Source organism: Polypterus senegalus, chromosome 2 (genome assembly GCF_016835505.1).
Source record: "Polypterus senegalus isolate Bchr_013 chromosome 2, ASM1683550v1, whole genome shotgun sequence".
NCBI lineage: Eukaryota > Metazoa > Chordata > Cladistia > Polypteriformes > Polypteridae > Polypterus > Polypterus senegalus.
Window position 1 is genome coordinate 31,392,735 of NC_053155.1, and position 72,089 is coordinate 31,464,823.

A 72,089-nucleotide genomic window follows, 5' to 3' on the forward strand; every position below is an offset into this window, starting at 1 on the left:
TTATTGCTACAATAGCAGCCTTCATTCTTTTGGGTTTAGTATGCTCAGGAGCAGATCCTCGAGGTTGGTGGGATGGCACCTCTGGACAGCAGTTTTTAAATAGCGCCACAGATTCTCAATGGGACATTCAAACTCGTCTTTTTCTCTGTCTTAGGCTCCATCGATCCTATTTTTGGTGGTTAGTCGGCTGACTGGGCTCCTTCTTGAAGTTGAGGTGGAGGTTGTTGCTTTTCCTCAGTTATGGTGACTGGACCCCTCCTTAAATGGACACCTGTATCACTCTGACTTTGTCCTTCATTGCCACGTGCTTTGTGTCGCCTCCATTTTACCCAATTTTGTTTGTGGCCTAGTAGTGCAAAGAAAATGAGCTTGGCCTACTGGTATCCAGAATGGCTCCCAGCAAATAGAAAATGAGAAAGTAACCAACTTGCATTGTATTTGTTTTTAATCCTGTATTTTTTATTATTTGGTGATAAATAAATGAAAGGTTCATAACTGCGTTTTCATGATTGACAGGATCAAAATTATAACGTGGAACGTTGGATCTACGGCCCCCACTCGAGATTTCATCTCCTGGCTGGCCTGCAGTGTTCAGGAAGGAAACATCGACATGTATGTGATTGGGTAAGAACCGCACGGCCTACAGCTCCCATACGGCTGCTTATGTCAAACACCCTGGGGGGATTCTTGCACCTCCTGCACTGCCATCAAGCCTGGTGGTATGGGGTGGGCTGAAGGAAACAATACAATACATTACAGTTTATTTTATGCACTGAGTGCTGTGAACGATTTCTCAGGTAAAGACTTTACAAATTATGAAATATAGAACTAGTACATATAAAGCCGCAGATGTGTTAAAACACAAAGTCAAAACTCATTAGCGTAAATGGATCTCTCCATGATTTGGCCAGTTGACAATGCAGGAGATAAAAATCGAAAAAGATAAAGACAAAGACGTTACTCCTTAACACGTCGAGTGCTCAATTTGAGTTAACTTGAAGCAGGCGATCTACAGATGGACGCCACTTTTAGGTTATCTCGTGGAACGTAACGCCCTGCGGCTTATAGCATCAAATAGGAGGACATTTGTGTGAACAGAGGATAGTGGGCATCTGAAAATGAGAACAATGAAATCAGAACACAAAAATAAATGAAACATGCAGAGCCACAACCATCTGTGTATCTCTCAACGCTTTGCGACTCACGCTACGAAATTCAAACCGAAACTGAGACATTTGAGTGTAATATCTAACGTGTTAGACCCACACGAGTTCTCTCTCTTGGAGTAATGCGCAGGGAATTTTCTGTTTCATATGCCTACTATAAATGAACTCAAATTAGATTTTTTGCTCAATAATAAAATGGGTTTAATTAGTCATTTAGAATAACATTCTGATTTTACACTGCTGTTTGGAACAAATTTTAAGTATTGTCGCGCTTGGCAGTCAACGTGTTAAGCAGTTTGGACAAAAAGATTTTTGAACACATCTGCTTACTTAACCCGAGCCCTAAAAAATATTTGTACTTTGTCGGTGGCCAAGTATTGTAAATTAGGGTTGACCACTTTGTTTTATTTGGTAAACACCACGTGTGGGAAGAAAAGCAAGATTTGTGCTAACGCCTTAATACAGGAACTGCAAAAATCGACCTTAACAAAGGCTTCTTTGGATCTTCATAACACTTACAACACATCAGTTGGTCAGTGTGGAGTATTGACATGACGGTAAAATGACTTGTTAATATGAAAGATTCCCAGACTAAATATGCAATATCAAGAGAAATCTGTATCAGTTAAGACCCCACAGACCACTCCAAAGTGACGTTTTGTTAGTTGGTCACTGATGGTCCGTAAGTGTTATAAAGACCCACGGAAGTGTTTGTTAAGGTCTTGTTACATAACAGTCAATGATTAATAGATTAATTTTTACTTTACCTAAACTAAAGTGCTATGCCTTTGTAGTTTTCTAACAATGTTTTGTTTCAACATTTCTGTATCAGTGTGTACTCGTAAATTTATTTTCATTTTTTAGTCCCATTAGTTAGTTTAGTAAGTGAATTGACCTTCTTAATTACACTAGTTGCAGTATATAGTGGAACTGACAAATTAGCAAAAACCCTAAAATTTAAAGCGGTACAACAACAAAAGCAATTTATTTCCTGTATAGCCCAAAATCACACAAGGAAGGCCTCAATGGCCTTTAACAGACCCTCTTTTTTGACAGACCCTCAGCCTTGACTCTCTTTAGGAAATAGAAAAACTGTGAAATAAATCTTGAAAAAGGCAATTCAGAGAGAGACCCCCATTGGGGTAGGTTGGATGTGCAATGGGTGTCAAAAATGGGGTAAATACAAGACACAAGACACAGGGCACAGGTAATCCTCTTCTTCACAGAGCTAGATGGCCAATCTGTCATGGTCTCCTCAGGAATACAACACGACAGTACACACTACTGTGTTCTTGTCAAGTACTCCTCACCAAGCGCAGGCGCAGAGCATTGTGACAACTCTCAAGTCAAAATGCCAGAATAGATACCAGTCACTATTTACAGAGCTATCGCATATCAAAAACAACGTAGAAACTAATTAACATAAATGAAAAACAACATCCTCTGTCCTTCAGTTAATTGTAGAAAAGCAGTCGGTGACAAGCCGGACACAGTCAGAGTCCTGGAGACCTCAGCCAGCAAGTCTTGGTAATGTACCACCATTTCAGGATTTTCGGTACCAGAAGTAAACATCAGCTTTGACGCAACTGAGACTTCATTGGGGACAAGGGACAACCCCCTGCCATTGCTTCAACACAATTGAGACTACATGGTAGATCCCCTACCCACCCCTTCTTATTGTTTTGGCACAATCAAGACTTTATGGGTCCCCCCCTTGCTTCAACACAATGGAGACTTCATAGAGACCCGCTACCCCCTCTTCTAATTACTTTAATGCTATCAAGACTTCACAGACCCCACCAAATTGCTTTAACACAATCAAGACCTCCTGGTGAAATTGCTTCTACACATTTGAGGCTTCACGAGGATCCCAAACTTCCCTTTCTTATTGCTTTGACATGATCGTGACTTCGGGGGATTTGCTTCAATGTACACTTTATGCTGTCAAAAGGGAAGTGGTGTGTAATGCAGTGTAGTGGCGTGATGCACAAGGGAGGCGCACAATTGTGTGGCTTAACTTGGGTGTTTGGAGTTTTCTGTTATTTACTTTGGTACTGTCTTGGTACTGAGGTCCAAAAGCTGGTATCGATGCCAAAGTCAAAATTTTGTATCGACTCAATGCTACTGTAACCACGTTATTGGCAAATTCACACTAAAAGTTTGACCACTTTGTTTTGTTTAGTAACCCCACATGTGGGAAGAAAAGCATAATTTATGGTAACGCTTTAGTTTAAAACTGCAAAAATCCACCTTAACAAGACCTTAACAAAGGCTTCTTTGGATCTTCATAACACTTACAACACATCAGTGGGTCCGTGTGGAGTATTGACATGACGGTAAAATGACTTGTTAATATGAAGGATTCGCAGATCTTTTACTAAATCTATACTAATAAAAGGCAAAGCCCTCACTCACTCACTGACTCACTGTCTCACTCACTCACTCACTCATCACTAATTCTCCAACTTCCCATGTAGGTAGAAGGCTCAAATTTGGCAGGCTCATTCATTACAGCTTACTTACAAAAGTTAGGCAGGTTTCATTTCGAAATTCTACACGTAACGGTCATAACTGGAACCTACTTTCGTCTATATACTGTAATAGCCTGCAGCTCGGTCGCCGTGTGAGGCGGAGTTGCGTCCCGCATCATCACGCCTCCCACGTAATTGAGTGCCTGCCCATATAAGGTAAATATTCGCGTTTAAAGGACTGTGCTTAGCATATTTATAAGTGCAGCTACTGCTGAAACCCTCCCTCAGTGAAAGTGCGAGAGAAACTTTTAAGTGCCGGGTCTGAGCTAAAATTAAATGAAGCCGTTGACATCGCAAGATCGCACGAGATATTCGTGAGATACAAGTTTAATGAGAAGATGCAGGGTATAAAGCCTCGATGCTAAAGACCTGGCGAAGTCATGCCTTCTCTGCTGGCCTAAAAAAATATCTGAATCACAAACTGATGTTAATTATATTTTGTCCATGAATACTTATAAAATAATTCCAAATATTCTGTCCGCTTCCTTTCATAGCTTTTTCGATGGTTGTGCTGCTTCCAGACATGTATTTTTGTATTAAAGCATTTAACCAATCACATTTCAGCCATCATTTGTTGCCAGGCAGAGAGGCCTTCACAATCCATTGTGCAGGCACTCTAACACAGAATAAATGTCAATTAACCTGTTGCTTCAACCAATCAGATTTTGAGTTGGTGTCAGTAGGGCCCTCTAGCAGGCGTACGGCAACGTCACCGTATTCAGACTCATTGATTGGATAGAAGTCGATATGAGGAACTCTACGAGGCCACTGAATGCACCGCAGGCGCTCCGAGCGCAAGATCCTCGCGCACACTACGGCCAACTCCATGGCAGGATTCTGGACAATATTATTTCCCAGACACAGACCAGATTTCAAGACCATGAAAACTTGATGTTTGTCATGCTCATCGACCCCCAGAAGTTTCGGGAATACAAGAAAAATTTCCCGCATGCAGCCTTCTCCAGTTTAACATAAGAGCCACGGAGCGGTTTTTGATCTGTCTTGGCTAAAAACAGAACTGACTGTAATGTATGCCATGGATGATTTTGCAGGAAAATCTCCCACTGATCTCCATGACTTTCTTCATCAGAAAAATCTGAATGAGAGCATGGGGCAGCTGTTCACATTGGTATATTTGGCGGTGAGCATTCCCATGTACACTGCTTCTGTCGAGCGGACATTTTCAGCCCTAAAGTGAATTCAAACAGCATTAGCTTCGATGGCGATAGAAAGGGACTTTTTGATGGAACTGAAGCGCACGGATAATCCGTACAACAGAGTAATTGAACTCTTTTTGAGGAAAGAGAGGAGGATGGATTTGGTTTACAAATAATCTGGATTTTTGGTGAGTAAAATGTTGCGATTTTCCTAACTATTGCAAGTTTATGAGTTGTTATTGATGCTTTTTATGTGTATCGCGGCTGTAGCTGCAGTAGAAAGGAACTTGTTCACCCCTGGTTTGTCTATTCAATAAAGGCATTTATTGTGGCTACAGGAGTTATCTATCTGCGATGCAGTGGCTCTTTATACTGTATTTCTGCATATTAAGATGGTTTTTATAACCATAAATTAGTTTTTGAGGGGCGGGTTGATTCAGACGGAGCACCACTGAAGGCCTAGGTGTGAGATGCATGGTCCGCCAATGGACCAGATGATACGTAAATTTGATGAACATTACAATCCGAAAATAAACAAAACTGTAGAGAGGTTCAGATTATACTTCTCCCAGTGCGTCTCTCTAAATCCTCCATGCGAGAACATTATCATAAGGCTTAACAATCTTATCGTTACACCTTCTACGTGCACTGAACCGTCCTTATTACGAAGTCTTCCTTGCTTTACCGCTGGCTGCTCCTTTCCATTCACCTTCCTAGCTCTTTATTTAAACAATTTTCCTTCTCACTTTTCCACTCCTTCCCTGTCTTCTCCCTTTTCGTTCAAAATACGAGCCTCCTTGCCTTTTTACAGTCAGCTCTCCTTACGTCACAACATGGTATGTTTAGCACAAGTTAATACCGGGAATGCCTGTTGAACATCTTACATTCACGAGTAGCGATTTGCGTAGTGAACACTTCGATGAATGAAACCTGTTATCTTTACAACGGTTGACAAACACGGGATGTAACTTCATAACAACACGTCCACCAAATACGACCCTGATTGAAAGAAATAACGAGAATCAAATCCTTGATGACAGCAACATTCATAACAGTCACAAAACAATCACACTGACAATCAGGTTACGTTATTTTTAAAATGTTTCCTTTTCTTTTTCATAACTTCTTTAACACATTACTTCTCCGCTGCGAAGCGCGGGTATTTTGCTAGTATGCAGTATCAAGAGAAATCTGTATCAGTTAAGCCCCCGCAGATCACTCCAAAGTGACGTTTTGTTAGTTGGTCACTGATGGTCTGTAAGTGTTATAAAGACCCACGGAAGTGTTTAAGGTCTTGTTACATAACAGTCAATGATTAATAGATGAATTTTTACTTTACCTAAACTAAAGTGCTATGCTTTTGTAGTTTTCTAACAATGTTTTGTTTCAACATTTCTGTATCAGTGTCTTCTCGTGAATTTATTTTCATTTTTTAGTCCATTTAGTTTGTTTAGTAAGTGAATTGACCTTCTTAATTACACTAGTTGCAGTATTTCCAATGTGAAGAACAAAATGCGGAGAGAAACAAATTAAGGGTTGGGGAACTGTAACCCGTATACTGTAAGCAACTCAGACAGTGAAGACAACTCTGAGCCACTGGTTGTTGGCATACAAACTGCACAAAAGACGATGAATAGTTGACAGAGGGAGGTTTTATAGTGTCGGAACGGGAAGGATTACAGATGCAGAGAAAATGAGGGTGACGTAAACGGAGTGGGATGGAGGAGACGTCATCACGGGAGCCAGAAGTGGGGACATCAGTAAGGGACCGGAGATGACGTCATTATGGGAGAACTGTAAGTGATGCGGATGTGCGTTGGTTTTTGTTGTCAGGAGGTCGTCTTCAGAACGTCTTTTTATGTATTTGCGGAACTCTGATCTTCTGGTAAGGAAGAGAGAAAGGCATTGATACGTTGTCCGGTACCCCAATCCCGCATCTTTTCGTGCTCTGTCGGGCCTGTTGGCTGCCCCCTAATCCCCTGTGTGTGACACCAGGTACAGCACATTTATCTTGCATGAATATTTATAAATCTGAGGAAAGAGCCCTCAAAAATGCATCAGTACTACAGGTACAGAAGAGATTTGTCTAAATTTGAAACGGAACATTTCTAAGTAAAACCCTTTAATAATTAAATTTCTTGCAGTTTCAAGTTGGACGGTGAATGTTAGGGGTCATAAGTGGGGCATTAAACTGGCATCCTTCTGCTTTCAGGGTCCAGATATTTGGCTGCCCGGCCAATCTGCCCGCAATAGTAATTTGAGACTTCAGCTTCTTTTGCTGCATGCCTTTAAACATGTCTCCCTCCATTTCTTAGGCTACAGGAGGTGTGCATATTGCCAAAAATAAGGCTGAAGGAAAGCACCTTCTCACATCAGTGGAAGAAGCAGCTGTCCCATGCACTGGCTCCCTTCGGATACAGTTTGGTGAGTGGAATGGCAGCTGACGTCTCAAGCAGTGTGTTTAGCCATGAGGAAGGCAAATTGAATTTGCAGTTTATCTCAGTGTTTTGCTCCACAAAAGAATTTGCAAAACGTGGTGTTTCACTTGCAGCAGAATGTGTGTGAATTACTGTGGTGCCCGGGATGCTTGCAGCCCTGCTCTCTTCATCGATAGTCCTGACTAGTGCAATGAGGACTCACAAACAGCAGGAGATGGTGCAATTTCCCCTTGGGATTAATAAAGTATCTACAGTATTTATCTATTTATCTATCTAGGATTGTGAAGTTTTATTCAATCAATGGGGACTGTCCAAATACATAAAGTGCAGTGCTGTCTTCTTCCATAAATCAAAATCTAGTGTTCTTCAAGGGACTAAAATCAGTGAATAAAAAGATTCAAAAAACAGGAATAAAATCGGATTGCTCTTCTTTGTTTCCTGAGCCTAAGTGCCTCTCCTTTTCTTCTCCAACCCCACTCGCCCATCAGGTCCAGTCAGTGGGAGCCGAGGCACTGGCCATCGTGGTCTGTCATTGTAAAGGCCTACCTCCCAGCCACCTTAGCCAGTCACCACAGGCACACCCAAGCCCAGGTCCACCATCTCCACACCATCTTGATCTCTTGAAGCTCTTTGGTTACTGAACAGGAGTGATCCTGTCCCTAGAGCGCCATTCCTCTTTCTCACCGCCATGGCCAACTCTATACCTCCAAGCACCCGTTTGCTCTCCAGACTTCAGTGTTACTCTTGCCTGCCAACTCTTGTCCTTGATATTTGTCCCTCTCTTTCTGTCTCCCCGCTCTCTTTTTCTTTTTCTTTTCCTTTTCTATTTCCTCTCTATCCCCAGAGAGAGGCGCTCAGACTCCTTTTATCTTCAGTGAGTGTAGTTGTGCTGAACGACCTGGGGAGTTCCGATGATTTCATATATTTCTTTATACTTAACTATGATTCCATCTCTAAGGCAATGTTTCCATTATCCCGGGTTCATAGTACTAAATTCTTGTTTTCAGAATCACTGACAACAGAAACATTAGATAACAGCACCACATACTTTTGAATAATTTAGAAACACCTCAGGAAACCATTATGGCATGTTACGGTAGCAGATCTGCATTGCGGCCCCATCATATTGAGCGATTTGCATTTACAGCCTTCGTTGACATCATCTTAGTCACTTGAAGGCAATCAGTGGTGCGCTTCTGTGAAGGCCTGTTGTGACACCTTGACCCTTCTGCGACTGGCCACAAAATAGTCAAACAAATTTAATGTTTGTGGTGGGCCAGCCGGGACGCCTAGAAGGATTGGGAGAGGAACTACGCCTCCCCCGGACCAGGGGAGGGCAGCTGCCCTGGTTTGTATGGGGGCCACGGGAACTGAGCATAGAAGCTCAACTCTACAGGGTGGTCCAGATCCAATTATGAAAAGGCGAACACATCGCACCCGCTGTTCGACTGACAACCGTCTCCCCGCCATTTCAGAATGCAGGGCAGGTGTTGTCATCTATCGGCAACAAAAATAATTTTTTGTGAATTCTGTATGTAATAAACGTAATCAGTTATAGCATAATAAAAATTGCATAATTAGATCTGGACCACCCTATATAGGGGCCCGTGGTCACCGCCAGCGGGTGCCCGGACGACTGTGAAGCCCTGGACGTCAGCACTTCCGCCACACCCAGAGGCGCTGGCGGAAGGACTACCAGGGACACCCGGGGTGCTTCCGGGTGCTCATGCGGCACTTCTGCCACATCAGGAAGCTCATCGGAGGGCACCTGGAGCACGTCCGGGTGGACATAAAAGAGGCCGTCTCCCTCCAGTCATGAGCCGGAGTTGGGCGGAAGTGGATGAAGCTCAGAGGAGAGGAGTGGAGGCGGTGAAGGAAGGATGGACTAGTGGAAGGCCCGGACTTGGGGGTGTATAGTGAAAGGACACTGGGTTGTGTGTGGAACTGGAAACTTGTATACAGTGGAACCTCGGGTCACAAACGTCTCTGAACACGTACAAATCGGGTTATGACCAAAACGTTTGCCAAACTTTTGCATCTGTTCACGACGACACACTCGGGTGAAGAACAAGCCAGTTTCTCTTCCAGTTCATACTTGCCGATGATTTCCGCACGTATTCAGTCTCTTCCTGTGCAGAGAGAGAGAGAGCGGGCAGTAAGGCCAAGAAGGCAGTTAAAGAATGCACCGGGCTTGTTTTTAAAGAGACTGCAAGGTTAGCTTTCTCTGCTCAAGGTTTTCTCAGTGTTATTCAATGTTTTTACATTTAGTTCTCGGTCAGACGTGCATCACGCAGAGGGACTTTACCTCAAAACTGTAATCTCTTCTCCACCCAGTTCCTCCTTACTTCCATCGTGACAGAGCTCGACTCATGCAAGGTTAGTTTTCTTGGTTGTTTATGGTTAGTTTTTGTTTAAATTAAGGATTTTACAAATGTTCATTTTTTTCCCCTGTGCTTAAAACTCATTAAAAAAAGTGTTTACAGTGAGCGGTTCGTAAGGCTGTGGCGTGAATTCTTGCAATGTTAGTATTCTCTGTTGTTGAAGGTTTTCTCAGTGTTATTCAATGTTTTTTACATTTAGTTTACTATTACGCTGTGCATTCTATGGTATAATTAACTATTTTTGTGCTTAAAAATCTTGAAAAAAATATATATTTTTACATAGTCCGGAACGAATTAATTGTATTTACATACAATCCTATGGGGGAAATTTGGGTTGCGACCAGAGTTTTGGAACGAATTACGGTCATGACCCGAGGTTCCACTGTATATTGTAAATAAACGTGTGTGTTGTGTTGCGTTTGGAACATTGGTGTCTGCCTGTTTGCGCCAGGGCTAGTCTTCCACAGTTGCTGTCAATCGTAGAAGTAGATTCTGTGTGCATGAGACCTGACGTCCAAGGCATAATGCAGATAAACTCAGCGATGAAGAACAACGAAGGTAGGTGTTCCAGGCCACACAAACTAAAGAGAAGCTCGGCTGTCTGATCTCTGATGTGTTTTCCATACCATGGCAATATGGAAAAAAGAAAAAAGGGCTGAAATTGCAGCTTTTATGCAGCGGTGGTTTCCATCGGACAGCATATCAGAAGAAGGGCCGAGCACGACTGTGCTGGAAAATCTGCACGTGGTCAGAAAATATGGCATCGTCCGTAGTTTTCACTCGTTTAAATTGAAGTGGGCTGGCAAATTTTGAGATATTCTGTCGCTAGATGTTGCACAGTTTGGCATCGGCATCACATAATGTGGCACCGAACCAATAAGAGACAAGGTACATTGTTGCAGAAGCGCAGATAATGAGCTGTTTTTTTTTTTTTTAACATAGCAGACTGTCTTGGCATGTGAACGGAATAAAGTTTCTTTGTGAAAGTGGGCTTTTTAAACACGACTTTCTGAATGTTGGGACATTGTGTGCAGATTGTAACTAGCGAAAGAGGCGAGGTGAACATGTCAGATTTTAAAAATGCATTTTCTCTTCCATCCAGGTTAAATCTCATTGTTTATTGGGCATTGTGCTGATGTTGTTTCCCAGATGCCATCACATGCCACACATCCGCGGTATCAAGTCGGGCTCGACGGCCACTGGCAAGTGGGGATTCTGTGTAAGTAAGTCTACTTAGTCACCTTCTTCTCCCCTGTCCTACTGCTCCCGCTGCTCTGTCTCTTCAGTCCTGGGTTGTTTTACGTACATGAAAAAGGAGTGTTAGGGCTTGGGGTTCATTACGTTTCATTTTCTTCTTTGTATTCCTTTATTAGATTGGTTTGTAACAATTTATAACACATTTCCCATCATTCAAAGTACAACATAAAACTGCAAGGTAACAGAATGTGTAAATCAACACATAATAATTGAATATATCATAAACCAAACTGAGAACTGTTAGTACATCACAGGAGATTTGGAGTCCGAGATGGTCACAGGCACAATGGAGCTGAGATGCATATGAGGCGAACAGACATCATTTTCAGATTAAAAGAAACGGCCCTAATTGATCTAAAGTCCAAGATGTTACGATCAGCAGTTTTTATGAATTTATTGTAGGTTTCCCTAGTAAAATATTCCATAATTCTGTGTACATTTAAGTGTTTTATGTCTGGGTGTCCTAAAGTATGTAAGCCTTAAAAGTAAATGCCCAATAGTGGGGGAAATCCTGTCAATAGCCCTGGCTGGGCACAAAAACGGCCTGAAGGAATCTTTATAAAGATAAAAAGGTTTATTTCCACAAACTGCCTGAGGCACACAATAATGCTCTGTGGTATGCAAGAGGCAGAAGGACTTGTCTGTAACACAAAGGAAATCCAAAGCAAACAAGTCTTAATACAGATATTTAGAAATGAGTTCAAACAAACAGAGCAAAATGGTCAAAATCCAGAATATTCCGAAAAAAAGCACAGCAAAAGGGCACAAGAACTCACCAACTCCAGAGCGAATTCACAATGAACCATAGGAGACACGGGTGTATTTATTTTTAAAAATAATTTTATTGTAATCATTCCATACAAATCGATCAATTTTTACAAAAAATAGGATTGAGATTGAAAAACAAGTCGACCCCCACCCCTCAGAGCGATAGCATGGCCAACGGGGTAAAACTTAAGGCTTGTAAACATACCTAAAGTGATGAGTTTGATAAGCCAATAGAGAGGAATGGAGAGAATTGCTTCCTCTGCGCTTTAAGAGCTTATTCTAAAATATTACTGATTAGATCCTGCCAGGTTTTGAAAAAATTCTGTACACATCCTCTAGCTGAGTATTTCATTTTTTCCAATTTCAAATAGTATAAAACATCGGTTTCCCACTGACTTAAAAGAAGAGAGTTGGGATTCTTCCAGTTTAGTAAAATAAGCCTGTGTGCCAAAAGTGTAGTGAATGCAATCACAGTTTGTTTGTGACACGGGTTTATAGGGAGGTGGGCAGTTCCTGGCAGTGATTGACAGGTGGCCCCGCCTCTTAGGGGAAATACACACATGTATGCCTTGGTATGTTATGCTGCTAAATCACTTCTTGCAGGCGTAATGTAAAACAATTTTAAAAGATAAAAGCAAACATTTTTTTTCGGGAGGAATATAAAATGAATACTGCCAGGAATAAGGAAGACTAAAAATTCTCAGAAAAGCATACAATACAATTTATGTTTATATAGCCCAAAATCACACAAAGAGTGCCGCAATGGGCTTTAACGGGCCCTGCCTTTTGACAGCCCCCCCAACCAAGAAAATACTACCAGAAAATACCCTAGTAGGGAAAAAATGGAAGAAACCTAGAGAAAGGCAGTGCAAAGAGAGACCCCTTTCCAGGTAGGTTGGGCATGTAGTGGGGGTCAATGCAATACAATACACAGAACAGAACACAAATCATCCTCAATACAATATAATAGTGCAATAGAAATATTACAGGCACAGAGCAGAATTCAACAGGAGATGATATCACATAATATGATTCTGTCACTCAGTCAGTCATTCTCCAACCCGCTATATCCTAACTACAGGGTCACAGGGGTCTGCTGGTGGACTCTGGAGCAAACTACCACGTCATGGAGTTGAAGCAGAAACCTTAACAACCTTTAAGAAGAATTCATCCATCCATCCATCCATTCTCCAACCCGATATATCCTAACTACAGGGTCATGGGGGTCTGCTGGAGCCAATCCCAGCCAACACAGGGCGCCAGGCAGGAAACAAACTCCAGGCAGGGCGCCAGCCCAACGCAGATAATATGATTTGGATGTTGGAAAAGCATTTAAACATTGCAGAAATGGGGATATGTTAGAATTTATTCCTATCTACTGTATACATAAAGCGATCGCCATCCCAGCTTGCTTTACGATCTTCTGTATGTAGATGGATTTACGTTTTCATTTTTTTCACTTAGCAGACACTTTAATTTAAAGCGACATACAATACGGGGTCCAAAATAATCAGCCCAGGGATTGTTTTGAAACGAGTGTTGCAGAACCAGGATACAAAATTGACCACTGCAAGTGAAGCACTCCAAAAGCAAACAGAACAACACCATTCTGATTTGTGTTCATTTGGGATTAGTTACTCATCTAGTGGGGGGCTGTTTATGACATTTTATATATTGAAATGTACAGGGTCCTCCATAATGTTTGGGACAAAAACACATTTCGTTGACTTACTCCTCTGCTCCACAGTTACACTTAAGTACACATTGCAGACTTACATTTCAGTCACACAGTGTAGAAATAACAAAAAACTTTTTCTACACTGTCCCCCCATTTCAGATCACCATAATGTTTTGGGGGTGGCACGGTGGCGCAGTGGGTAGCACTGCTGCCTTGCAGTTAGGAGACCCAGGTTCACTTCCCGGGTCCTCCCTGCGTGGGTTTCCTCCTGGTACTCCGGTTTCCTCCCACAGTCCAAAGACATGCTGGTTAAGTGCATTGGCGATTCTAAATTGTCCCTAGTGTGAGCTGTGTGTGTGTATGTGTGTGTGTGCTCTGCGGTGGGCTGGCACCCTGCCCGGGGTTTGTTTCCTGCCTGGCGGCCCTGTGTTGCCTGGGATTGGCTCCAGCAGACCCCTGTGACCCTGTAGTTTGGATATAGCGGGATGGATGGATAATGTTTTGGACACAGGAATGGCGGGTCTATTAAATCAGTCACTTTTAGGACTTTGTTGCATATTCCTTTGCATGCAATGACTGCTTGAAGTCTGCGTTTCATAGACATCAGCAGGTGCTGAGCATCTTCTCTAGTGAAACTTTGCCAACCGTCTAATGCTGCCATCTTCAACTCCTGCTTGTTTCACGGGGCTTGTCCCCTTAGGTTTTCTCTTCAGCATATGGAAGGTCTGCTCAACTGGATTTAAATCGGGTGACTAACTTGGACTTCAAGAATTTTCAATTTTTTTAGCTTGATGAGTTTGAAGGCTGGTGGCTGGACTTTCCCTTAGAGAGAGGGTGAGGAGTTCACTTATCCGGAAGAAACTTGGAGTAGAGTCGCTGCTCCTCACACATTAAGAGGAGTCAGTTATAGTTTGGGCATCTGGTAAGGATGCCTCCCTCGTGTTATTGTTCCGGGCATTTCCCACTGGGAGAAGGTGTGACGATGTGGGTTCTGGCTCCACACTCCCATGTGATTTTGGGAACCCTTGAACCCAACACCGTCGATAATGAAACCGAGTGAGCTAGTCAGTGAAGGCAATAATTGAGCATCTGAGCAAGGGGATGGTTAAAAGTGAAACAGTGTTTTTATTAAAAACAGTCCATCAAAACAGTGTTCAAATAAATAGTGCAGTACTTTAAAGTTCTTCATTAAATAAATAAATAATCCTTGAAATGAAAACGTGGAGGTTAAAACACTAGAAAGAAACCCACAATCCTTAAAAACCAAACTTCTTTAGGAAGCAGCCTTTAAAAAACCAACAAATCCGGTGCTCTTCTATGTTAGCGTCTCACCTGCTTCTCCCAATTGGGCTTTGCAGCAGGCGAGACGCTCTCTGCAGCTGCCCTCTTCTCTCACACACACGAGACTGGAGACCTCCCGATCCCTGGCTCCGGTCTGGCACTCATCCCAGTCCCCGAGACTTGATGTCCACCAACTGCCAGGTCGCCCACGTTGGGGACTCCACCACCAAGCCTCCCAACTACCGCTGCCTTTCCATGGCCTCTCATTTGGCCAGTCGCCTTCCCATGGCCTCTCTGCGGCCAGTCGCCTTCCCTTGGTCACTCCCGCTACCTGATCGCTCAGCGGGAGCGACATCCAACTCAACCGCCTGGGTGCAGGCCCAACACCCCAGGCCCTCGCAGCTGCCCGTGACCGCTAGTTCGCTCGCCCGCCCTTTGCGGCTCTCTCTCTCACCGACCTACATTCCTCGCTCCCTGTAACCTCCGTCCTGTCTTTTCCTTTCGTTCTTTTCTTTCGATCCCGTTTTTTTTTTTCATCCTTCACAACCGACTCGCGCTTCTTTTAAAATGACGAGGGCCACAGCAACTGCAGCATTAGCCACGGGACAATCACGAATGTGGGCAGTTCCTCACCTGTGCACTAGGTGAGAAACACCCACCCTACGGATATCCCCGCGGTCCACTATGGCCCAACGTCCCCTCGCTAAGCCACGAGCACGGCGATCATTTATTTAAAACGAATGGCTTTTGCTCAACGAGCTGTGGACCCATAACACCACAGAAGGCCACGGGGCAGACCCAGGACACGTCTGGCCTGGGAACGCCTCGGGGTCCTCCTGGAGGAGGTGGCTGGGGAGAGGGAGGTCTGGGCTTTCCTGCTTAGGCTGCTGCCCCCGGATAAGTGGTGGATAATGGATGGATGGATGGAGTTTGGAGGCATTTACTGGAACATGATCAGATAAGATATTATTGTACACCTCAGAATCCATTGTGTGACTGCTGTTGACAGTTCCACCATCAAGAGAAGTGTGGCAGTCAGAACACCCCACCGTCATGTTTAACAGATCTTGGGCAGTACCTTCTCATCTCTACACTTTGCTCTCGCCATCAGTCTGATGCAGGGTCATTTTTGTCTCACCTGTCCACAAAACATTTTCCCAGAATTCTGCAGGCTCTTTTAAGTCCTGTTTCACAAACTGTAATCTGGCCATCCTGTTTTTGTGGCTACCACTGCAATGTCGTCACCTCAGTATTTCTGTTCGTGAAGCCTTCTGCTGATAGTCGCCTCTGACACATCCACATTGACCTCTTGAAGACTGTTTCTGGTCTGTCAGACAGGTGTTTGGGGCTTTTTCTTTACCACATTGATGGTTCTTCTGTCATCAACAATGGAGGTCTTCCTTGGCCTACCAGTCCCTTGGTGATTACTGAGCTACCATTGTGTTCTTTCCTCTTATTGATATTCCAGGCAGTTGATTTAGGAAATCCTAAGGATGTGTTGATGTCTCTAGTGGTTTGATTCTTGTTTTTCAGTCTCATAATGACTTCTTTGACTTTTATTAGCCCAGATCTTGTACTCATGTTGACCAATGGCAACTACAGACTTGAAAAGGTAGAAGCAAACTGAGGTGTCTTAAGAAGCCATGAAACACACCTGAGGAAGCACAAACACCTGTGACACCCCAACATTATGGTGCCCTGAAATGTGTTGTCATCTCTACGTGGTGTGACTAAAATGTATGCAAATCCCCTTAAATGAAAGTCTACAATGTACACTTTAATCACCAATGAATTGTTTGAGTTATAATTTTAAACTGTGAGGTAAATCAAGGAAAAATGTGTCTTTGTCCTAAATATTTATGGAGTGCACTGTAAGTTGGTGATGTCACAGAAACCAATTTTGGCATCTGTTATTTGATTAGAGATCATTTTTCACTAGTTATGTATTTTCATGTCATTTTCTGATGCCATCTTAATTCTTCTGGTTGTCAAACTTGTTATGCATTTCCTAAGCAACACATTTTAGGGCGGCACAGAGCTGATATTTTGCTACAGTAGAATAAAAGGTGGTCTTCATGTACTTCCTGGTGATCCATGTTTGCAGATAATTCTGTAGAAATTTCTTCAACAACAACAACAACATTTATTTATATGGGACATTTTCATACAAATGATGTAGCTCAAAGTGCTTTACATGATGAGGAAAAGAGAAATAAAAAGACAAAATAAATAAGAATTAAAATAAGAGAACACTAATTAACATAGAGTTAGAGTAAGATCCGATGGCCAGGGAGGACAGAAAAAACAAAAAAAAAAACTCCAGACGGCTGGAGAGAAAAAATAAAATCTGCAGGGGTTCTGAGGCCACGAGACCACCCAGTCCCCTCTGGGCATTCAACCTAACATAAATGAAACAGTCCTCTTTGGATTTAGGATTGTCATGGAAGAACTTGATGATGATGATGATGATGGTCATGTGGACTTCAGCTCTTTAATCCATCAGTGTAGGGACATCACGGTGCTTTGATCAGGTGGTGGTGGCGCAGAAAACTAGAAAAAAAAAACAGAAGAGAAAGTAGGGGTTAGTATGAATTGTAGAGCCACCATGAATAGTAATGATAATTAATTGAATATACAGAGTGTCAGGATTAAATTAAAGTGAAGTTATGAGAAGGCCATGTTAAAGTAATGTGTTTTCAGCAGTGTTTTAAAGTGCTCTACTGTATCAGCCTGGTGAATTCCTATTGGCAGGCTATTCCAGATTTTAGGTGCATAGCAGCAGAAGGCCGCCTCACCACTTCTTTTAAGTTTTGTTCTTGGAATTCTAAGGAGACACTCATTTGAGGATCTGAGGTTACGATTTGGAATATAAGGTGTCAGACATTCCGATATATAAGATGGAGCGAGATTATTTAAGGCTTTATAAACCATAGGCAGTATTTTAAAGTCAATCCTGAATGACACAGGTAACCAGTGTAGTGACATTAAAACTGGAGAGATGTGTTCGGATTTTCTTTTCCTAGTTAGGATTCTAGCAGCTGCATTCTGCACTCGTTGCAAACGATTTATATCTTTTTTGGGTAGTCCTGAGAGGAGTGCATTACAGTAATCTAGTCGACTGAAAACAAACGCGTGAACTAATTTCTCAGCATCTTTCAGTGATATAAGAGGTCTAACTTTACTTATGTTTCTTAAGTGAAAAAATGCTGTCCTAATGATCTGATTAATATGCGATTTCAGGTTACAGTCAACAATCACCCCTAAGTTCTTTACATCCGTCTTGACTTTTAATCCTAATGTATCCAGTTTATTTCTAATAACCTCATTATATCCATTTTTGCCAATCACTAAAATTTCAGTTTTCTCTTTATTTAGTTTGAGTAAATTACTATTCATCCACTCAGAAACACAAGAAAGACATTGTGTCAGTGAATCAATTCATGTTGCATTTTGTGTTCTTGTTTTGCATTTCAAAGCTTATGCAGTCCACGATTTCGTGTTTTATATTTGTAATTAAGCTGGAGCCCTTTGCAGAGATCTGCTTTTGCTTTGACATTAAGGAATTGTTTTCTGTTGTCAAAAAAGCCAAAAAGTATTCACTGTGATTCATAGTTATATAACAAGAAAAGGTGGGAACTCCCAAGGAGGTGAATACTTTTTTATAGGCACCGATTATCAGCCTCTTTAAGACTATTAGGGCTCCATTTTGAAATACGTGGTGGTGTAAAGTGCTATTAAAATGCGTACGGCACATTATGTACTCCACTGATGCATGTAATTACATTCTATTATCACTGTTATTTTTGGGTGTGACTCACTGTTTCAAAAATTAATGTTCTATCTACCTCTGTGATGAAGTAAATGGAATAAAATTTGCAACACTCCCAGCTTCCAAAACCGTCAACTCAATTCCTGAACATGTGTGCGCATTTTATTTTTATTTGTAGAAACTCCGGCAAGTCGACCTGAATAAAGTCGCACGATAAGTGGTGAGGACTGGACCTTTGACTTGGTACTTTTAGGCCTCACCACTTCATAAAAAACATGACCTTTCAAATCATTTTGCTGTTTAACAATAAGGATTTCCAGGTGACCACATTCTCGTGGAAACTGGTTGTCTTGCAGTTCCAAATCCTTGTTACGTTCCTCATTCACGTTCACCTCGTCTTGTGTTTTGATTCTCTTTGTGTCTCTATTTTTACATTCGAGTTGGTGGCGTGCAGCCGCTAGAAGATACCTGGGGCAAACTCCTTGATTGTATGCCCCCTAAGTTGAGGTGCTGTCAAAGTGAATGGTAAAGAAGGCAGATGAATATGATACAGAAAGGCATATTTAAACACTTTATTCAAATTAAATATTCATTTAAGATTGTTTCCCTAAATTAGATCTCCTTTCCAAAAACAATTGTACTATTTTATTTTTTACCTCATCTTTGAGGAATTCTTTTTCAGTGCTGATTAAAGCCAGGCTGGTCAGACGCTCTCGTTACATGGAAGATCTGAAAGGCCCAGAACCCCGACTGAACTCCTCTACATATAAGAATTTTGCAAGACTACATATTTCTCTGACTTACCTTACTGGACTAGCTAGGAAAAGAACACGAGAGATGAAATAAGTGAGGTAAACTCACTCTCAGAAAAACACTTCACTGCACCAAGGTTGGACAAATGACCCTTAACACGTTCACGGTGCATACGGGACTGAGGGAGCCGAGCATCTCTCTCGTGCTGAAGCCCTTTTCAAGGTTGTTTGACTCGTGGGTTTCCTGTCCCATGTGAGATAAACATAGTTTTCATAATGTTTTCAAGGGAGGGCCTCTTTTCTCTGCTTGGGTCCCAGTCAGGCCTGGTGCAAGCACTTCTAGTAGAGGTCAGAGCGCTTCACTGAGAATTCTTCTTCTTCTTCTTCTTTAGGCTGCTCCCGTTAGGGGTTGCCTCAGCGGATCATCTTCCTCCATATCTTCCTGTCCTCGTCATCTTGTTCTGTTACCCCCATCACCTGCATGTCCTCTCTCACCACATCCATAAACCTCCTCTTAGGCCTTCCTCTTTTCCTCTTCCCTGGCAGCTCTATCCTTAGCATCCTTCTCCCAATACACCCAGCATCTCTCCTCTCCACATGTCCAAACCAACACAATCTCACCTCTCTGACTTTGTCTCCCATCTGTCCAACCTGAGCTGACCCTCTAATGTCCTCCTTTCTAATCCTATCTATCCTCGTCACACCCAATGCAAATCTTAGCATCTTTAACTCTGCACATAACATAGCTGGTCTCACTACCTTCCTTTTCTTGCTGATACCCGTCTGTCACAAATCACTCCTGACACTCTTCTCCACCCATTCCACCCTCTTTTTCACTTCTCTTCCACACTCCCCATTACTCTGCACTGTTGATCCCAAGTATTTAAACTCGTCCACCTTTGCCAGCTCCTCTCTCTGCCTCCTCACCATTCTACTGATCTTCCTCTCATTCATTCTTTGCCCCGTCGCCCCCTCGGCCCTCACCCCCTGCACGCCACTGATTGAGTTGGAAGATGTTTTGGTTCGGGCGGCGCGGTGGCGCAGTGGTAGCGTTGCTGCCTCGCAGTTAGGAGACCTGGGTTCGCTTCCTGGGTTCTCCCTGCGTGGAGTTTGGATGTTCTCCCCGTGTCTGCGTGGGTTTCCTCCGGGCACTCCGGTTTCCTCCCACAATCCAAAGACATGCAGGTTAGGTGGATTGGCGATTAGTGTGTGCTTGGTGTGTGTTTGTGTGTGTCCTGTGGTGGGTTGGCACCCTGCCCAGGATTGGTTCCTGCCTTGTGCCCTGTGTTGGCTGGGATTGGCTCCAGCAGACCCCCGTGACCCTGTGTTCGGATTCAGCGGGTTAGGAAATGGATGGATGTTTTGTTTCTGCTTGTCCTTTAAAGGATATGTTTGGTATTTTTCAAGTCAAAGTTATTTCTTCACAAACATGGTGTGTATGCATTTACCATGAAAAATTGTGTTCTAAAGTAAAGCATTTTCAATAAATTCAACAAACACGTAGCTGGTTTTATAATGGAACCTACAGGACACATGGCACCATGGGAACATAAAAACATTTTGAAGCAGCAAAAAGATTCACAATAATAAAACATGCCTTCCATGTTTTAGATGAATGTTTTTAACAACGAAAGGGATCTGGAAGTGGTCATTACTACTGCGTATTCCTGGTCCTACTTTTCTCGAGGTAAGGATACATTTTCTATTCACTTACGTGATAGAAGTGCCCTTCATGGAAGGAGTTCTCGCAGAAATCTGGAAGTAAATCAACACAATATCAAGCACGTGGATGAACAGTTTACTGTGATTTTGTCTTTCAGCCACGCTCTGGGGTGAAAGGTTGTTGCGAAGACAGACGAGCACTGATGTAATACATGTAGCTGGTCTTTTTCTAGAAATAGTTGTTTTTTTTGTTCAAAAATAATATGTGTAAGCTATTTTACAACATGTGTGTAATCTCAAGTTGCAGATCAATGCTTGACACTTTGATGTATTCAATAAGTTTTAAGGTTTTTGTTTTCCAAGCGTCCCATTCCCCCATAGCTTCCATTCTGAAATGCCTGGATTTGCTATGTAAAAATGTACAGAAAGCACTTCACTTTTGGAACACAGTTTCGCATGGCAAATGCATAAGTAAACCTTCTGAGAACGAAACGCAAAAGAAAGGTTTGGGGCACCCTCAGACAATCCCTGTATGTTATAAAGCAAAATAACAAACACAGATGTAACGTGTGATGTCAGTAATGTCTTTGTAGATGCGAGTCCATTGTTAGATTGGAGAAAGATGGCAGTGATGCCAGTTATGAAGGCGGTGAGGTGGGTCCAGGAGTCCAGGAACTGGAATTGCTGTCATAAGGCCTTGACTTGTTGGTTTCCAGATCAGCAGGAGGAAGGAAGGGAAAAGCGTTCTAAGGCAGCGCCAACATGTGGCTTTGGGTGGAATTACAAGTCGACATTGTCGGCCGTGAAAGTGTCTCCCAGGCACATGTGTGTGACATATGTTTGAGATGAAACAATGTTTGACTTGAAAAACACCAAACTTACCCCTTAATCATTGGTGATGAGTATACCTTAACAGTAGTGAACGTCTGCCATTGCTGAAAGTTAAGGCAGAATGTTCAAAGAGTGCTTTTCCCCCTAAAGAGTCACTAATAGAGTCCTTCTTATACTGGACAGCGTGGAGATTACTTGATAACATCCTGCCACAGGACTATTTAGCCTTTTTGTCCCTTCAATATTTTCAGACCTATTTTGATTTTGGTCCTTTCTGTGGCTCATTATAATCTGCTGCTAGATGTGATTATTTTTTTTTGCTTCTTAGACTTCAGTCACACCTACAGGACTAAACACCACCACTAGTCTGATTGTATATGACTAGGATTTCATCAAAAGTAAACGGTGAATCAACTAAACGGCGAGGTCACCAGTGACATTTAAGAAGAAGTGCATTTAGAACTGAAGTCAGGGAGCACTTCTTTACCCAAAGAAAGAAAGAAGTTGTGGGACTTTGGAGCAAACTACCGTGTCATGGAGTTGAAGCAGAAACCTTAACAACCTTTAAGAAGAATCCATCCATCCATCCATTATCCAACCCGCTATATCCTAACTAAAGGTCATGGGGGTCTGCTGGAGCCAATCCCAGTCAACACAGGGCGCAAGGCAGGAAACAAACCCCGAGCAGGGTGCCAGCCCACCACAGGGCACACACACATACACACACCCACACACCAAGCACACACTAGGGACAATTTAGAATGGCCAATACAACTAACCTGCATGTCTTTGGACTGTGGGAGGAAACCAGAGTACCATAAGGAAACCCACACAGACACGGGGAGAACATGCAAACTCCACGCAGGGAGGACCTGGGAAGCGAACCCGGATCTCCTAACTGCGAACTAGCAGCGCTACCCACTGTGCCACCGTGCCGCCCCCTTTAAGAAGAATCTGGATGAGATATTGGGACAGCTTGGCTATTAGCTAAACAAATGGGTGTGATGGACTGAGTGGTCTCCTCTCATTTGTCAAATTTCTTATGTTCTTATGACTTTTCATCCTGGTTTTTAATCTCTTATCGAGTTGGTTCAGATCCTGCCACAAGATCACCACTTTTTGACAGCCAGTCACACTGGAATATTCAGCAATTTCCTTCCATCGTTTTTTCTTTTTACATTCTCTTGCTGTACAGTAAGCTTGAAACCGCAAACAGATACCCGTGTTGACTCCAGAATCTGGCGAGACTCTCCTCTGCTAGCACAGCACAGGACTCTTGCTTTCCTTCTTTCCTTGTAGCTGCCATTGTTCCGCAATACCTGTGAACATTATATGAATTGTATTTGAACCTTTGTCACAGATGGACATGTCCACCCCCCACAACTTTTATGGAAGAAATCAAACAAGTTTTTCGGGAGAGATTTGTAGAGCGCTATTACTGAGTCGTCCAGGCGTGACACATTACACGATCGAGGGTAGCAGGCACCGATTGTCTACAATTTCTACGATTTCCTTGTGATTATGTAAATGCAGGGTGCAGCTGAAAATGAAAAGTCATAGTGCGACGCCAGCCTTCACTGTATATAATAAGCTAAAAATGAATTAATAAATTAAGTTTCTTTAGTCTATGTTAGCTAGTTGCTATTACAATTACGATTATTAAACTGAGTTTTTACACAGTTTTTAAGATGCCACACTTTTAACTGTAAATGTATATCCACCTTAATAAAAAGACAAGTGTCTGTGTATCAGTCCAGTTGCTACATCTCTGTCATTCCAACAGATGGCGCATCAGAATGTTTGTAGTACAACAACATGCATTTCTATAGCACAGTTTCATACAAATGATTGATAGATCGTTTATTTATCCCCAGAGGGATATTTGGCTTTTTACAGTAGCTTTTTAAAATAAATAAATACATAAACAGGTAGATAATTAAGTATGTAAATAATAAATAAATCGGGGGGCAAAAAATGAAAAACCGTGAATGTAGCTCAAATGTGCTACAATGTGTGGAAGAGAAAGTTACAAGAAAAGAAATAGCAAATTATTTAAGATTAAGATTATTTAAGAATATTAATGAACAAGTAGCAAAGAAAAAGTTACTAAATTAAAAAACATATCCATACACTGTTTAATAAACATAGCTATATAATTAGTAGAAGGGTAGTGTCCTTCTATAAAAAAGTCATAAAATTATGAATTGCATTTGTCATTCCAACTGACGGTGCATCACAAACATCTGTAGTAATGTATTTCATCACCACAAATGTTTGTGATGCTCCATCTGTTGGAATGGCAAATACAATGCATTTTATTTCTACATGCATTACAAAATGCCTTGCAGTAGATCAGCGCTTCCTGATTCATTTTACCCTTGCACCCCCTGTGACGGATGAGGCCAATTTCACACCCCCTTTGCTTGAGAAGAAGTATGAAAAAATACAGTGGTGTTAAAAACTATTTGCCCCATTCCTGATTTCTTATTCTTTTGCATGTTTGTCACACAAAATGTTTCTGATCATCAAACACATTTAACCATTAGTCAAATATAACACAAGTAAACACAAAATGCAGTTTTTAAATGATGGGTTTTATTATTTGGGGAGAAAATAAAATCCACACCTACATGGTCCTGTGTGAAAAAGTAATTGCCCCCTGAACCTAATAACTGGTTGGGCCACCCTTAGCAGCAATAACTGTAATCAAGCGTTTGCGATAACTTGCATTGAGTCTTTTACAGCGCTCTGGAGGAATTTTGGCCCACTCATCTTTGCAGAATTGTTGTAATTCAGCTTTATTTGAGGGTTTTCTAGCATGAACCGCCTTTTTAAGGTCATGCCATAGCATCTCAATTGGATTCAGGTCAGGACTTTGACTAGGCCACTCCAAAGTCTTCATTTTGTTTTTCTTCAGCCATTCAGAGGTGGATTTGCTGGTGTGTTTTGGGTCATTGTCCTGTTGCAGCACCCAAGATCGCTAAAGCTTGAGTTGACGAACAGATGGCCGGACATTCTCCTTCAGGATTTTTTGGTAGACAGTAGAATTCATGGTTCCACCTATCACAGCAAGCCTTCCATGTCCTGAAGCAGCAAAACAACCCCAGACCATCACACTACCACCACCATATTTTACTGTTGGTATGATGTTCTTTTTCTGAAATGCTGTGTTCCTTTTACGCCAGATGTAACGGACATTTGCCTTCCAAAAAGTTCAACTTTTGTCTCATCAGTCCACAAGGTATTTTCCCAAAAGTCTTGGCAATCATTGAGATGTTTCTTAGCAAAATTGAGACGAGCCCTAATGTTCTTTTTGCTTAACAGTGGTTTGTGTCTTGGAAATCTGCCATGCAAGCCGTTTTTGCCCAGTCTCTTTCTTATGGTGGAGTCGTGAACACTGACCTTAATTGAGGCAAGTGAGGCCTGCAGTTCTTTAGACGTTGTCCTGGGGTCTTTTGTGACCTCTTGGATGAGTCGTCTCTGCGCTCTTGGGGTCATTTTGGCCACTCCTGGGAAGGTTCACCACTGTTCCATGTTTTTGCCGTTTGTGGATAATGGCTCTCACTGTGGTTCGCTGGAGTCCCAAAGCTTTAGAAATGGCTTTATAACCTTTACCAGACTGATAGATCTCAATTACTTCTGTTCTCATTTGTTCCTGAATTTCTTTGGATCTTGGCATGATGTCTAGCTTTTGAGGTGCTTTTGGTCTACTTCTCTGTGTCAGGCAGCTCCTATTTAAGTGATTTCTTGATTGAAACAGGTGTGGCAGTAATCAGGCCTGGGGGTGGCTACGGAAATTGAACTCAGGTGTGATACACCGCAGTTAGGTTATTTTTGAACAAGGGGGCAATTACTTTTCACACAGGGCCATGTAGGTTTGGATTTTTTTTCTCCCTAAATAATCAAAAACCATCATTTAAAAACTGCATTTTGTGTTTACTTGTGTTATATTTGACTAATGGTTAAATGTGTTTGATGATCAGAAACATTTTGTGTGACAAACATGCAAAAGAATAAGAAATCAGGAAGGGGGCAAATAGTTTTTCACACCACTGTATATCTTTTCAAGTTCTATTTGGATATAATTAGGTTCTATTTATCTATTTATCTTACGAGCACTTAGTGCTGCGTGGGTATTATGAACTATCGTATCTTTTCAAGTTCTATTTAAATTTTAAATATAAGTAAGTTTTATTTAGTCGACAGAAATATCTTTGGTAGGAATATAAGTTGAATTTAGCCTTTAAATTTCTATGGTGAAGAAAAATGTATGCAATGATGACTAAATTCAACTTACATTCCTACCAAAGATATTTCTGTCGACTAAATAAAACTTACTTATATTTAAAATTTAAATAGAACTTGAAAAGATACGATAGTTCATAATACCCACGCAGCACTAAGTGCTCGTAAGATTAGGAGTCATCCGTTTTAACAAGGAGCGTATTGCACTGATACGAAATAGCCTGCCCATTTAATTATTTAGGAATGGATAAATAAATTAAGATTTTATACAAATAATGTTTTTCATTTTTCTTCCTCGATGGATTCTGGCACCCCCAGCAGCAGTTGCTCGGCAAGCACCCCCAATTGGGAAGCGCTGCATTAGATGGTGCACTACAAGTATTAACACTGAAGTCTACGTTGATTTCAACTGGTCTTAAATGGATAGCACCATTAGTCCACCTTAATTTAAGGGTAAAAGTCTGTGCGCCAGTCTGGTTCCTATGTCTCAGTCATTCCAAACATTTTTAGTAACAAAATGCATTGCGTTTGTCATTCCAACAGATGGTACCTCAAAAACATTAAGACTGTCTTTACGTATCCTATACCAAATTTCATATAACAGAGACACATGCATTGCATGATGCACTGCAAATGTTTAACACTGAGGTCTACGTTGATCTCATTTCACCCCTTTCATCTTAGGTGAGTAGCATAGCTAATTATATTGAGAAACTGTTGGGTTAATTTATAATGTTTTAACTACAAATTTACAAGTGGAATACTTTCTCTTGGTTTTTTCAATAATGTATTTTAAGGTTGTAACTAGAGTTTCACTGCTGGAGATGATTTCTGCATTGCAATTGCCAGGGATTGTTCCTGCCTTCTGCCCTGTGCTTGCTGGGTTTGTCTCCAGCTCCCCTGTGACCCTGCTCAGGATTAAGAGGCCTTAGAATATTGTATGGTATTGTTATTGGTAATTTTGGTAATTGCAGGGAGGCACTACAAATAGATGGGAATAGACAGCTGGTACTTTTTAAAAGAGGAATAATATAGTGGCAATAATAAACCATTGTGAAGAACGTTTGCCCAGGTCTGTGTCTGCGTATCCCAGCGACACATCACAAACCCAACACTGGCATTGCTATCTGCATGGCTATTCAGTGCCTTTTACAGCATGATAAACGTTACCGCCATTATCCTAGATGCTCAGGCTCAACTGATTTTCTCTTGCTTTCTTTTTGCAGTGTAACAAAGGGGGTGTCTGTATCAAAATGACACTCTATGGACATGCTTTGTGTTTTCTGAATGTCCACCTGCCACATCATATTCAGAAATATGAAGCCCGTATACGAGCTCTGAAGAAAATTACCAAAAGGCAGTTTCCTGGAAAGAGTCCCTATCAGGACTTTGACAAAACGTGAGTAGGAGAAACAAAGGGCATACATTGCAAAATAAAGAACAAAGAACTCGGTACTTGTTGATCACTTCATATCCTTTGTTGCTTTCTGTGTAAGTCCTTCATTAACAGGAAATAGGAAGGGAGTCGGAACTGACGCAGATACAATCAATTGGCCTTTATTTCTATGGCTGCGGACTGGGACTCGGATCTGTAGTATGTTTCAAGTGTTTCTCTTAAATTAAAACAGTGTCAAAAATTTAGTATACCTTTTGTCAGTTCTGTGATTTTCTATATTGGGACAGAACTGATAATCTTTACCAGACTCTAAATACAAATCAATCCGATTTCAGCTGATAAACCCATAACAGTACATCAATCCATTTAAAGTGCGCTTTGGACTCTGCTCAGGGTGCATTCATGACTGTATTCCAGAGGTCTGCATGACCGTCATCATCAAGTCCTTCCAAGAGAACACTAAATACAAAGAGGACTGATCATTTATGTTAGGTAGAATGCCCAGAGGGGACAGGGTGGTCTCGTGGCCTGGAACCCCTGCAGATTTTATTTTTTCTCCCCAGCCGTCTGGAGTTTTTTTTTTGTTTTTTCTGTCCTCCCTGGCCATCGGATCTTACTCTAATTCTATGTTAATTAGTGTTCTCTTATTCTAATTCTTACTTTGTCTTTTATTTCTCTTTTCTTCATCATGTAAAGCACTTTGAGCTTCATTATTTGTATGTAAATGTGCTATAGAAATAAATGTTGTCATTGTTGTATTAGACACACAAGTGTTTGAGGATTGTTGTGAGAGAACAAAAAGATCAGGATGGTACTGAAGATGGAGATATAAATGAATCAAAGCCAGCAATATCACAAACATGCATCACAAGAATCCAGGAATCAAAGGGCAAGACATGGGCAAAAACAAAAAACGAGTCAAAAATTCCAAACCTGCTGCTCCGGTTTACTTGGGGGAAAAAATAAACTTACTATCCCACAAAATGAGATATTGTTTATCCAACAAGGGATAATGAAGACCTGCCACTGGCGTGAATGTGTAATGTGACAAGTGTAATGGCAAGGTCACACAGTGGGAGCCAACAGCATCACGTAAACAGTAGTGGAATTAAAAATTTCCAAAGTTAATCAAAATGAAAGTTAGCCATCAAAATTAGAATCTATATCCCAAAAACAGACTATAAAAATAAAGTAAGGTACACGAACAAAATGCGTCTGTTGTGGACAGAAAATCAAGACGTAGGCGAGGATTGGGAGTATCCAGTTTGGAAACCTACAGGTTTCAGGTCTGCTATTTATTGATGATGATGAACTTTTGGGTTCGTTTCTGGGGCTTACTCCCCATATTGTGATGAGGGGCTCGCCAATTCCAGAAGACTTCTGCATAGAATCGAGAAGCGGTGTACTGATCGCTCGCTATGTTAGGAAATCGGTCAGATCAGGTCTGCAACTACGTGCTTCTGTTCCTTATAATAATGGGTGTATTTCATTGTGTCAAGTTTTTGCACTGATTGCAAGTTGTGTATTGGCTCACACATGTGACGGTCACTTTGGCAGCCAATTGTTGTTAAAAAATAAATAAATAAATAAAAAATGTTGGACTGCTTTTGCTTTGGAAGCGAGTGAGGAATCATGTTGCCTAAAGGCAGTGTCAGATTTATGTTTCAAAATAACTCACAATGAGTTTTACATGGAAGGCTTGGCACATTTAACAACTCCACTTCTCAGTCACTTGTGTGGATATTTTTATTTTATTTTAGGACTAGGGGGCTCTGCCCCCTGCTCGCTTCACTTGCTACACAGCCTGTGATACGCGCCAGCAACTTTATGTCTCTGCCGCTTGTGTATGTGGATTTCACTTTCTCCAAGCAACAAATCTTTTAATTCTCATGGATAGGCCTCTTCATTGGGAAGAAACACTACTTTTCCCTGACGGCAACATGAATTAGACGATCTACAAGTCTCCGACTTCAACTTTAAATCTGAACAATACCTACATACTTCTGTCATATCACCTATTTCCATATATTCGATCTCTTTTCGCTTTTACCTTTTCGTCAATATCGTATTGAATTTTGATTCCGTGTGACAACGCAACGTATAACTGCCCGTACATGAATATTGTTTCTTTCTCACTACATGAACTGTGTCTGACAATAGCATTCACACAAATGATTGAACCATGTGCGTGGTTGTAAATGTTTTAGATGTGGGCGGGATTTTTTCAAATCTCTTTGCATAATGTCTTGTCTTGCAGGGCTTGAAATTTTCTCTCGTAGATATGCCTCTTCATTGGGAAGAAGCGCTACTTTTCTCTGAAGACAACACGAATTAAACGATCTACAAGTCTCCGACTTAAAGTTTAAATCCCAACAATATATATTTGATCTCTTTTCGCTGTTCCGTTATTTCACCGACTAAAAATTTCCATTTGAACTAATGCGATCTTTACTATCAGTTTTTTGATACTTTTGAATTTTCGTACTTCCATTATCTCTAACCTGCTCTGCATGTGTATCACACCAAACGTTTTTGAATTCTTTATGATGTTCTACTTTGTCATCTACTGTTTGTCTTTTATTTCCGGCCCCGGTTGTGGTTAAATCTCTTGGCACAACGTCTCGTCTAGAAGGACATGAAAGTGTTTCTCTGAGAAAATCGTTTCTCATCTCTCTTCCCAAGATTTTTTTTATTATAATAGAGAGATTTTTGCTTTAGAAAATGTAATTATACTTGCCATCTTGATATTCTTTGTTTGCATGATGCCATTGGTGTTGATCACTTGACTACAACTCTTGCGATTTCCATCATCTCCTAGATTTTTACTACACAAACAATCCTTGGTACTCTGTGCGTCATAACAAAGTGAATCTCAGCTGGAGATTAATTACAAGATTGTTTTTGATTTTGACCAAATTTGACCAAATTTTTGTATCGCATTGTTTGAGTAGCGCAAGTATACGGCTATTTTAGCAGCCAGTGGAATAGGAGCACCATGTAACAGTAGACTAGCAAACAACATGGACAACTTGAGTCCTGTCCACACTAATACGTGTTTATTTAAAAATACATTAGTCTCTGTTTTCGCCTTTTGTTCACACTACCTTGTACCTGACCCAAAAATGGAGACCTTTGAAAACACTCTCCAGAACTGTATATTACTAAAAACTTCCGCTCAGTGTTAATGTGGGTAGACTGTAAACACAGATTTTTGAAAACTCAGACTCTAATTGGTTTGTGCCTATTTTGTGGCCCTTTCCTGATTGGGTCCAGCTCATTATATAATCTCAGTCCCATGATTGGTCACCCTTCAAAAAAGAAGAAAACCATATTCTAACATAGCAGGCACAGAAAAGTTGCTTTCCATGGCACTTGTTGTGTTGCTTAGATGCATCTGAATTGTAATTTCTACACTTTGAATGCTGCATACATTTGCCATCCATCCATCCATCCATCCATTATCCAACTCACTATATCCTAACTTCAGGGTCACGGGGGTCTGCTGGAGCCAGTCCCAGCCAGCACAGGGTGCAAGGCAAGAAACCAACCCTGGTCAGGGTGCTAGCCCATTGCAGGGCACACACACCCACACACCAAGCACACACTAGGGACAATTTAGGATCGCCAATGCACCTAACCTGCATGTCTTTGGACTGTGGGAAAGGCAAATAATTTACCAGTTGCTACAGTTTTATGATAAATCAATTGGCAGGCAGTGTTACCACAATAACAACATTTATTTCTATAGTGCATTTTCATACAACAATCTAGCTCAAAGTGCTTTGCAAGATGTCAAAGAGAAGGATACGTGGATTTTTCCATTGATGCAGGCTTTAGTGTGGATACTTCCGTAAACAATGTGAAAACGCTAGTACCTACAGAGACTGTTTTCTGTGATTTAATTTGCTTTATGATTGAGATTCATTTACTACTTCTGACTGTTATGTCAAAGCCAAGGTGTCATCCCTGTCTCAAATGTCTTCCCTTTTTATTTATTTTATTCTTTTGTAATATATGTTTCAGAGAAAGTTTTCTCTCTACTGTTCTCTTCTACTTTTCTATATTTTACTATCCTTTACTGAGTATTTTGTATGTTACTTTTTATATGTTGTTTATGCAGGGCAAGTTAGTTTGTTCTGTTTGTCATGTCTCCATTATTTTGAGCCTATGGGGGGCGTGCCCAAACCCGGCAGCAGTGGGACTGCCCCCAGGCTATATAGGTCAGGTCAGTGCTAGTGCTGTGGCATTAATGAAAGCTTCTCTTGTCTGTGTCTCTGTCTCTGTCCATTGTACATTCTCTTTTTTTTTTTTTTTTAAAGGATTATTGGATTTTGAACTTATTTTATTTTAGGTTTGAATTTTAAGTATACTTAATTTTGGTTCCAGTTTTTACTTTTACCATGTTTTGTATTTTAAATCTTGAAATTTAAAAAGGCTTAATTTTTGCAAATTGGAACAATTTTTTTTACAGGTCCTCTCTCTCTCTCTCTCTTTTTTTTTTTTTTTGCGATTTTGAAGCCTTTAATCTTGTTTTGATCTGTAGAGGCTGATGATGATTAAATGATTATACTGATTCCTTGTAATAGATGTTCAATCCAAAAAACACAGGCTCAGATCTCATGTGAAGTTTCATTTCTGCCCTTACTCTCAGTTTAGAGTTTTTGTGAATCGTGCGAATTATAACAGCACCACCTGAAGTCCACACTTATGGGTGGGTGGGTGAACAAGATTGCTAGGTAGCCTGTCCACTGTTTTCAATGGTGCTGTATCAATTTATCAAGATTAGCCACTGAAACAGCAATACTATTTTACTTAAATTAACCCGTGGGTTTGTATTTTTTTTTTTTTTTAGTACTGCCTTTTTATTTGGGGACTTGAATTTCAGAATTGATGATCTTGACATCAACTTTGTAAAGATGAAAATTGGTGAGAAAGACCTATCCAAGCTCTGGGAAAGTGACCAGGTAAGAAGACACCATACAGTAAAGCATGCGAAAATTGTGAGGTATTAAAATGTCTTAACTCAAGTTGAGCAAATGTGTCTGTAATCTTCAGTTGGCAGCCTGTGGCAGTACATGTACTGATTTTCAGCCTGGCATTCTGTGTGAGCTGATGAAAGACCACAAGTAGACCCAATCTTGAGTCCTTGTTGGACATTTTTTCTTTTGTTCTTCCATTCTCCCATGCTGCCTTTCTCATGTCTGCTGGTTGTTTGGATAATGGCTAAGGGTGTCATCGCACATTAACAATTTGGTGTGTTCCCTCTGCTTTAATCCAGGTTTGTCATGAAGTGCAGGGTGTGCAGGTAACAAGTCAAACTGAGCTGTTATAGTCAAATGGATTGATAAAGCGAGTAAACCCCATGGAGTCGAGTTAAACTGTTTAATTTTTGGTTTTCAGTGGTTCAGTGGTGAAGACTTTGGTTTAAAAGGAACAGTTCACTCCAAACAAGACCATCAGCTTTTTCAGACAGCATTTGTAGAGATGAATCCATTATGATGTGCCTATCGCCTTGCTGAAGGAACTTGTAAGGTTATCAGGGAGTTCTGTCACAGTCCATATGGCCCAGTTGCACTACTGCTGATTCACACAAGGGGTTTTGGTAAACTGTAATGACCCTGGACATGTTATGCAGATATGGGACCCGACTCTGTTATTTCTATTTGATTTTAACATAGCTGCCATCTCACCTTGAGTCTAACAAATTTTTACATTTGCCTATAATATGAGTTTTTTTATAGTTCAGATTTTTAGGTGTGTTTGCATGTAATGTGAACAGCACGTACTGGGATTCCATGTCTCTGTCTGTCTGTCCACAACAAAAGCAACTAGGCTCCCAGTAGACTGATTCTGTTATATTTTGGCACACTTCAATGAAATTTGTCTTCAAAGTTCCATTTTTTTTTTTTTTTTTTTAGATACTAGGGGGCTTCACCCCTGCTCGCTTCGCTCTCCAACCCCCGTGTTTGGTTTTCCGGATCACACTTTTTTTTCTTTGAATTGTTGCTATTTCATTAGTTTCACTTTTATTTCAGAACTTCTGTAAAAACAATATTTGGAATATTTCGAGTCCCAATATGCTGAATCTTTTAAACGAGGTCAGTGAGACTTGTGTTTAATGACTGTACCATAATTCAGGATAGGTTTCTCTGTTTGGAATTTCAGCACAGACAAAATGATCTTCGTCATCAGCAGTTAATCATTTTTTTTTTGCAAAGTAACCAATAAATGCATGTGAGGTAAACTCCGTTTTTGAAATTCTCAAGATCCTTTATTTGTCACCTGCATAGTTATACAGGACAACACGTGGTGAAATGCATCCTGATCTGCTTATCAAAGTTAGAAGAATATCAGTTAGATTAACAAAAAGGCCTAGATTGAAAGATAACAGTATAGTAGAACATAATACAGTAAATAAGTAAAATTATGTGAATAAAGTAGAATTAAGTGTCAAGGTGCAATAGTGCAGTGATTATTATGCAAAACCAAAGTTAGACAGGCGCATTGTTAAATGAGGCAGTTTGCGATCTTTACTCTCTCTTTTTTATACTTTCTAATTTTCCTACTTTCATATTCTTTAACTTTCTCCACATATGTATCGCGCCTTTTTTTTTTTTTTTTTTGAGCCTTTCGAATTCCACTGCTTTCATAATCTCTAACCTGCTCTGCATGTGTATAGTGCCAGCGTTTGTGAACGTCTTTATGAAGTTCTACTTTGTCTTTTAATTCTGAGCCCGATTGGACGTGCTTTTTTTTTTTCCAATTCCACTTGTTTCAGGCTGATAAATACTTTCCTTATTTTCTGATTTTGCACGTCGATTATTCTTTTTCTTTTCTGCTCTTTTTTTCTCTCCAACGCTTTTGTGTCTCTTTTTTCCGCGCTGCTTTCTTCTTCGCTCAGTCGTTGATGTTTCATTTATAACGTCCCGTCCTTATACGCTTTATATGCACTGAGAGCCCTAGATCTGTGTGTGCTCAAATCCTTTACACTGAATGTTTTGCTGCCTCTTGGCTTATTTGATATTGATTGTAAGTAGGGCGTTTCTTGCAAGAATCTCATGTCCCACGTCATCGTGAGACGGTCCAGGGTCAATCTCTTGGCACAAAGTCTCATGTTTAAGGTCCCCGCGAGACACTCTGTGGCCAATCTCTTTCATCTCGTGGTTTCTTTCAAATGTCTTCTGTGATCTTAACGTGAAGATCACGTCTAAACGCCCTTGTTTTCTCTTCAGGATTTTTTCTTTATAATAGAGAGATATACCTCGAAAACAGTGCCCTGTAGTTTTCAAATTTCAAAATCTCTAGTTTCAGGAGGCCGGTTGTGATTCTTGAATAAGAATACACGTCTGTGGACAACCCGTTCAAGAGTGTGTAATGAACAGCAGCACAAGGCCTCGCCCATAGTGCTTCTTCTTAAAACTCTTACCCCCAGTTTCGCCAGTCCGTGTGCTTTAATCACGCCAGAGTTTTAGGAGGCGGGCAAAAGGTACTGAACGGTATGTAGATCCTTTATAAATGTTTGGGTGGAGTGTGTTTTTTTAGGATCTCTTGGAAAACGTTGTGTTCTTAAACATAAATGATGCAAGCATCCATAACTCCACACCACATAGGAGTTACTGGTCATGTGCAAAATGTCCAGGTCACAGACTCCAGCCTATCGTACAAGGAGCAGAGCTCCAAGAATACGGCCCTGTTGTTTTTTTGTGGGGTTCACTCAAGGATCCTGTTAGTGAGTTTATTGTGCTGCTAATCTGGCCCTAGCTGTAGGTGACTTGTGAGCTTGTCTGTACACATTTGTCTCTGTCTTACTGCTGCTTCTTGTCATTTACAGCTAAACAAAGCGAAAAAAATAGAAGATATTTTTGCTGGCTTTCAAGAAGGGGTGTTGAATTTTCCCCCCACATACAAATTTGATGTGGGATCCAACGTTCATGACACCAGGTTAGTCCTTGACCGTGGAAGTTTTTTAAACAGCATTTAGATGCAACTTCTTGTAGATGGAACTGAATGGCCATGTTATGTCTAAATCCGGAATGTCTATTGAATTAAATACAACTTCCTAAAATTGTTTGGAAACCAGAGGATTTGGTCGATTGAATGACTGATATTTTTATAAAAACTGATTGTTTGATATGATGCGTGGCTATGTAGTCCAAACTCTACACACTTTATAGACGATTAGTCCTTGAATGTGTGAGGTTTCTTCTTCTCAAATTTAACAAGGATTGCTTAAAATGTTCTTCCAATGATACCAGTTTTTCATTTTCTGTTTAGCATGAAGATGCGTAAACCAGCATGGACTGACCGAATTTTGTGGAGAATAAAAAATGTCACAACAGCACATCTACAGGGTCGGTCACCAGCTGGGAGCAACATCTCTGTCATCCAGGAGTCTTATGAAAGCCACATGCAATTCCAGTCTAGTGACCACAAACCTGTGTCTTCTGTCTTTATGGTTAAGGTAAAGAACCTCCTCAGAAAAAATATTTTCTATGTGATAATAAATATTAGAACAATTATGACATGAACAGGTTTGTCAGCCTAACGAGCTTGTCCATCCTGTTCACCTAGATTGCCCAAAATGGCATCTAGCTGAGATCTGAAGATCCCCAAATTTCCCTGACGGCAGCATGAATTAGACGATCTACAAGTCTCCGACTTCAACTTTAAATCCGAACAATACCTACATACTTCTGTCATATCACCTATTTCCATATATTCAATCTCTTTTCTCTTTTCGATCTGAAGATCCCCAAATTCCTGCTCTCCACCACATTACTTGGTAATTTTGTTTCAAGTCTCTAAAGTTCTCTGTGTGAAGGAAAACTTGGAAATATTTGTGCCAAATCTACCTTTGAGAAGTTTCCTGCCATGCAGTGGCGTAGCGTGGGTATCAGCCGCCCGGGGTGGAGGAAAATTTCACCGCCCCCTTATTTAGGTATTTCAATTTAAAAGACTAAAATATACAGTAATTCTTTGCCGCCCCCTAAAAGTGCCGCCCGGGGCGGCGCCCCTGCCGCCCCCACTACGCTACGCCACTGCTGCCATGTCCCCATGTTCCTGTTGCAGAGTTGATTTTAACTCTTTTAGGGCAGATGTTGACTTTTGCCGAAATTCAGGAGTAGAGGATGGTAATCAGCCGTAAAACTTGCTGCTTTGTTTTAGTTTGGCTCTCTATGCTTGAAGGAAAGTCAGCTTCGTAGATTTGACCTCGATTACCTGCCCGTGCACGACTAGTGAAAAGCAAACAACCTCTAAAATAGCATCGACGTCTGGGGAGAGACCAAAGTGAATGCACAAAGCAAAATATTCAGTGGACGACGTTTTGCGCATTACTGCCGACTCTGACTTGTCGGACTTCCATTTTGATGCAAGTGACCTAAGGACGATAGTGAGGAACCAGCTTCAGCTGATCAGTCGGTCGGTCCCCAGCTGATTGCGGTGCTGAATATGCTTGTGTAGCTGATGCGCCTATGGCAACATTTGCCTGGGAGAATCACAACTTATGATGACAGGAGATACAAACCAGATTGTGTCACACTGCCATACGAAGACAGTCAGGTAGCCAGCCTGCCATGCATTCCTACCGGCTATCAAGCGGCCCCCTACACAGCCACTAGAGACCCTGAACAGGCGCCGACAGCAGCCACAGCAACATATAAAATCTTTGGTTTGTGTGCTTTTCAGAAAAGTGAGTTGCTTGCAAAAAATATTCAGCCCTCAATGAGTTAAAGTGATAGCTGGGATCCACTGTACCAATTCTTTACAACATTTTAAACACTTCAATTATATCAGCTTTTAATTCTGCTCTATCAGTCACTCCTCATATCTCATACCTGCACACAGTACTCCAGACGAGGCCTCACCGATGTGTTATAAAGCTTAGGCATAACCTCGCTTGGCTTGTACTCCTCACCTTGTGATATAAAATCCAGCATCCTGATAGCCTTCATAATGGCTTCTCTACACTGTCTTGACATGATTGAAGTGTTTAAATTATGAAGGGAATTAGTCCAGTGGATCGAGACTGTGACTTTAAAACGAGTTCATCAAGAACACGGGGACATGGCTGGAAACTTGTTGAGGGTAAATTTTGCACAAACGTTAGCAAGGTTTTCTTATCACAAAGAATGACGGTCAGAGTAAGAGACCAAGTAGTGTGGTAGACAATAAGACTTTAGGGACTTTCAAAACTCAAATTGATGTTATTTTAGAAGAATTAAGTGGATTGTTGATCTGAATGGCCTGTTTTCGTCTAGAATGTTTTATGTTGGCAGTGACAAGTCCACCATAAATGATGTACTTTCAAGTTTCAGACCTCCCATTGTGCATTCAATTCCAACATCTTCCTACGTGTCACTCATTCCAGTTATGTACAATAACTTTCAGCCACCATAAAGCTGCCCAGGCCTGTATGCTGTCCACATCCCTCTATAACACTTTAGCCGATTCTATATTATCTGCTCTTCTGCCCAGTTTGGTATCATCTGCAGACTTAACCAGCTTATTGATTACATTTTTGTGCAGATCGTTTATGGATAATAAAAAGAGAAGCAGCCCCAACCCCAACCCCTGCACGACACCACTTTTAACATCACCTAATTCTGATACGGTTCCCCCTCACCATTAACCTTTACTTCCTGCATTTGAGCCAATTTTGTCCCCACAAGCCATGTCCTGAATCCTCACTTCTTTAGTCTGAATTCCAAGCAACACTTGTTATGTCAACATTTTCCACTTATCATAGTGCTTGCCTTGAAATCTGAAAGCCTTTCCCTTTAAAACAGACAGGCCACAGCAAAGAGTTCTGGAGTACTTCTGTCGTATGGATGGTAGCAGTCCTTGCCATTTCACGTGTCGTCTTTATTTTGAGTTTTCACGCTTGATTGCTGGCTTGCCTGTTTTACTTTTATTAGGTGTGTTCACATGTAATGCAGTTAGTGTCTACCGTCACTGTCATGTCTGTCTCTCTTCATAAAACAACTCGGCTGCTAGGTGACTAATTTTGCTGAAATTTAGCACACTTATTTTTCTAAGAGAATCTTTCAAGGATGTTCAGTTTTCTTTGTGATTTCTCAAATAGATCATTCTTTAGAAATTTTTGAAGTTTCAAAAACTCCCATTGAAAAGCACAGGCAAATTTTCAAACACATCAATCTTTAAAACAGAAAAGCTTTCTGTGAGAGTTCAGCTATGGATTAGTTTACAGTTCACCTTGAGAGGAGTTACTTCATCTTTTTATAATTTGTATTTTTTTCCTCTGGTATTCATCCAAAAACAATTTTGTTTTAATTAAGCAGTTTTTTATTTCACAAAAGCACAGAGAAACACCAGCTCACTTTCCTCTGCTGTGGCTGATCTACAAATGAATAGAAGAGGAAAGGGATTATGTTTTCAAGCGTCACTTTGTAAGTGCTGAGTCATACAAACACGTTCTCAGTATCTACACTGCAATGAAATCAACCTCATGACTGCATTATCTGCATATTATAACGGTTAAGTATTCTCTAACACTAGAATTTATACACAAAACTGTAGACCTACTCTCCATCATTGACTGCAGCAGCCAAAACTATTACTTTGATGCTTCAAGAGAAGGTTTACCTCTCTGTCAGGTGCATCTTATAAAATATTATGTTAGAATTTGAAACTACAATTAGCCACAGAAAATCCATAACTGATAACTAACAACAGCACATCAATCGGTGACATTTTTACACCACTTGAGTTGCACTTCATCCACCACAAGATTATGTAGGCTCCACATTTTTAACTATACAATATTACAAAATGCAGGTAGAACACGTATAACTGTATTCTATTAATGCTGTTATTTTTGAATACTAGAGGGCTCCGCCCACCCCTGCGTTTGGTTTACAGCATACAGTAAACCCTCGTTTATCGCTGTTAATCCGTTCCAAACTCTGCCACGATAAATGAATTTCCACGAAGTAGGATTCTTTATTTATAAATCGAATATTTTCGCAGTTAGAGCATAGAAAACCTGTTTACGACCTTCTAAATACATTTCCTAACATTATTAGAGCCTTCTAGACATGAAATAACACCCTTTAGTCAAATGTTTTAACTGTGCGCCATGACAAGACAGAGATGACAGTTCCGTCTCACAATTAAAAGAATGCAAACATATCTTCCTCTTCAAAGGAGTGCGCAGAGAATGTCAGAGAGAGAGAGAGAGCGAGAAAAGCAAACCATCAAAAATCAATAGGGCTGTTTGGGCTTTTAAGTATGCGAGGCACCGCCGGACAAAGCAGCTACAAGGAAGGCAGCAATGTGAAGGTAGTCTTTTAGCATTTTTTAGAGGAGCGTCTGTATACTCTGTGCAAACAGCCCCTCCGTCAGGAGCAGAGAATGTCAGAGAGAGAGAGAGAAAAGCAAACAATCAAAAATCAACATGTGCTGTTTGGGCTTTCAAGTATGCGAAGCACAACACAGGAAGCATATCGTATATCATTGAGGAGTTTTATTTAATATGTACTACGTGCTCTGATTGGGTAGCTTCTCAGCCATCTTGCAATAGCGTCCCTTGTATGAAATCAACTGGGCAAAGCAACTGAGGAAGCATGTACCATAAATGAAAATACCCATTGTCTGCAGAAATCCGCGAACCAGCGTAAAATCTGTGATATATATTTAGATATGCTTACATTTAAAATCCGCATAGAGTGAAGCCGCGAAAGTCGAAACGCGATATAGCGAGGGATCACTGTATACAATTTATAGAGATTGTTATTTTCATGGGAGTTGTTACATATGCATTATTTTCACTTTTACTTTAAAAACGTTTTTAAAAACAATATTTGTCTTAATTCCAGCCCCGGGCTTGGTTACATCTCTTTCTCGCAGCACATATAACGCTGCTCGCGTTGTTAAGGGGTTTGGGGTGGCTGAACGCACGCTAAGGAGCAGCAGTCGGATGATCTGCTGGCTTTCTGCTGCTGACAACCTGCCTGTTCTGCTTGTCGCATGTCATTGTTTTAAGAGCTCTGAGCGCATGATGCAACTTTCAAAACAGTTAATTAAGTTCCCAAATGCACCTGAATGTTACACCATGCCTACGTTTTCTATCTTGCAGTTGACTGCCATTGCAGTGTTGGATTTTTTTAAGTCAGAGGTACTGATTTTGCACAATTTCTGAACTTTTTCTAAACGTGGTTTGTTGCTTCTTTTGGAACTCGTAAGAGTCATTGTTTTGTCATTGTTTAACCCAGACCATGAGCCATCTCTGTAGATTTGCACTGAGGTAGCAGCTCGTTGCCAGCCATAAACCCTTGACCTGTGCTTGGCTCTCAGAAGCTTCCCTTTATCACTCAGAGCTGTAGAAGAGCTTGGTGTGCGGGGACAAGCTAATAGCAGAGTCGATTGCTTCCTGGTGACCTAAGCTGATCTCTCTCAGCCCCCACTCTACTGCTAGGTTCCACACCTCCGCAACACTTGACCACCATCACAGTGCAAATAACTGCTGACTATGCCAAGTGTTTTGTCGTGGGCTCACACACACACACCATGGGCCGTCTCCATTCACAGATTTGCATTGTAGTAACAGCCAGTAGCCAGACGCAAACTGTGTCATCTGGATAACTGTGTCTCATTTACATTTACATTTATTTGCTTAGCAGACTCCTTTATCCAACTTACTTTCAGACACCACCTCATCACTTGTATCTCATTACACAGGGTATGGCTGTAAATGGAGCACTTCTTGGTCATGTCACTTGATTTCTCCCTCTCACACTCTGAATCCTCACCCTGCTGCTTGTGGCAATTAACTTCCAACTATGCGAAGTGTTTTGTTGTGGGCTTGCACACACCACGGGCCATCTCTAGTCACAGATTTCTATTGTAACTGCCGGTGTGAGGTTGTGAACCTGCACCATCTCTATTACTACAGCTCTCAGAAGCCCCTCTCATCATTCAGACCTGAAAATCTTCTATATCTGACAAGAACAAGCTGTAAGTGGAGTGGAGTACCTCCTGGTGATGTCTGCTAACCTTTCTTTCTCCTTAAGACCCCGCTACTCTACTGCTAAGCTATGTACTGCCTCCATCACAGTGCAAATAACTGCAGATTACGCCAAGTAGTCTCACGCAAAACCACAGTCCATCTCAGTTTACCGAATTGCACTTTGCTTTGGTAGCTGGTGGCCAGCCATGAAGCCAAAAGGTCTGGATTGCTACTGCTCTCAGTAGCCCCTTGTCTCATCGTTCAGAGCTAAAGAAGTTCTGTATGTTATCGTGCACGGACTGGCTGTAAACAGAGTGGAACCTTTCCTGGAGATATCCACGGGTCTCTGTTTCTCCCATTTGTGGGACCCCACTGTACTACTCAGCTCCACACTGCCTATACTGTCTTAGATGTATTTTTTCACTTTTTCATTTATTCATTTAATTATTTTTTTTCATTGTGATATACTATATTAATCCCAAGGAGAAATTCTTTTTGAATGACCTTTGGAGGTCAGAGTTCAGGGTCAGCAATTATACAGCTCACCTAGAGCATTTCTGGGCCTTGCTCACAGGTCCAATGGAGTAAGACCCCTTCTGGCGTTAACGGGATTTGATCCACTATCCCAATGCATATCCTTAGCTTCACAGCCACCACTCTGCCTTATTTGTGTTTTTGATTAATTTATATGTGTATTTCGACTTCCAAGTAATAAGTTTATTTTGCTGTGCCAAGTGATGTTATGGATACAATATTTTGAATTCAGGATGAAAACAAAATCCTTTTATCAGTGCCTTGATTAAAAAGTGAGAAAAAAAGTGTGAAAAGTAAAACTTTTGTTTTTTTTTTTAATTGGAGGACCAGCCGGCCTGAACTTAAGAGGGTCTTTGGGGAAAATCTAGCACACACCGGTCGCTATTTGTTTTCCAGTTTGCCTAGGAGCAATTTGAAGGGGTTTTATGGTGGCCATGAAGTCCACTTTTGTTTAATTCTGAGTAGTTGAGGTATATTAATGTTATATTTGTTTATTGTCGGCTTTGTTTTCTATGACTGTGCTAGGTTCCATGTGTTTTGTGGGTGGTCCCCTAAGAAGTGAGGCCACCCGCCAATCACCACCAGGAACTGTCCTCCGCCCAACAAATCCAGAAGGTCCTCCATAGTTCCTGGTGGTTCATTTTGAACGTGCTTGGGAGTGTTTGAGTTACTGTGATTTTTCTGAGCTTGTAAATGTTTGGACATTCTTTGGCCTTTCTTTAGATTCTGTAGTGGGACTTTGTTCACCTTGGTTTGCCTTGCTGGCAACATCTTCATGTCTTTTGTGCACTTTAGAGGTAATAGTGCATTTTTTAGGAAACACAGTGTTTTATTTTATGACGATGCTGTGTTCACTGTCATTACTAGCCAGGGTTTGACAGTAAATTCACCTTTAGTGGGAATTTTTGGAGGTTTTTGGTTCATAACACATTCCAGCAGCAGCTTCATTGTCCTTTTTACGTGCACAGCCAGGCCTTTCCTAAAGTGTCATCTGTCTGGCTGTTATTGAGTTGTTCTAGTTTTGACCTCTGATGCACACAATCACAAATATGGTCACCCACCTCTTCTGATGAAGTGCGCTAATGTTTAGTTTGTGGTTCTATTTAGGTCCTTGTCTCTTTCTGATGCAGTTTTTCATTGATGAAAGAATAGACTTGAGGAATGAACATACACAGCTAGATACCCGACGTCTGCCATTTAACACTAGAATTACCAAAGCCTATGAAAAAACTTGTAATCCTGGCCCACCTTAAAACCATTTGCACCTCTCCATCAGCGTCTTTTGTGTTGTAAATGTGTCGATTGGCACAAGCAAAATCCACGCAACTGTTGTTATGGTTCTGTCTTTGTCCAGAAACAGTTTCACAAGCTTTATGACCTTAGTCTTGGAAAGTCTTTCTCCCGTGGGGCGACTGGGATCTTTTCCTGAATAAGATAAAATACAGTTGTGTAGGGTGTGACAGGAGCTTCCACCTGCAGCTAAAGTCACTTCAGTACACATGTATTTTTTGAGCATGCCCTTGTCAATCAAACACAGGAAGCTCCACAAACTACTTGTGACTTTACGGTGTGGGAAGTAAGTAAATAAATGAGGGTAGATAGGTAAATAACATTCAATCTGGCTTTTATATACAAAGTACAGTAAGGTCAAAGGTGTGATGGCAGCTTCCACCTGCAGCTATAGGCTCTTCAGTACACGAGCAACTCTCCACGCTAGTGTTTAGATCTGGATGGTGTATTTGCTCAAAAAAGAAGGCTGACTTCATTCTCGCACCATTGCTTACGTACTGAAGTGTCAGTGGACACTTTTCATGGCGTTACATGTGTAATTTGTGAGCATGCCCTTGTCGATTATGAGTCAGCAGTTCTTATCGCTGTACTACCAAAGCAATCATGACAATGAAGTACATTAACCTGATTTCTTTTTCTTTGGTTATAGTCTTGAATTAAAGTGCATTTGTTCTGTTATACTTGTATATTTTGTGAAAGTGCTTATTTGATATTTGGACTTCAGTCTTCACACATTATGCACTTCATGTTATTTTGTTGTTAGTACTAAAACATGAAAAAAGTTTGTCTTTTAGGTATGTGTTAAACATTTGGGGATGGTATAACAGGCTGCTTGTGCTGATCGACACATTTACAAGACAAAAGACACTGACAGAGAGGTGCAAACGGATTAAAGGTGGACCGGGAATACAAGTTTTTCGTAGGCGTTAGTAATTCTTGTGTTAAAAGATTACGTCAACAGCCCAGAAACCTAAAGGAAAAAAAATATTTTAGTTTTATCTGCCTGACTGAGTCATTGCATTAACACTCAAGGTGGGTGTCGACAAGAGTCGACACATAAATAATTGAAGGCTAACCGCCAAGAAAAATCACCTAAAATGTATTAGTTTTATCCACTAGATCACAGCAAAGACCCTGAGATAAAGATGAATCACCATTCATTTTCATTCCGTCAAAGGCCGGAAAGCCGCTCTCATCAAAAGAAATCCTCTCCCAGAGATGTGTTGAGTATTGTCGATGACTCGGATTCTGCCCTGTCAGATGAGGATTTTGAGCTGTCATAGGAAAGTGACAATGAGAGTGCTGCTTAAAAACCATTTTGTTCATTTTATGTTTTTCTCAGTCTAGCCAGTAAAAAGGAGTTTGATGAAACAAAAAAAAAAAGAAGACTTCAAAGAGTTAAGAAGCCCTTTATTTTGCTTTTACACATTTAATTCTATTAAACCGTTACATCTTCCAAGTTGGCAATCACTTGGATTTACAAGGACAACAGATGGAATAGTGTGTGTGATATAGATATTTCCAGATTAAGTGACTAGATCCAAAATTGATGTAGGCACTTTCCCACCCAGATAGACAACATAGATGAGCGATCACTTTCAAAGCCAGCACTCTGCTCTAGGGGAGGAAAAAGAATTTTGCCATGCCAAGTATGCTTTAACTAGCATGCAGTACAGACATGAAAGAATAGCTGCACATTAAACCAACCTAGCCAGGCACTTCACAGGTTTTTCCCCTCATTCTCTGGATTACTAACATGCTAGAAAATTTAGTTTTTCAGATCATACCTGTAGGTAAATGATGTGCACCTGTCTTGTTTGGGTGGGAGTGCCTGAAAAAGAATGTCACTATATATCCTATAACTGCATGGTAAAGAGGATAATGACTGGGGATGACATTAGTCTACAAAGAAACCTTTTCAGTAAGGCTAAAATGTGTAATTGGTTCAAAGAGCATCTTGCGGCCGTCACTCTGAGCTTTGTTACAAAACCCCATCTGTGGTTTACGCTACCTGCCTGTAAGTGTTCTTATACAAATCTGCTAATTCTGATTTTTTGGATCACCACACCAATATAGGGTCTGTTCTGAATCCCCCAACCTTCCATCAATACTTGCATCGACTGGTCTCCATTTGGGAGTGCAAGTACCAAAGTGTTCATACAATCGCGATAAAGCCATGTTGTATTAAAATAAAAGCAGAGGTGGATTTATAGGTACTTATTGTTGTGAGTTTTAGACTTGAATAGGACAAAAAGATGTGAAGACCTGTAAAAGAAGCAATGAAATCAGGCCAGGACCCTCACTAGCTAGCTCAAATTAGGCTCACCCTGTCCAACTCACTCCAAACTACTGCAGTCGACTTCAGCCCAACTAAGCCCAACAATGGATAGAAGTTCACCATCAAACTTAAATGTTCAAAAATTCCTCAAAAGACGGTCGAATCATTGATGACCTCTAGCCTGTGACCAAATGGCAAATGATTATCATTTTTAAATGAAAATATTTATTAAACGAATCTCTCTATGTATATAAATCAATAAAACATAAAATGTAAGGCATCCATGCCTGGACATAATGTGTTCCTGTGTCTACAAGAGGGTGTCCCCAGCACCCGACACAGACAGACGCTCGCACAACTCCAGCACAACACATTCATTTATTGGGGAAACGTGTCCCAGTCATTCCCCACACCGCAGCTCAGTACAAAGCACAGCAAATAAATGACACTCTGCCTTCTTTGTTCTTCTCTCTCTCTTTCTCTCTCTTTCTGCCTCCACACCTCCATCAGAAAGCTTTGTCCTCCTCTTCCTCACTCTGGCTCCATGAGTAGCGTCGGGCAGCTCCTTTTATGCAATTCCCGGAAGTACTGCTGGTGTCCCAAAGGACTACTCATGAAGCAGGGGTCCCCAGTCCCTGGTGGCACCCACAGCACCCAACAGGGCAGAGTCACCGAACACCCAATTTCCAATGAAGCCCGGTGGTGCTGCAACAACCCAGGGGGGCTGCCATCTATCACTCCGGGGGAGATGATGCCCTGTGAATGTTCTCTCCCTTGGTCCTTCCAGTGCAAAGGGGTCCCAGCCGTCTGCCACAAAACGAACAATGCGGTTAAAACAGACGGCCATACCATTTGTACTGTTAATCCTGTTTTTATAAATGGGGAGTTTTACTGTGCTAGTGAAGAAATAACAAGAAAAGCTCCAAAGGGCAAAAAAAAAACAAGTTGCTGACAGGCAATCCTAAAGTGAATAAATGCCAAAACAAAGATCCAAGGGCAAAATCTGATGAAACAGTACAAAAATAATCACAAAAAACAATAAAATCTAATGAATAAAACAATACTTGCTCATTCCAAGTCTAGCATTAACCCTTGTGAGTAGTGCAAGGTGAAGCTGATTTTGAAAGCTATTTGAAGTAAGGAACATCAGAACAGTTGCTATGAATAGATCTAGTCCTTATAGATGTCACCTCAGAAAAAAGGCTCGGTTGACATATAAAAAAATGTATGGTAGAACTGGTGGCAGAGTGCTCTTCAAAGGGGTAAACATAACTGGAATGGCCTACCGGTAGACATCTCAAGGCACCAGCCAAGCCCACTCCCAGACATTTTGTTCCTTTCAGATACCCTACAGCTTTGGGTTCACCAGGATGTCCTGATTAACATGGAGGTCATCGAGGCTACATCCCATGTCTCGTGCTCTTCTTCCTTTAAATGTCATCATTCTACTCCTCCTTTTACAAGAGAGCTTCCCAGGTAAGCTTCACCATTTCTTATTCTTGACTGTTTCGATTGGACCTCTTTCAGATTCTTTAACGTGCAACATCTCCTTTGCATCACCAGCAATACCATGAATTCTCACTTACTCGTACAGAAATGGACAGAGAGGATGCCAACGCTCCTGACTCATTACAAAGTCTCTTTTCTGCAGTTGAGTAATGCATGCAGTCCTATCGCCAACCAGAAAAATCAATTTGATTTATGCCTGTCAGTCACATCACTGTGGCATGATGCATATGCTAAGTAGGAAATCTCAGTACTCTAGAAGGCCTTAACCTGTTTGAGGGTTTGCATATCACATGCACTTTTCACCTCTTGGCTGTTTCTGATGTATCTTTAGAACTGCAATCACCAAGATGGTCAAACTGATCATCATAATACATACTATCAGAATAACACATGGCTGACGGCTCAACAAAATGTCTTCACTTGATAGGATGTGAGTCCAGTGATTTTTTTTATTTTTCTTTCTTCACTATAGATCTTCGTTTAAATACTAAATGACAAGCTCAGGCTTGTGGAATCAATGAATGCAAATGACTCCAGACAAGGATTAAACATGCAGTACTTCATCTTATGTGAATGAAACAAATTTTGCTGGAAGCTAAGCACAGTTTGTTTTGGAAATGTGTTCATGTTGTGATGAGAATAACAATTCACGTGCAATTGAATTTGCAGCAAAAATGAGATATTATTACACATTGGGGTAGGGGGGCTCTGAAACTTGAAAGTACACTTTATGAGACTGATGGACACGTCTCTGGCCACCTCTAGACATTGGACAGAAGCGATTAGGAAGGCTAATAGGATGCTGGGCCAGTGCTATGTCACCTGTAGTATGGTGGTTATAAAACAATTAGGAACGTTAGAACTTTGACAAACGAGAGGAGACCATTCAGTCCATCGAGCCCATTTGTTGTCTAAGCTGTCCCAATATCTCATCCACATACTTCTTAAAGGTTGTCAAGGTTTCTGCTTCAACTCCATGACTCTGTAGTTTCTGTCAGAATCCCACAACTCTTTGTGTAAAGAAATTCTTCCTGCCTTCAGTCCTAAATGCACTTCCGCTTAATTTCCACTGATGTCCTTGAGTACGCGATTCACCCTTAAGCTGAAAGAATGTCGCTGGATCTTCTTTGTCAATGCCATTGAGGATTTTGAGGGCCTGGATTAGGTCTCCATGCAGTCTTCTCTGCTCGAGACTAAACAGGTTTAATTCTGAGTCTGTCACAATATGACACGTCCTTAAGTCCCATGATGCACCTGGTTGCTCTCCTCTTCACGGCTTCAAGTGCTGCTTGTGTCTTATCGTGTGGTGACCAGAACTGGACACAGTACTCCATATATGGTCTTATTAATACATTATATAGTATGAGCATAATAACCTAACATTTTATTTGCGTTTTTAATCACCTCTTCACATTACTTAGGTGATGAAAATTTGTCAACATGAACCCCTAAATCATTTCAGAGGTTGCTTCCTGCAGCTCAGTGTCTCTCATCTTATTTTAATAATTGACGTTCCTTTTGCCCACGTGTAGCACTTTGCACTTTTCTGTGTCATACTACAGTTTCCATGTGTTTGCCCAGTCCTGAAGGTCTTTGAATTCTTTTTGCTGCCTCCTCAGTGTCTGCCATCCCTCCAATTTTAGTGTCATCTATGAATTTTACAAGTTTACTAACAATACCAGAATCAATGAAATTAAGTATAAATCAGAAAAAGTAACGGTCCAAGGACAGGCCCCTAGGACTCCACTGATGACCTTGCTCCATGTGGTCCATTCTTCTCTTATCTCTACTCTTTGTCTTCCGCCAACTAACCAACTCGAGATTTAGTTTTGTAAGTTAGTGCTGATGCCTACAGCTTCTAGTTTCAGAATGAATCTTTGGTGTAGTATGGCTGAGTCAAATGCTTTGTGAAAGTCCAAGTAAGTTATATTGTATGCTTTGCTTATGCCAATGTTTGGAGTTGCCTGTTTGAAAATCATCTAAATGGTTGGTTTGGCAAGATCTTCCTCTCATAAACCCATGCTGACTGTTATTTAGTATGTTATTTCCATATAGGCAGCTTTCTAATTAATTTCTTATTATAGTTTACATAATTTTCCATGGCACAGAAGTAAGACTTCTTGGTCTGTTTTTACTAGCATCCATTTTGTCTCCCTTGAAGCTGTAAAATGCACATTGGCCTAGCTAGCACCAAAATCTATACCAGCAGTCGGAAAATTAGCCCTTTACACCAAACTCAGAACTGATGCCGTTGATGACTAAATCTCTATCCTGTTAGTTAGCCAGCAGTTGGTCACGTTTATTCCACTTCTTCCAATAATCAAGTTTTTTAAATGTAATAAGTATTCTTGAAAGGCACTACACAGCAAAAGCATCAAACTGGACAATGGCTGTAAAAAACGTACATGGAGGAAGAACGCCTTTATAATTACAAAGGAACATGGTGCACAAGTAACTGGACGCCATGTCATGTCATTTTCTCACCTGCTTAATTCAGGCCTGAGACAGCTAGCATAAAGCGTAAGGCAGGAACAATCTCTGGAAAATAAAAAAGCAGATGGTTAGAAAGCATAACTATCCTTTACATGCCCCTTTTAAGGATAGGGTGAACACACACCACACGCACAAAAACACACATTAGGGACAGTTTTCATCACCAAGTCACCTAACCAGCATGTTTTTGGACAGTGGAAGGATGCTGGAGCACCTGGAGGAAACCCATGCAGACACTGAGAGGACTTGAAGACTCCACAAAGGGAGGACCTAGGAGGTAACCCTGGGCTCCTTATTGTGCCACCATGCTGCAATTAACTGGTGTGGCCACCAGGGGGGCGCACCAGCTCCCCAAACCCAAAACAAACGGGCACAAGGCACAAGTTTAATCACTATTCTCATCCTCCTTGATCTGAGTGCAGCCTTTGACACTATTTGTCACACTACTCTTCTCAATAGATTATCTTCGATTGGCATTACCCACACTCCACTAGACTGGTTCAGATCCTACCTCTCAGGCCGCACTCAGTTTGCTCAGCTTAAAACTTTCACATCCCAACCCAACCCACTGCTGTTACTTCAGGTGGGCTCTGTCCTGCCCAATCATTTCATTATTTACCTCCTTCCCCTGGTAATATCTTTCGTAAATATAACATTAGCTTCCACTGTTACGCTGATGACTCCCAGCTCTATCTCACTAGCAAACCTACTGTTTCCTTTCCACCCTCCTCATTTATTGATTGCATAGCAAAAATCAAATCCTGGTTTTCTTCAAATTTTCTTAAATTAAATAGTGACAAAACTGAGGTTCTCATTGGTACAAAATCAACATTATCCAAAACTGATCATTTTTCATTTGTTATTGATAATTCCTCTGTCTCGCCTTCCCCACAGCTTAAGAGCCTGGGTGTCATTCTTGACAGTACTTTATCCTTTCAATCCCATGTCAATAACATCTCCCGGTCTGCGTATTTCCACTTGCGTAACATTAATCGTATTCGCCCCTCCATCACTCCCCACACAACTGCCTTGTCACTTCTCGTCTGGATTATTGCAGTTGCCTTTTCTTTGGTCTTTCTTGCAAATCTCTTTATAAGCTTCAACTGGTCCAGAATTCAGCTGCCCGCATCATTACTAGAACCCCCCCTCTATTCACCATATCACTCCCGTCTTGCAGCAGGCTTCCGGCTTCCGGTTAAGTTCTGCATTCAATTCAAAATTCTTCTGTTAACGTTTAAGGATCTCCACAACCTTGCCCCTCCATATCTGCCTGACCTCTCCATGCTGACATTCCCTCCTGTACCCTTAGATCCTCAGATCATCTTCCTCCATCCACTTGACTATCACCTTTGTCCGTCTTACCACCATGGAGAGCAGAGCATTCAGTTGCTGGGCTCCCCAGTTCTGGAACTCACTACCACCCATCCATCCATCCATTTTCCAACCCGCTGAATCCGAACACAGGGTCACGGGGGGTCTGCTGTAGCCAATCCCAGCCAACACAGGGCACAAGGCAGGAACCAATCCCAGGCAGGGTGCCAACCCACCGCAGTCACTACCACCTGAGCTTAGAAATATTGAATCATTCTCAATTTTCAAATCTAAACTTTAAACTCATTTGTTTAAGAGTGCTTTTTCTCTTTGATTACAATTGCTCTGTCTGCTTTTAATTTTTGTATTTTAGTTTTGTTTATAATCTGTGTTTTATCTATTTTTTGGTGTCCTTGAGTGTTTAGAAAGGCGCCTACAAATAAATAAATAAATAAAATGTATTATTATTATTACAAGTTCAGCACAACACACATTTTACTTTCAAGTGGGAAACACTTTGTTCGTTCCCCACCAATACTCATTATACAGCACAGTATTAAGCGCACAGCAATGTCTTTTCTTCTTCTTGTCCTGTCTGTTTCTTTCTTGTTCGCCGCCACTCCTCCTCTGGCAAGCTTTGTCCCCCTTCCTACCGACTCTTGACTCGTACAGATTTTATTTTATTTTAATTTTATTTTTATTTTTAATTTTTAATTTTATTTTTTTTTCTCCAGCATTTGGAGTTTTTTTTTTTGTTTGTTTTTTCTGTCCACCCTGGCCATCGGACCTTACTTATTCTATGTTAATTAATGTTGACTTATGTTTATTTTTTATTGTGTCTTCTACTTTTCTATTCATTTTGTAAAGCACTTTTTTTGTATGAAAATGTGCTATATATATAAATGTTGATTGATTGATTGATCGAGTGAATTGAGGTGGCCCCTTTTATTCTGCACCACGGAGCACTTCAGATGGCTCATCAGCATCGTCTGGAAGCACTACTAGATGTGGTGGAAACCTAAAGTAGGGCTCTGTAGCTCCCTCTGGAGGCTCCCACTGAACCCAACAGGGCTGGGCCAAACTCCAATTGCCCTGGAGCCTTGTGGGAATCTGACGTGCTGCTGCCATCTTGCGCCCCGGGAAAGGCATTACCCTGTGCACATCTGCTACCCGATCTTCCTTCATGACAACCTCCCGGCCATCCATCAAGCTGGATGTTATTTTGTCAAAGTACAGTTAATAGCAAGCGATTAACTGTTTTGGGCTGAAGTCTTGTGATAATGTTTCCTACGTTAAGGGTGGTGTGTTTTATTAAGCCTACAATATCTTTGACCCTTCATTTCTAATCATTTTTATTTCCTTAGTTATTGCAGAGAAGAAGAAGCTCAGTGATATATGTGCGAAAAGGACGTGTGAAAAAAGCAATATGGAGTCCTAGCGGCCTCTCCCCTGTTTCATTAAACGTGACCACTTGATCTTCGCACACTACCAAGAATGACATTATTTTGAGCTTTTCCACGAACGTATATTGCTTTGTCTTACTCCTTACTACTCCATTTACCAGGAAGATAAGCCCGGAGACACAAGAGAACCAGATCATTGCAACCAAAGAGTCGTCCCTACTTGCCTAAGTGAGACTGTACCTACATTGTTCATTTATTTTCACCATACTCCCAATCTGAAGAACACAAGGCTGACCCATTTCATCGAAACTTGGTGTTTGAATTCCTGAAGTGAATGCAGCACTCCAGGTCTAACTTCATAATCTTCTGTGACAATTCTTCGCACGTTTTGGGTGTTCCTTCATCGTTCCCATTTATTCTGTAATTCCTGCATCATATTTACAATCATATTTATTTTCGTAGCAGTGAAAAAACTGAATCCAAAGAGATTTACAAATCACAATACAATAGAAATACTTGCACTTCTATATTTTAGAAAGGACTAATGGCTCCTTCAGTAGCCACTACTGGGCCATATTGCCTGTTTCACGACTCCCATTTTCATGGTTTTGCACCAGTACCCCATGCTCAATTGGTTTTGCACCAGTATCGAATGCTCAACTCTTTCCTCAATGTGCATCTGGAGAAAAAAAATTGAGAATCTGACAGATAGAAGTACAATGATAACTGATGCTAGAACCTTCTGGAAAAAAGAAGATTTTGTTAGATTTTATCAAAATGGCAGTTACATTGGAGCAGTGGTTCTCTCTGCTTCTAGATGACATAACAGTGACAGGAGCCAACAGGAAAGGCATAAGGGAGCCCTGTGTAGGAATGATGGGATTACCGAAGGACCTGTAGAAGTGGTCTGCAAGATGACAGGTACCAAACACCTCCTGATGAGGGTGATTCATTATTTATTCTGCATAACGTCATCAATGAGTAATTATTATCATGCATGTTTTGAGTTCTTTCAGTATATTTCAATGAGTGAGGGTTTTATTCTTTAAACTTCTGACCATTTTCTATAGATCATGGTAGTCAAACCTGTGAACTCCTCGGAGACAGCAACATTTTAAATAGACTTCTTAATGTTCCTGCCAGGCTATTTGGTACATCAACAATATATGCTTATGTCCGTAAAGTATAAATGTATTATTTTTTTAATAAATATTTAAATTGACAATTTGCATCTCTATGGCTTTTGTGCTAATGGCTGGCCAAAGTCCACCGTGCAGACCATGTTGGTTTTCATTTTGATGAATAAATTATGGTATAAAAATTGGTAATAAAAAATACTAATCAGGGAGACATTTTCATTAAGTGGTGGTCTATGTAAATCTATTATTATTATTATTATTATGAACCAAGACACACAAAGAAAATATTGCTTGTTATGATAAAGCGTATTCTTCGATTATGTTGGACAGCTTCTTCCACACTTTTGGGTGGCTGTATATTATGAAGTCTGCCCTGTTGATGACAAAATTCACCTTTAAATTTTCCTCTCACGTACTGTTCTATTACAATCACCTATTTTTTTTGATTTCCTCTTGTATTCTGAGTAAACATGTACAGTGAAACAGCTACAACTGGAATATCTGTGGTCGGGTTAGCTAATACTAGTGGCACTGCTACTAGAAATGCTGCTCGGCTATACCTTGCAAATGGGACAGCCATGCCAAAGTGTCTCATTACATTAAAAACAACTGGACGTACCATAAGCATTTTGTCCCGGGGCACCAAAGTGTAGTACATCATCCGCACTCAGCATCAACCCAACAAAGATATTTTATAAAAATATTTTAATATAAAAGTTGGACTTTTTTTGAAAGTGATTAACAAGGGTAATGAAGGATTTCGATAATTGAAACCGATGTTTCTACAACTGATGTCAAGTTTAAGACGGCCATTTTTGTCAGTCCACAAATCAAAAGTGTCATCAATAACAAGCGGTTTGAAGATCTACTAGTGGGACTAGGGAAATTCGCATGGAAGGCATTCGTGGATGTTGTTGAGGATTGTCTTGGCAACTACAGAACAACAACAACATTTATTTATATAGCACATTTTCATACAAACAGTAGCTCAAAGTGCTTTACATAATGAAGAATAGAAAAATAAAAGACACAATAAGAAAATAAAATTAATTAACATAGAATAAGAGTAAGGTCCAATGGACAGGGGGGACAGAAAAAACAAACAAAAAAAAACTCCAGACGGCTGGAGAAAAAAATAAAATCTGTAGGGATTCCAGACCATGAGACCGCCCAGTCCCCTCTGGGACATTCTACCTAACATAAGTGAAACAGTCCTCTTTGGATTTAGGGTTCTCACGGAAGGGCTTGATGATGATGATGGTCACGTAGACTTCTGCACCAAACTACCTTCAGCTGGCTGATGACATGTTTCAATCATACAAAACCATAAAGTGCAATGGGTTGCTAAAGATTCGTTTTCTGCATTCACACTTGAACTTCTTTCCTGCTAATCTTGGGGTAGTCAGTGACAAATACGGTGAGAAGAGGTGGAAAAGCAGTTTCAGGGCAAGTGGAATCCATCAGTGTTGCACACTGAAATGAGACACGTCAGATGCGGAGTACAAATAAATAGGCAGCAAAACATTTTAGCTCGATTGAAGTAATAAATTAGGGCCGCATCATTAATTGAATAAACACACTAAATTCAATGAAAGTTAACCATTTTTTTTCCATATCCAAGCCCCTATGTGACACAGTCAATCAGAAATGATATTTGTGCTCATATTGATGCTATCTTATCAAATTGAGCAAACATTTTTCAAGAAGCAAATCCAGAATTAGCTTTTGCAATGTCTGTACACAAGACTCTCGTGGAAAATTCCATCCTTGAGGTGTGCTATTTCTGTGAAATGAATGACACAAACGAATCACAATTGGGCTATAATTGCTAAATTTTGACTAAGCTCACCACCTTGCTTTGTTTAAATTGGCACGCTGTAGTGTCACTGTAATCCATGTTGATTTTCCGATGCAGAGATGTGACAGAAACTGATTAAAAAGTGAAGTAAAATAAGGCAAATTTCCACTCAATTTTACTTCATGTCAAATGTGGCATGTTTGTATTGGATTTAAAACGAGAAGTGAATGTCTGGTATAGTTCTGATTCCATTTGTTTGTTTTGGCTGTTCACACTTCTCTAAAAGGATTGTATCTCTCTCACATACAGATGTGGACAAATTCGGTGGTACCACTCCACAAAAAAACGCAAACCCACAATTGTCTCCGAAATAACTGACAAAAGTAATTGGAACCCATCATTGTTTGTTCCATATTTATTTCATTTTGATCCAACAGAATTTTTCAAATATTAACACAAATGAAAAGGGCATCGACAAAAATAACGTGACCCTTAACTTAATATTTTATTGCAAAACTTTAAGAAGCAATCACTGACTTTAAGGAGTTTTAAGACTTTAAGGACTCTTAAAACTTGGACTTGATGTTTATGGAAGAAATAAGTGGATAGGACTGGTGAGCTTTGTTGGACTGTTCTCGTCTAGAAAACAAGCGATTCTGGAGCTCTCTGCTAGACTTCTGAGCCTGTCCATGGGTAGTTTGGCCCCCTCTTCCTGAGCAAACTGCTCTAGCCATATCAGGATTGAAAGGGGTCTTCTCCAGACAGCATGTTTCAGTTCTTTCCATAGATGTTTGACTGGATCAAGGCTTATAGAAGGCCACTTCAGAATAGTCCAATGTGTTGCTCTTAGCGATTCTTGGATGCTTTTAGCTATGTATTTTGGCTCATTATCCTGTTGGAGTATCCATGACCTGAGACTGAGACAGAGCTTTCTGACACTGGTCAGTATGGTTCACTCCAGAATGTCTTGTCAGAATGTCTTTATTGTTACCTGCACAGACCGAAGGCACCTCATGCCAGATTGCAGCAAAGCTGCCCCAAAACAAAACCAAGCCTTATCCATGTTCCACAGTAGGTTTTGGTGTTCTTTTCTTTGAAAGCTTCATTTCTTTGTCTGTGAACTTAGAGCTGATGTGACTTGCTAAAACGCTCCGGTTTGCTCTCATCTGTCCAAAGGACATTCTTCCAGAAGCATTGTGGCTTGTCAAATTCCAGTCTGGATTTTATAGGTTTTTCTATCAACAGTGGAGTCCTCCTGGGTCTTTTTCCATTGAGCCAACCATCACTCAAAAAGTGACCGACTGTGCAATCAGATATTGATGGACCTCAACCTTGAAGTTCAGCTTGTATCTTTTAGAAGTTGTCCTTAGCTTTTTTTCTACCATTCTCACTATCCTTCTGTCCATTCTGGGGTTGATTTTCCTCTTGTGGTCACATCCAGGGAGGTTGGCTACAGTCCCATGGACCTTAAACCTCTTAGTAATATTTGCAACTGTTCTCACAGAAACATCACGCTGCTTGGAGATGGTTCTAGCCTTTGCCTTTAATCTGCATGTCTATCATTTTCTTTCTGATCACCTCAGGCAACTCTCTCCTTTGCTTTCTCTGGTCCGTGTTCAGTATGGGACACACGATGACACCAAAACAGCAAAGTGACGAATTTCCTCCCTTTAAATGGGCTGAATGTCTGATTGCATGATTTGAGACCTGTGTGATGTCAAGTCAAGAACACTGCTAGTTTAAAGATCACTCCAATTCAATTATTTGGGATCTTTTATTGGGTTACCAACAAATGCGTGCAGGCCATTTTAGATTATCTTAGTAGAATAAACAATAATTGATCTCTTTTCACACTTGCTTTGCTTTACTTGATAAAACATCAAAGGCATGCAGGTATGCAGCAGACAACTGCATTTTATTTAATCACTTCAGAATCATACAGCACTTTTTTAGTGAGATCTAAGGGTACCAACAAATTTGTCTATGTCTGCATGAGTGAAAAAATTTAAACTGAGCCACAGTGTGACTGTAGCCACAGACTACATTAAGTGCATAGCACTTTGAGGACCTTCAAGATTCATTGTTATTTTATTTTAAAGAAATTAAGTAAATATACTTGGTTAATGTATTGTGCAGGTCGGTTTTTGTCCAAATTGTTCTTCTAAAAAAGACACTTCTAGCTGCAAGCATATCCTAACTTGATTTCCTGAATTTTTTAATTTAGTTATGCACTTAAAGAAACTCTGCAAAAAAAAAAACTTTAGCCATTGCTTTAAGCACAGTTCAGGCAATGTGCTAAACCGAAATTAGGCCCTAATTTAAAATGGCCACTAAATATGTAGACAGGTGCCTGGCACCAAAACTGAAAAATGGCACAAATGACTAAGGAAGCTGACAAATTCATTTGACAAACAGCCCTTGAAGAGAAACTAAGAAAAACGAAGATGAAAGCCATTTTTTAAACAACATACGTATGCCTGCATTCTCAAACAAATTTAAGACATTGACTGCTACATGGTAGGTGATCTATAGATGGATGTCACCTACGAGTTATCTTGTAAACCGTCTTTGGGGCAGTAGCACCAACTATGAGCTTATTTTTGGATAACACAAGTAGGAAGAAGATAACTGGTGTCTGAAATGAACAATCTGTGGTTCCACAGAACAGAATGTTTCACTTCAGTGGACCACAGCTACCTGAATACGATTGGCACGTCAGATGGAAATTGCGACATTCGATTTCAACGAATTGTTAAAGATCTAACATGTTAGACCCTGCTGAGTTATTGCACAATCAAGGTTCTGTTCCAAATACCAACTGCAAGGTATCTCAAATAGATTTATTTTTTTATTTTTGAGAAGACTTGGGGGCTCTGCCCCCTGCTTGCTTCACTCGCCAACCCCCTTGCGGGCCCCATGCGCTAGTCGTTTCCCGGATCTGCCGCTTGCGACGATTCGTGCTGTGTTTTTGGATGAACATGAGTATCAATTCTGTCTTTGATTTCTCAGTCTTTCGAAACTATACTGCTCAAAAGAATTAAAGGAACACTTTTTAATTAGAGTATAGCATAAAGTCAATGAAACTTATGGGATATTAATCTGGTCAGTTAAGTAGCAGAGGGGGTTGTTAATCAGTTTCAGCTGCTGTGGTGTTAATGAAATTAACAACAGATGCACTAGAGGGGCAACAATGAGATGACCCCCAAAACAGGAATGGTTTAACAGGTGGAGGCCACTGACATTTTTCCCCCCTCATCTTTTCTGACTGTTTCTTCACTTGTTTTGCATTTGGCTACAGTCAGTGTCACTACTGGTAGCATGAGGCGATACCTGGACCCTACAGAGGTTGCACAGGTAGTCCAACTTCTCCAGGATGGCACATCAATACGTGTCATTGCCAGAAGGTTTGCTGTGTCTCCCTGCACAGTCTCAAGGGCATGGAGGAGATTCTAGGAGACAAGCAGTTACTCTAGGAGAGCTGGAGAGGGCCATAGAAGGTCCATAACCCATCAGCAAGACCAGTATCTGCTCCTTTGGGCAAGGAGGAACAGGATGAGCACTGCCAGAGCCCTACAAAATGACCTCAGGCAGGCCACTGGTGTGAATGTCTCTGACCAAACAACCAGAAAGACTTCATGAGGGTGACCCAAGGGCCCCATGTCCTCTAATGGGCCCTGAGCTCACTGCCCAGCAGCATGCAGCTCGATTGGCATTCGCCATAGAATACCAGAATTGGCAGATGCACCACTGGTGCCCTGTGCTTTTTACAGATGAGAGCAGGTTCACCCTGAGCACGTGACAGAAGTGAAAGGGTCTGGAGAAGCCATGGAGAACATTATGCTGCCTGTAACATCATTCAGCATGAGCAGTTTGGTGGTGGGTTAATGATTGTCTGGGGAGGCATATCCATGGAGGGTCACACAGACCGCTACAGGCTTGACAAAGGCACCTTGGCTGCCATTAGGTATCAGGATGAAATCCTTGGACCCATTGTCAGACCCTATGCTGGTACAGTGGCTCCTGGTGCACGACAATTCCTGGCCTCATGTGGTGAGAGTATGCAGGCAGACTTCCCTGACCTAAATCCAATAGAACACCTCTGGGACATTATGTAAAATGGACTAGCCTGCCACATAATGTTTTCACTTTGATTTTTGGGGCGTCTTTGAATTCAGGGCTCTGTAGGTTGATCATTTTCATTTCCATCAAACGATGTGGCATCCTTTCGTTCCTAACACATTACCCAGTCTATATCAGTATAGATATCCAGGAGGATTTCTTTTTCCCATTGAGATCTGATGTGTTTTCAAAGTGTTCCTTTAATTTTTTTGAGCAGTTTATTATCACTGACAATTTGTCACATGTTGGTTTATTATATACGCGAGCATGATCTTTCAGATTTGTATAGAAATCCAAGAAAATTTCTGTCCATGTTTTTCAGATAAATTTCGTGCAAAGTGTGATACTTTTGGACGTATGGATTTGCATCCATTATTGGCTGCAGAATTTCTAATACGTCCGATCGTTGAACTCTTTTGATTCTATGTTGCATCACTTCTCCATGATCATAAATATAAACCTGACCGAATTGTGGTTTCTTTGAAATTAAATTTGTAGTAGCTCTGTCATATCACCTACGTCCATATATTCAATCTGTTTTCGCTGTTCCATTATTTCACCAAGTAAAAATTTCCGTTTGTTAGTGCTAATGCGATCTTTGCTATCAGTTTTTTGAGACTTTTGAATTATAGTACTTTCATAATCTCTAACCTGCTCTGCATGTGCATCACGCTGATGTTTTTGAACCTCTCCACGAAGTTCTACTTTGTGTTCTACTCTTTGTCTTTTCTCCTTCTACTGTTTGTCTTTTATTCCCGCCCCCGGTTGGACCTGTTAGGTTTTCAATTCATCTCTTGGCACAAAGTCTAGTCTCGCGGGACTTGAAATTATCTCCCTGAAAAAGTCTCATCTTTTCCCAAGATTTTTTTATATAATAGATACATTTTTATTGTGAGTTTTCCTCAATAACAAAATGTGTTTAATTATTATGTGAAACTAACACCCTGATTTTTCCATTGGCATTAAATGATGTTATAAATAGATTTACCTGTTTTTACAGTGGCACTCAACATGTTAGACATATGAAGGGTGGTCAGTACCTACTTCAACAGCAGTGGGCACAAGACCCGACTCATGTCACACACGGACTCATTTATAGTCTTTATGGTCACCAGGTGTTTGGGGAGTCAGGATGCAAATTCCAACAGATAATTGGGCATAGGAGGTGAATCCAGGATGATGGATCCATGAAATGCTGACCACTAGATCATTCTAAACAATGAATAAACACAAACTAGCCCATGAAACTAACATGTATTATGTCCTAAAAGTGACACTATTAGCATTATGTTTAGCAATGAGCTGATCACCTGGCAAGCAGACTGTCTCACTGTACTGGACCACCTCTCTCTTAATGTCACACCCTGCCGTCAGTGATCAAGACTTTTCCATGTCACACAATGAGAGATGCAGCAGCCTTCCATGCACCACGTTTTCAAAATGTAACGTTCAAGACCATGTTAGACGTGGCAGGCTCCACTAAGAGTTTCTGTGTACGTTGTTGTTGGTGCTTAGTAAGAATGACTCACTCAAATTAAAACCCACAAAGCAGAAACCTTGTTCCTTGGCCAAAAGTGCTGGGCTTCTCCTGTCCGGTGTGTTTACCCAGTGGCTTTACAGATGATAAAAATATGTGTGCAAGTCCCAGACAATCCAAAAGTTTTCAGTAAGCTTGGACTCAGACTACACTAAGATGTTTTCCATCTTGTGGAAATTGTAGCCAGACACATGGTCCTAAATTTTTGATGCCGTTGAACAAGTGCTGGGTGAGTTCATAGAGAAGGGAGAACAACTACAGAAAACAGGATCATTTGGCTCTTCAAGAAAGAAGATGGAATTCATTTTCAGAGCTCATAAGCCTTATTGATCCTTGTGGTCCCCTCAGTCTATTCCTCATTTATAGTGGTGTGACGCTCTTGTGCCAACAGTCCATTGCAACGTCCTTTGTCGGAAATCTTGGACCAGCAGCAAATGAGGAAGCAGACATGACTTTCGAGTGCCAAGTGCATAGTGTTTGTTAATCAACAAAGAGTTTAAAGTTCAAAACAGTGCATGAAAGATTAAATAAATATTCTTAAAAAAACATTGTGTCCCATGATGAATAAATAAATAGTAAAAACCAAAGCTTAGTTGTATCCCATCTTTCAGACCCCAGGGAACCTCCTCCTGACGCAGTCACCACACGACACCTGGGCAGCAGAGTGCAGTCGCCACATCAGACTTTGCCAAAGAACCCAATGATCTTCTCCTGGCAACTCAAACTCACATAGTGAAGCTTTTTTGTAGCCGTTGTACCCAGGACCTTCCCTTTACACTTTGCCACTACTGTTGGTACTCGCAGAGTGTGAACAGGAGTCTCCTCTTTTGATGCGTCTATCTGTCTCATTTGCTCTTGTAGTCAATGACAGCAGGCCTTGGTCCTCCCTTTTGATTTCACCACTTCTACCAAACCACTCAGCAGTGATAAGACTATCTCTCCAACAGGCACACACTACACATACAAAACTAGTTTCTTTCCTTTCCCACATTCACTCTGTTTATTTAAATTGTCTGATCCCAGCTACTATCATTCATAATCAGGGTTCACGATCACACACTTCCACAAGTGAATAATTATTAACGTCACTTTGGTTAGTGCTAAGACTATTAAATTAATTTATTAAAATCACCCCCACAACATAACGCACCACAAGTGAACTAATATCTGTGGTCCTAGAACCTCTTGTGATGTTTGTATTAATGAAAGGTCCAGAAGTAAAACCTTACAGTGTTTGAGTGTTGTTATCCTGTCTGTCAAGCTGACAATCCTTGAGTAAACATCAGAAAGGCAAGTTATGATCAATGGAAAAGCTGTTGTGGTCTGAATATAACTTATGAAAAACATTTTGGTTTTCTGGAGAAACATCAAAAAGTGGCCTTTGTCTCTGTAATGAAGCCTCAGAGGCATGTAGGAAGTGGAAGGGAGGGGAGGAGGGCGCCTGAGGTGCCGGGTAGAAGGAGGGCAGGAGGTGAAAGAGAAGAGACCAGGATTGGTGTATCTATGAGTGAAAGGATGGAAGCCATTTAAAGCTGAATAAATCAGGTCAACAAAAAATGCAATTGAGTCATTGAAGTTGTGCGTCCAAAATGAAAGGTGTTACCCAATGGTCAATGGTGTTAGAGGTGTCCATGTAGTGCATGTCAGTTATGTCACATCCTGTAGAGTTTACTTAGTGAGTGAACAAAACTTGACCTGACTTGAAGGTACTGGTTGTAAACTAATTTCTGTGATGGATTGGTCAGAGGGACCACCATCTATGCAGCCTGAATGAAGTAGACGTGAGCTTATCATGGAGAAGCTGTGAGTAACTGAGAACGGCATACAGCATTGTTCATTTATTCATCATTTTTGTTTGCTTGTGATATACAGTACAAATAAAGGGGCCAATTGCTGTTTTTCTTGTTGGGCCACAATATACTTGAGCAATGACACGGGCCTGCACTGTTGGACAAAGGGCATTTCATGTAAAAGGTGCTGAGAGTTCACGGGTGTTTGTTGGCGGGACTTGTTATATCATTGTGAATGTGTGTAAATAAGTTTCTAAGGACTACTTTAGCTGAATTTTATTCCAATAGTTTATATTTACAGTATTGTAAGTGTTAGAGTGAATGGACTGACATCTCGACGAGGATTAAGATTAAATCCCTACTCAACAAGGAAGCTGTAACAGAGGGATATGGATAGACAGGTTTCCCAGCCGGGTTAGTTGCTGGTATCTTTCTCTGTTGGGAGGCCATCATGGAAGGACAGTGGGATGCTGCTTCCCAGGGCCATGTATTCCCCCGTACAAAGGGTGGCAGCATCCCTCTGGTGGAACTCCTCGATTTGTAACCCCACAGGGCATATTGGGAGCTGTAGTCCTGAGATGCAGCCCTGTTGGGGTACTTGAGTGCTGCCTGGAGGAGCTGCAGGGGACTTTGGCTACTTTGGTGGTGACTACTTTGGGGGGACTTCCACCTGGCCTGGAAGTGCTTCTGATGCAAGAGCGATGTTTGGGGGTGGCAAGTGGGGTGACTGCCCCAGGCCCCGCACCTAAGAGGACCCTACTTTTGAGGTCCGCGTGTCCCATTCGAGTGGATTTGTCAAGTTATTTTCTTCAGTTATATTCTGATAACGTTTTTGTGAAAATTTAGCTGAATACTGTAACTAGAAAATCTAGTGTATGTTAGCATTATTTTTATTAAATTCGCGTACAAGTTTATACAGTCCACACATACCAATGACAGCATTTGACGTAACTGGCCCCACATTCGAAATCACAGTCTGATTATTTGGATGGTTACCTACCAGGTAATACTTGTGGTTTGACAGCCAGTTGGCAAATATCTGCCACGACCTCTCAGCATCCCGGGTCCAACTTTAAAGAAGCTGGACCTTATCCAGGTGTGTCAGAGGTGCGATGAAGAGGATGAAGCTCACTGAGGAGGAGTAGAGAGAGAGAGGAGGAAAGAAGGGAGTACAAGAGAAGGTTTTGTTGTATTTGACACAGAAACCTACTGTATATAACAGAGGTACTGTAATTTTACAATAAATCATTTGTTTGCACCTAAGTTTGTATTGCTGTGTCTGGGATTTGGGGTGTTGCAATGCCCCCTACTGGTCACACACGTTGTGTTAGCATACATGCCAGTATTTATGGTATAAAACTGATTTATTCCAGTGTTACATCAGCCTACTAAGATTAGCTGCTTGCTACCTCCTTCATTTGTGCCACTTGTGCTGCTGGGTGAATTTAAAGATACATCAAATGTTTGGAGTTCCTCGCATTGAGATTTGTATTGTTCAAGTCATTTCACAACTTTTCAAAAGGTTTTTGGAAAGCACAAATGTTCCAGTTACTTTTCTATGACGGTAAGTCAATAATTATCCCCACTTTTGTGATAATTTTGTTTTGGTTGGATGTCCAAGTTCTAAACTGTACTTAGAAATGACACCGGAGTAAATGTTGAAGTACTTTGTCAAATTTTAACTTTCACTGAAGTAAGAAGTATTTCAGTTAAAAAATTTAAATTAAAGTTAAACAACTGTCTGCTTACAAAAGTACTCAGGTACAAAAGAAAAAATACATTATACAATAATGAGAAGGAACAAGGGTTTGGCTAGAGAATACAGTAAACTTTATTCTTTTATTTTTAAATAACATGCAATATTTTTGTTACAGAAGTGCATGACAGAATAACAAATCAGGCAAATGAAATCCTGCCTTTGATTAGCACATAATTACAGTCCGTGTCACAGTGTGGATGTGACTTACATGGTGCCTCCCCTACTGGGATATCCGGCAGCAGTAGATAAGGTACCCCTCCTACAGAGAAAGGAATAATAAAATAAAATATAAAAAGAATAAGAAGAAAATATTAATTGAACTCACAGCCTTGTCACTTGAATAGGTAAACAATATAAAAAACTGAGTAAACATCAACATGGATTAGGTTTATTATACATCACTGGAGTAAAGATGGGTCAATCTGTAGAACAATCATAACATTAAATCACAATACAGCAATTTCTGAATTGCTCATCTTTAACATAAATTCTGTTAGGAAAGCTGTGGCTCAGTTTGGTACCCAATTTTATCTTTAAATTACCTGATCAAGGACTCCTGTAAATTGTAAAATGAACCACAATTAAACACAAATCATGTTATTAACTCTCCAGCATAACCAGATGTACACCAGTTGGCTGTCTCATCATACACACTCCTACAGACAATTCAGATCCTACAGAAAGACATTTTCCCCACACATATGAGCTTTAAACCAACTAGAATCATTATTACAGTTCAATAATTCAACTTTAGTAGGACATCATAAGATGGCAATTACAATCAGTGTCCCACTGGACATGGCTCCATTCTGTTACATTGAAATGCTTTCTCCTGATTCACATAAATGATTAATAAAAATGACAGCTCAGAGAAAACAAAAGTCACACACTTTGAAATTTAGTGGAAGACAGAATTACAGATAGATAGATAGATAATGAAATACATTATAAGATGTTTAGATAAGTAAATATAAAAGGCCACCATAGATAGATAGATAGATAGATAGATAGATAGACGTGAGAAGTCACCATGTACTAGATAGATAAATATGAAAAGCACTATATAATGGATACATGTGTAAGGCACTAAATGAAAAGTATATAAAGAGATCAATTTGAAAGGTGCTAAAAGGTAGATAGATAGAAAAAGCCACTATATAATAGATAGATAGACAGTGTGAAAATGATCAGACTCGGCACACTTGAAAAGGTTTGGGGCAGCCACCCTTATATTATCCCTGGCTGCAATCAGCTGATTTTTTAACAAGAGATGTTTCTCTGTTGGAGTCCAGATTCGAAGTGCTGAAGGTTTGCAAAGATGGAGGCTTTAAAGGATCAAACCGGAAGTGGTGTGCAGGAACCGGAAGTGACATTCTTCTGATGTCAGTCTGTGTGTCAGAACCGTAAGTGATGTTCCTCTGGGCACTGGAACTGGAAGTGACGTCATCAACGCTGAGTAGGACAGGTTTTCCCGTGACTGGTCTGCAGAGATAACAGGAGGTTTAGTGCACCCTGCCACCCCCTGGCCTGGAGTGGAATCACCTTCGCTTAGTCCATACAACGCCCTCCTACTCACATGTTTGTGAGAGTAGATAGATAGGATAAGAACTATATAATAGACACAAAAGGCTCTATAGATAGATATACTTTATTGTCCCCATTGCACAGTGATTATTCAATAATTTACCAAGACAAAATATATAACCACTCAGTGTTCACCCTTGTTAGAATATTCACTTAATAAGCCATGTTTATTTTCTTTATTTATTGTGGCTCAGGTAGGTTCTGGTCAGTAGGACAGTTTCCTGTTAGCTTTCCCTTAGCTCAAATTCCATAAGGTAGTAAGGAAAATACTTATCTCTGTTTGAAGAAAATGCTGACACCCATTTAATTAGCTCTCCCATATCAAGGGACAGCAAGACCTTGGGTTCACTCACTCCCTTCACCCCTTGTAGTCTGTCTTCTCCAGTGAAACAGTGACTTTTATGGCTTGGCTCACTCTGGCATTTCAGTAATTGGGCTCATAAGAATCCACTGCAATATCTTATTGATAATGTTCGGACAATAAATACCTTGTGTGGTGTGAAGATTAAAAAGATACTGCCTTTTGGGACTACAAGGGGTCCCAAGACAGCTTAAGAAGAGGAAAGAAAATGCTTACCTCAACATGCTTCTTTAAATTTAAAGGTGAATTCTTGAAAGCAGAGACTCCTTTAAGTGCCAATAGGCACAGAGACACTGCAATATATATGAATTCACCTTTGCATTTTACAACTTTGAACAAAGTGTTCAAATACGGCTATGGGGGAAAGATGCACATTTAGTTTTCACGTCTCAGAAGTGAGTGAGAAGCATGAGAATGACCTACCAAAGGAGGAGTGGAAGGCGCACTGTTGTGCTTTTATTTTTGAATGATATACAGCATTCTATTGGCTGTGTCTGAGCAACACTGAACTATAACCTACTGCAAGCTGACAATATACCTGAGTGGTCTGTTTTATAAATTCATGTCAATGTCAAATTTATTTATATAGCACATTTAAAACAACATAGGAATGCTGTGGCCAAAGTGCTTTACAATAATAGAATACAAGAAAGACATACAATTAACATGAATAACATAAATAGAAATAAAATATATGAACATAAAATAAGATAGGTAATAAATAGAAGTAATGTTACATAATCACAATGAGGAAACCATCAGTATTACTGAAGGTCACAGAATGCAAGTGAATAGAAATGAGTCTGTAATCTCGTTTTGAACAGTTCAGTTGTAGACGACTCCTTTATGTGAGGAGGTAAAGAGTCCCACAGGTGAGGAGCAGCAGCTGTAAAGGCCCTGTCTGTCCCCCTTAGTTTTACATTTGGTACGAGGGACAACAAGAGACAACTGACCAGAAGATCTAAGCACTCTGGATGGCTGGTGTAAAGCACACAATTCAGATAAATAGGCAGTAATCATGTAAAGAGTTAAAAACTAGCAATAAGATTTTAAAATCAATTAAAAAAATAACAGGCAGCCAGTGTAAAGAAGCTAATATTGGAGAAACAGAGTCTGACTTTCTTGCCCCAACCAGAAAGCGAGCGGCAGCATTCTGGACCAACTGTAACCTGCGTATCAGAGATTTGCTAATCCCAGAATACAGCGAGTTGCAGTAATCAAGGTGAGAGAAGATAAAAGCATGAGTAGCTTTCTCGAGATCTTTAGAAGATAAAAAGAGGCTTGATCTTACCTTATAGACAAAGCTAGAAAAAGCAACTCTTGACTACAGAATTTACTTGTTTCTCAAAAGAGAGGTTACTGTCAAAAATAACACCAAGATTGTGGACTTGAGGTCTGCAAAAGACAGAGAAAGAGCCGAGAAGTCCAAGACCAATTTGGGCTTTAGCTGATGGACCCACTATAAGCACCTCTGTTTTATTTTGATTTAGATCAAGAAAATTATTAGCCATCCAGGATCTTAGTTCAGACAGACAGTTGTGCAGTTAATTTATTGCAGAGTCACAGACGGGAATATAAACCTGAGTATCATCAGCATAGCAGTGAAAAGAAATGTTAAATTTCCTAAAAATCGCTCCAATAGGGTGAAGATATATAGAGAATAAAACAGGACCCACAATGGATCCCTGAGGAACACCACATTTAAGAGGAGCAGTAAATGAAAAAGAGGAATTTAAAGTCACTGAAAAGTGTCTACCAGTTAAATATCATGTGAACCAGTTAAGAGCAGCCCAACAAGATGTTCAAATTTATGATAGTTTGATCTGGGAAACGAGTAACAAGGCCTTTCTGGAAAATGTAAAAGTAATGCATTGGACCTAAAAATGTGGGTGGGTTAAAGTGAAAGAAGCAAACTCAAGTGACGTAAAGCACGAATGGCTGAAACGCGTACTCAAATGAAGTAACACAGTAGTTTTACACGTCTATTGGCTGTACAGTGTTCCCCGCACACGTGTTAATATGGTGTGTCTGGGTTCTCCATGCTAAAGTTTCAACCTCGACCAGTCAGGTTCTCTTGTTGTTTTCCAGGAGTAAATATCTCCGCTCCACTCTCAGTTTGCAGCAAACAGTGACACATTTTTTTTTAATGGCTGAAGGTTTGCCAGTGTTAAAAATCCTTTCAATTTATCAGAATCATGGTGTAGACTTGCTCATTGTTGACATAGATGGGCATCCCACTCCTTCTTCGTGTTTAACATTATTTGTGTCCATTTTTGAACTTTTCAATCCATTTGCAAACATGACATCTTGATAAAACACTGCCTCCATATTGTACAGAAATTTATACTTGTGAAGATTCTAATGTCATGCATTAATAAAAACAAACAAGCACGGGTTGTCTGAGAAGCTCTGAGCCTCATGGCATTCATGACGGTGTGATTTAAATTTCCAGCCGTAACTCTTTTGCCACCATCTATAGCAAAAGCAGGGCCTGATTCAGTTGGAATATGAAGACGAAAATACCAGTAAGCTCCGACGGCTTTCAAAAAGAACCATTTCTTTCACCAGGAGGAGATGTCAGCTGGCAGGCCCTGCCTTGCACAATGGCTGACCTGAGAGGACTGAAGAACGCCTCTCACTGTTTGCTGTGTCCTGTAGTGTCCTCACAGGTGGTGCAGTGGTAGGGCTGCTGCTTTGCAGTAAGGAGGCTGTGGAAGATTGTGGGTTCGCTTCCCGGTTCCTCCCTGTGTGGATAGCGCTTTGAGTACTGAGAAAAGCGCTATATAAATGTACTCTTCAATTCCACCCAGGGGAGTAAATGCTAACATTACTCAAAGTTATTGTCTGCTTTTTTATGTATTTATTTATTTTCATTTTTATTACTATTTAATTTAATATTGTTTCTTTGTGTCAGTGTACTGCTGCTGGATTGTGTGAATTTCCCCTTGGGATTAATAAAGTATCTATCTATCTATCTATCTATTTCTTTGCCTTCTTCTTCTTATTATGATGATGATGATGATGATGTAGTCACATGTACAGATCACACTGAAATGGTTTCTTGCATGAACAACGAACATATCTATCTAATGAATTATTATTATTAGTGAAGCCTGTCAGTCTCTGCCCATACATGCCAACAGCTTTTGTTTATTGTACGCTCAACCGCAGCGATCTCAGAGAGAATGCAGGTCCGCTCTACTCATCTGTAACTTCTTTATCTTCATTTCCTCAATTTATATTCCGCAGGCGCATGAAAGCAGCACATGTATTAAAAAAGGCGCCCCTGCGCGTATCCGCCTGAGGCAAGAAGCTGCCATTATTCAGCAGTTAGAACTGGAAACTCGAAATGCTAAATGGCAGCTAGAGAAGACTGATGCAAAAGTAGAGGGTAGTTTGTGAATTTCCCCTTGGGATTAATAAAGTATCTATCTATCTATCTATCTATCTATCTATCTATCTATCTATCTATCTATCTATCTATCTATCTATCTATCTATCTATCTATCTATCTATCTATCTATCTATCTAATATTTTAGTATTAAGTATTAAGACACTCAAGGAGTAGGTGAACTCTGCCACAGCATCATGGAAGTAGAAATTTATCAAGTAGGAAGTTTTCAATTTTCGGTACCCTGCTATGGCACTTGCCAGCTCAGGCAGCTGTTTTTTTCTGCCAATGGTAAAGACACCTGCAACACTGGGAGCCTTGGAATCAATGAATGGAAAGATTGTGCCGTTATGTTAAATGGACCAGAACAGACAGTTAATTTACTGGAGAATGGCCATAATGGGGAGTGTGGCCAGGTGGCTGAGGTCTCCTGGACTGTGACTTTGTCTCTTACAATTGACCGTGGACCCCCCAGCAATTTATCTTCTCCAAGGATGCTGCTGTCTGAAATTTTTGCTTTCTTATCCACAATTGTCAACAGCCCATAGTTCTTTGATAGTATTAAAGGAATATTCCATCCACAAATGATCTTTGTTAGCATTTACTACTTACTGTATATGGTTTGTAGTGATGGCCAAGAAAAAAATGTAGTCTCATGTTTTCATGAAGAATAGAAATAATGAAATTTATGCTTGAATAGAAGCATAGAGTGACCAATGCTTCCAGTTTAAGGATCTTCATTTAACAGTTTTAGTAAAAGTCGAAACCCAAACACAAAAAAAAAAATGAAAACTCGATAATGTAAAAAGAAAGGTTCTTATATAAGATGTTTCTGTTTAAGGCGTGTTTATCCTGTTTATGTTTCTTTGAGTTTCTCTTATAAATTCTCTATATAACATACAGTCATATGTTCATAAGTCAAACACAAAACCGTCAGAAAACTGCATGCCGTCGTTACACCATTTAAAACGAGGCAAACCAAACAGCTATGTTTTTAGCTAACTGGAAACTGACTACAGTTCTGTTATTGCAGTTCAGATGAAGATGAGCAATGAGGAGGTGCCATTAGAAGTTAGCCTGTGGGGTTTAACAGAATCTTCCATTAACTGTGACAAACTTGCATAACTTGCATAACTTTTCTGCATTTCCTTAAACATCCTAATACTGGTTGTTGCACACGTTCCTCGTGTGGCACTGTCTACATGGGAACTCATTCAGATGTATGCTAGAAATGTGCAATACGCATGCATTTTGTGCTACAATATTGCAAAATTGGTACCTCCAGAAGAAGAAAGTAGTCCACAACCCAGAAGCCCTTTCACATGGAGTTGTGCTTTGAATTGAAGACCCTCTTCTCTCCCCAACACACTGGGTAAGAGTGTTGTCTTCAATTCATAATGGTGACCCGGTGTGAAAAGGATTTTGGATTGGGGACTAACTTTCTTTCCCTGGAGGTATCGATTTGCATGCGTTTCGCACGTCACTTTCCTCTCTTTTCTTTTATGCCACTACAATCTGATCAAAGTCTTGTGTAACTGCCTGTGTTGTCTGAATGAAAGCGGATACTCCCACCCTTCCACAAGACCCTCTGCGTGGAATTCCCTAAGAAAAAGCCTTAAAAAAACAATAAAGAAGTACTTCATCCATCCATTATCCAACCCACTATATCCTTAAAGGGTCACGGGGGGTCTGCTGGAGCCAATCCAGGGTGCAAGACAGGAAACAAACCCCAGGCAGGGTGCCAGCCCACCGCAGGCCACACACCAAGCACATACTAGGGAGAATTTAGAATCGCCAATGCACCTAACCTGCATGTCTCTGGACTGTGGGAGGAAACCCACGCAGACACGAGGAGAACATGCAAACTCCACGCAGGGAGGCCCCGGGAAGCGAACCCGGGTCTCCTAACTGCAAGGCAGCAGCGCTACCCACTGCACCACTGTGCCACCCTAAAGAAGTACTTGAAACAGTGCCAACTGGAGGCTGCGTGGTCTTTTGGCCTGGGACCCTTACAAAACTGGAGTTTTGCTTTTTTTATTATTTTTTTCTGTCCACCCTGGACATCTGATCTTATCATCAAACTTAAAAAAAATTCTATATTTATATATTCTGTATGTAATTCAATATAATTCTGTATCTATTTTCTGTATAGTTCTATAATAATTCGATATATAAGAACTCTACTTCTCTTAATAATATATCCTTCTTGTGTAAGTGAGCAATATAAATTAATATTTTGTGCACTATTTCTTCATTATTATGTACAATTTATTCATTATTATTCATATCTAATTTTTATTTGTTTTTATTTGCATGTAACTATTTCTTTGACAACTTGTAAAGCACTTTGCGTGACATCCTCTGTATGAAAATGTGCTATAGAAATAAATGTTGGTGGTGTTGTGAGCGTACGACGGGAGACCCCGATATGTGACACGAGTAACGTGAGATGTTTTCCGTGGATAGTTTCATATTGTTTCTTGCTATCTCTGTTCTGCATGGGGTTCAATTTTT

At 40.7% G+C, this 72,089-nt stretch overlaps 1 protein-coding gene across 1 annotated transcript; it reads left to right on the top strand.

Annotated features, from left to right (window-relative positions):
* Window positions 1-505: 505 nt before the first annotated feature.
* On the top strand, window positions 506-53,323 carry LOC120524363 (phosphatidylinositol 4,5-bisphosphate 5-phosphatase A-like). The gene is made up of 8 exons (XM_039746225.1): window positions 506-624; window positions 7,170-7,278; window positions 10,776-10,892; window positions 27,143-27,315; window positions 32,165-32,276; window positions 35,144-35,253; window positions 35,587-35,773; window positions 52,058-53,323. Exons 1-8 carry the CDS (start codon window positions 506-508, stop codon window positions 52,166-52,168), a joined length of 1,038 nt encoding a protein of 345 aa, XP_039602159.1. The 3' UTR covers window positions 52,169-53,323.
* Window positions 53,324-72,089: the final 18,766 nt, after the last annotated feature.

Coding starts and splice junctions, on each gene's coding strand:
- LOC120524363 (XM_039746225.1), top strand. CDS start 506: ATGATTGACAGGATCAAAATTATAACGTGGAACGTTGGATCTACGGCC. Junction 625..7,169: donor ATCGACATGTATGTGATTGG/GTAAGAACCGCA, acceptor TCCATTTCTTAG/GCTACAGGAGGTGTGCATAT. Junction 7,279..10,775: donor CTCCCTTCGGATACAGTTTG/GTGAGTGGAATG, acceptor TCTTCCATCCAG/GTTAAATCTCATTGTTTATT.